The sequence below is a fragment of the Saccostrea cucullata genome, unplaced genomic scaffold, assembly GCF_032062105.1.
Source record: "Saccostrea cucullata isolate Sc308-1 unplaced genomic scaffold, CSIRO_AGI_Scuc_v1 ctg3225, whole genome shotgun sequence".
NCBI classification, from domain to species: Eukaryota; Metazoa; Mollusca; class Bivalvia; order Ostreida; family Ostreidae; genus Saccostrea; species Saccostrea cuccullata.
The window spans coordinates 155425-227513 of NW_026925560.1; the positions used below are offsets into that span (position 1 = coordinate 155425).

General features: G+C 35.2%; 2 protein-coding genes and 4 long non-coding RNA genes across 8 annotated transcripts; 3 read left to right on the forward strand and 3 right to left on the reverse strand.

Annotated features, from left to right (window-relative positions):
- Positions 1–12959: 12959 nt before the first annotated feature.
- Positions 12960–15053, reverse strand: LOC134269219 (uncharacterized). The gene is made up of 3 exons (XR_009992526.1): positions 14422–15053; positions 14221–14300; positions 12960–13418 (listed from the first exon to the last, which is right to left on the reverse strand). It is a non-coding gene; the product is annotated as an uncharacterized LOC134269219 (long non-coding RNA).
- A 761-nt stretch (positions 15054–15814) lies between these two features.
- On the forward strand, positions 15815–18070 carry LOC134269220 (uncharacterized). Its single transcript, XR_009992527.1, has 3 exons — positions 15815–16319; positions 16783–16849; positions 17457–18070. It is a non-coding gene; the product is annotated as an uncharacterized LOC134269220 (long non-coding RNA).
- A 9522-nt stretch (positions 18071–27592) lies between these two features.
- LOC134269223 (uncharacterized) lies at positions 27593–29520 on the forward strand. The gene has a single exon (XM_062751436.1). It carries the CDS (start codon positions 27593–27595, stop codon positions 29000–29002), a length of 1410 nt encoding a protein of 469 aa, XP_062607420.1. The 3' UTR covers positions 29003–29520.
- Positions 29521–34782: 5262 nt separating this feature from the next.
- Positions 34783–38748, forward strand: LOC134269221 (uncharacterized). The gene is made up of 5 exons (XR_009992528.1): positions 34783–35132; positions 35658–35738; positions 36268–36409; positions 37530–37636; positions 38673–38748. It is a non-coding gene; the product is annotated as an uncharacterized LOC134269221 (long non-coding RNA).
- A 14660-nt stretch (positions 38749–53408) lies between these two features.
- LOC134269214 (glutamic acid-rich protein-like) lies at positions 53409–56951 on the reverse strand. Its single transcript, XM_062751433.1, has one exon. It carries the CDS (start codon positions 56826–56828, stop codon positions 53409–53411), a length of 3420 nt encoding a protein of 1139 aa, XP_062607417.1. The 5' UTR covers positions 56829–56951.
- A 1227-nt stretch (positions 56952–58178) lies between these two features.
- LOC134269222 (uncharacterized) lies at positions 58179–60540 on the reverse strand. Of its 3 annotated transcripts, none has more exons than XR_009992531.1 (4): positions 60498–60540; positions 59784–59904; positions 58796–58866; positions 58179–58329 (listed from the first exon to the last, which is right to left on the reverse strand). It is a non-coding gene; the product is annotated as an uncharacterized LOC134269222 (long non-coding RNA). The 3 variants fall into 3 exon arrangements; XR_009992530.1 differs by lacking the exon at positions 60498–60540 and adding an exon at positions 60134–60216; XR_009992529.1 differs by lacking the exon at positions 60498–60540 and having other exon boundaries at positions 58180–58329; positions 59784–60067.
- Positions 60541–72089: the final 11549 nt, after the last annotated feature.

A 72089-nucleotide genomic window follows, 5' to 3' on the forward strand; every position in this document is an offset into this window, starting at 1 on the left:
TGTCAGCAAATACAATTTATCATTGAATGAAATGCTGATTGACGTTTTTCATACCAATTGTTAGTCCATTATTTATACACTGAATTGACGGATTTTTTCCCGTTATTTCCTGATTATGACAACGAGCACACGGCGGGTGGGACCGGTCGGCAGGGGATGCTCACTCCTCCATGGCACCTGATCCCACCTCTAATGTTTCGGAGGTCCGCGTTTGCTGTGCTCTTATTTTGTATATTGTTGAATGGACGTTGAGATTGAGTACTGCATTATTTCTATATCCTTCCTTCATCAAGCAATGCAAGATAGTTGCAATTTATGGCGCAATATATTTTGTGCAATTTTTTAAAGAAAATTTCTCCACTTATTAGCATTGGAGAATCAACTACCATTCACTTCCCATTTCTGGAACATTCTGTGGCTAATATACATACTATACTAGTATCTACCTCCCAACCATTTATTTTTGTCTCTACAAGCAATATGCTCGCTTGAAGTGAATTTTTAGCAGCATTACATATAATTTTTACCTAGCAAGTCTATCCTTTTCACTTGTAGGGACGACTATAAAGGATTGGAAGATAGATGAAATATACGGACCAGTTGAAAAATGTGCCTAGAATTAGGGATAAAAGTAGCTGATTGACCGAGGCTGAGAAGTGGAGGAAATCTCCCCCAGTGTGCCAAAATAGTGTGTCGTAAATTGCACCTTCTTGCATGCAGGATCTGTAGCGTTTTTTGTCAAAGGGAAATATATATGTAACCATAATGCTTCAGATCTGCAGCTACCATTTTTGCATATTACGTGAACACCAGTTTTTTCAATTAAATACATGTTGAAAAAAATATAAAAAACTAGTGCTAATTGTAACGGGCACCGTTACAGATGTTCCCCAAACGCTCCCCAACTCCCTTTTGGTGCCACATTCCCTGTAAGCTTCATTAAATAAGACAAATTCTGTGCATTTTTTACTTTAACAACGTTTTCTCAGAAGGATACCAATTATATTCAAATTTTAGCATTGCACCCAATCGCATGTGAATGCATGTGCGTTAAGATCATATCATCTTGTCTACACTATTTATCATATTTAAATATAGTATATATTAAAGCATTCAGTCCAAAAGTATTAAAATCAGGCATTCAAGTGTATTTTTAATTTCACTCATCCCAAATGCATGCACGTGCGTGCACGTGCATGACGACAATACCTTCTTGTAAGAGTCCCTTATATTTATCTATGTTCTTAATCACATCCTGTTTGGTTGAAAAACAAGGGAGTTATAGCCATTTCAAGTTTTGACCAATCAGATTGCAGCACACGTGTATGCGCGTGATTTCATAAATATTTTTCTGAATCATATCGTAAGATATCTTAATGTATGACTATGTTTTAAATTTCAAAGCATTTCATCAAAAAACAAATGAGATATAGCCATTTAAAGTTTCAGCCAATCAAATTGCAGCACACATGCATGCGCGTGATTTCATGAAATTTTTTTTATATCATATTGTAGGATATCCTAATGCATGACTACGTTTTAAATTTCAAAGCATTTTGTCAAAAAATAAAGGAGATATAGCCATTTAAATTTTCAGCCAATCAGATTGCAGCACACGTGCATGCGCGTGATTTCGTGAAATTTTTTATATATCATATTGTAGGATATCCTAATGCATGACTATGTTTAAAATTTGAAAGGGTTTCATCAAAAAACAAAAGAGATATTGAGATTTTAGTTTCAGCCAATCAGAGCAAAGCGCACGTGCACGCGCGTGAGTTCGGTCTAATTTGACAGTGTCATTATATTAACAATATTAATATATCCTCATGTAATGAGTTTCAAAGCATTTCATAAAAAAATGTAAAAGTTATGGCTATATTAAGTATAACAGTCATTTAACTCACTTCACGCGCCCGCACGTGCAGGCGTATGCGCGCAAAATGACCTTCGTTCAGCACATCTACACAACACACCTATTAACCCTAAAAAGGTTTTAACTTAGTTGGGTGAACAGTTTCTGAGAACACTTCCGGACAAAAAAAGTCCGGAGAAGAAATAAGAAGAAAAAAGAATAATAATAATAATAATAAGAAACAGAGTAAAAACAATATGTTCCCCAACTTCGTTTGGGGAACATAATTAACATGTTATAGTAGGAGATAGTACCATTACATTTAACTCTCATTTTCCTCATTGATTCAAACTAACCTACAAGTACAGTAATAAAGGAAAACATATATAAATGTTAATAAATTTATGATCATGAATATTTAACTTGCATCAAACAAGAACGCACAGTTACATGTAAGTTCATTATGTCAATATAATTGCACATTTTTACAAAACAGGAATAATTAAACTCTTGAATCTGTGCATTAACCAAATATTTTGAATTACAATATATACGTATATTACTCCGGGTTAGAATAGATCATCAGTACCCACTTGCTTGTCGTAAAAGGCGACTAAATGGGGCGGTCCTTCGGATGAGACCGTATAAATCGAAGCCCAGTGTCACAGCAGGTGTGGCACGATAAAGATCCCTCCCTGCTAATTGGCCCTGAGTGCCGAACATAAGCCAAAATTTGAAGCCCTTCACCGGCAATGGTGACGTCTCCATATCAGTGAGATATTCTTGAGCGGGACGTTAAACAGTATATAATCAATCAATCAATATACTTAAGGTGTTTACACATTCACAGTTTTATTGGTTCAAAGTACATAAACTGCATTAATTTTCAATTAAAATACCTTCAATATTCCAATTTGTGCAAAGGAAAGTAGAGGTCACCATATTATTTAAAATGCATTATATAAAGAGCAGTGTATTTTAACATAAAAAATCGTACTTTTTTTTGCAAACATTATTCTGAAAAATTATAAAAACTGGTTTCTAATGTTTGACTCTGATGCTGAACTTTCTTAAATACTTCCTACTTTATTAGCTCACCTGAGCTGAAAGCTCAAGTGAGCTTTTCTGATCACCCGTTGTCCGTCCCTCCGTAAACTTTTCACATTTTCAACTTATTCTCAAGAACCACTGGGCCAATTTTAACCAAACTTGGTACATAGCATCCTTGGGTGAAGGGAAATTTAAATTGTTAAAATTAAGGGCCAAGACCCCTTCCAAGGGGAGATAATCAAGAAAATACAAAAATAGGGTTGGGTCATTCAAAAATCTTCTTCTCAAGAACCACTAGGCCAGGAAAGCTGAAACTTACATGGAAGCATCCTTGGGTAGTGTAGATATTGAATTGTTAAAATCATGACCCCCGGGGGTAGGGCGGGGCCACTATAGGGAATCCAAGTTTTACATAGAATATATAGAACAAATCTTTAGAAATCTTCTTCTCAAGAACCACTGGGCCAAGGAAGCTGAAACTTCTGTGGAAGCATCTTTGGGTAGTGTAGATATTAAATTATTAAAATCATGACACCCGGGCGTAGGGCGGGGCCACAATAGGGAATCCAAGTTTTACATAGAAATATATAGAACAAATCTATAAAAATCTTCTCAAGAACCACTGAGCCAGGAAAGCTGAAACTTACATTGAAGCATCCTTGGGTAGTGTAGATATTAAATTGTTAAAATCATGACCCCCGGGGGTAGGGCGGGGCCACAATAGGGAATCCAAGTTTTACATAGAATATATAGAACAAATCTTTAAAAATCTTCTTCTCAAGAACCGCTGGGCAGGGAAAGCTGAAACTTATATGGAAGAATCTTTGGGTAGGGTAGATATTAAATTGTTTAAATCATGACCCCCCGGGGTAGGTCGGGGCCACTATAGGGAATCCAAGTTTTACATAGAAATATATATAGAGCAAATCTTTAAAAATTCTGCATCACCCAAGTTACTCAGGTGAGCGATGTGGCCCATGGGCCTCTTGTTAAAAGATACTTTTGAATTGTGAATATAAGGGAACAATTTCAAATTAAAAGTACAATGCCTAAATTAAGAGAGTTAATGTCTTTGTCAAAATTTTTAAAGATTGAATAATTGATTAGTGAAAAAACGATGTTCTCTTATAATATTTTTAAGTTAACAATGTTTATCAGTACACGTATTGTAGAGCATTCTTCCTAAAGATATTGTTTTATGAGGTATATGAAATAAATGATTCTTATTCAGAATGATATGATAATTTGAAAAGGGTTTTGAATTTACATTTGATCATTTTCAGAGCATTTTCTACTTTGTGCATAACTCAGAGTATTTCTCCATCATCGTAGATAGTTTCCAGTTTCCTCTAGACTGTTTCGGACCCTGGTGATGCATCACCAGAAGGACCCTCATTCACATTGGCCAGTGGATTTTCAAGGGGAATTAGAATGCTTCCAGCCATCCTTCTCAGTACTTGATGCAGGACGGATGTAAATACATGGATAATTAGTGTCAAACGACCTAACTGATCCATGTATTTTGATCCAAGAGGACTCCTAATGGATTTCATGTCTTCTTCACTATCCTCCTCATCGCTGCTGTCTACAACCATGGCCGGAGACTGTCCCAGCACGCCGAGTGTACTTTTTCCTCTATCTCATTTAAATGCTCCTGCGCATCAGGAGAAAATCTGTACACTCTAGGAGTATTTCCTTCATGTACACATAATATCTCCTGATACACAGGATTTAATGAGTGCAACAAATACTGAGATCTTAATTCCTCATGGGCTGCCTTATCTTCCTGATGCAATTGTTGCATATAATCATGAATAAAAATAAAGACACTCACTGTGAGGCTTATAACAAGGCAAATTCATTGTTAAGATTAATTTTCCTCTACGTCTCTTATCTTTTTTTGCTTGCCATAAATGAATTTTATTCGATAAAAGAATGCTGTTTATTTTCTCACCATTTTTGTTAACCATTTAGATACAAGTATCAAAAAGATATCTTCAGTATTAAACACAATTTATTAATTTCCGTACTCTAATAATAAATATTTTAAGCCGAATTAGAAACTGAAGAATGCAGTATCGCCAATACAAGTACCTGCTTAATTTATAAACTACAACTCAACCTCCAGAGTACATGTATGCTGGCCACATCCAAAAATCTTTGGAACAACCGGCTCACTGCTCACTTTCATTTCGGAGATGACCTCACCCATGCGATCTGGCTGAATGAATCCTCCAACACAAAGGCAAGGCTTTGATATTTCAACATCTGCCTTGCTGACATAAGCAACACTATGTCCCCTTCCTCCCCATAGGATGAGGAGTAGCTGTCGTTCACCTGTAATACAATAATGAAAACCATCTATATATTCAAAAACTTCTCAGTGTATAAATTAATAACGTATACTCAATAATTGTTGTTTTAAATATCCCTATAATGAGAAGTGGACTATACAAAGACAGGGTCAAGGGTTCTCGTGTTAGGGCGGGGCTTTATTGATTATAGTGAAAATACGTTAAGTGTCAGTGTATAGTTATGCTGAGTAATGGTTCCTTTTTTACAATTTTGAATGCCATGGTGTCTAGTTTAAAACATTACCAAACTCAATCATTGGAAAGTTGTTGCATGATGCTCAGGTGAAAATAAGTCCCATGAGCCTCTTGTTTGATTTGCCACACATCATGGGTTTTCCACAGCAATATATGGATACTACATGTACCATTATATTCATATGGGAGGTAGCAAGGGGCGTGTGTGTGTTATGATTTATGAGCTCATTGCTCACAGTACCTCAAATTTTTACCTTGTGTATTATAGCTGGATATTTTGTTTAAACAAATTGAAAATACATACATGAAATACATACTTTTCTGCAAACCGAAACCGAATGGAGAGCCTGCAATGTAGTGCTACACCTGCAGCTTCTTGAAATGTTTATACAGGAGGAAATTATCTCCGAGTCTGACCTCTTCATTCCATAAATTGAAGCTTATATCCATTATCTGAGAATTGTATTTGAAATACCTGATGATATATATAGTCTAAAAATACATTATTCCAGTGAAAACAAAGATAAAGAGGATGACTGTAAAGTTAGCATTAAAATGACATATTAAAGAAACATTTCTATTAAATCAAAGTTACACATTTATTGTGAATTAAGATATATTTTTAAATGTAATGAAAACAATCTATCAAGAATAAGATTATAAGATTAAGAAGAAGATTAGAATGAAGAAGTATGGGATATTACTTATTAAAAAAAATATTGAAAAACTATTTGATATACCATCACATTTTTTTTTCGAAAACAGAGGATATAAAAATTGTGTTTTATTCAAATTATTGTTATTCATAATGCATTTTCACTATATAATCAATAGAGCCCTACCCTAAGACAGACCCCTGACCCTGGGCCATAAAATTCACAATTTTAAAAGGGACACTTTCACTTATCATAAAGATGTATATAGTTATTTTAAATAACATCCAGAAGCAGAGAAACAGATTTTCAAATCACTATATAATTAATAGATCCCCACTCTAACAGCGGCATTGCGTCCTCTACCAAGATAGTGAAATTCATGGCCCCAGAGTCAGCGGTTAAGCTGGTTTGAAACAAAAGACTACGTATTAAGGTGTAATTCTTCATTTCTACACCGGTGTAACTGATGCTTTGATTAGTTCAGGCATTTACCTTCCTTTAATTTACGAGCCTGCTCTCTCTAGAATGTTGAAACTATTGTGATTTTTCCCTCTACGATTGCTTGCGAAAAAACTTCAGGGTCTATTCTGAAGCAGCATACCGAGAATTTATCGTTCTCGGATCCGGCTTCTCCAAAAGATGAGCCTTTATATTCTTAAAGTAAAGTTAAATATTGTTTAAAGATTTACACTACACATGTATGTAAAAAAAGTTAATGAGCAATGAACAAGACATTAATGTAATATCCTTAATCATCTTCTCCCATAAGCTTGTCTGAATCATAGTACTTGATCAAAAAGCTCTTTTAGAGAATTTGATCCCCCCCTTGTTTAAGGAAAAAGAAGAGTTTGTATGGATCTGGGATTGAATTTAAGGAAACACTTTAAGAAGGACAGTTGGGACCATAAGAAGTTATGGTATAAAGTTCAATATTGCAAAAGCTTCTTAATACAGTGTATATCACCTTAGAATAAAAAAATTAAGAAACACAGAACATATTTATTTCCTTCCTTGAACTTTGACCTAAATATAAAATTGGGATCTTCGATAGATCATAGGACTTTGTAATATGAATTGTCTTGCAAAAGCTAAAAACTTCTTTAACAGACATAATTTTTTAACTGGTGACCTTGAATTTTGACCTTTAATTTCTAACATAATAGGGAGATTCCTTTGTAGAAAACTAACTTTTAAAACAGGCAGATAAGCAGAACTAATATAATAACCGCAACCCCTTACCACTTAAGCAGGTAGTAAAAGCCAAAGTTCGTCAAAAATTGTAGTTTTTCAAGTTTTTGTACATTTTAATTTGTTCAAATCCTACTGCATTCTACCTGTATTTGGAGAGAGTGATTCCAAACTGTTTTTTTTCGGAGAGGGATGAAGCCATATATTATCAGTTGATGACACTATCAACTACCAACCATTCCTTAATCCCCCCCCCCAAGTTAAATAAAAAATCCCTTGTTCCCACAAGAGCCTTACCTCTTTCCATATGCGATACACCTGCAACGAGTAGTCCTAGCTGTCAACAATGCTATGCTGCACGTGGTTTGATTGCACGTGGTGATCTGCATCCACAGGATGTTTGATTCTGTCAAGCGTCCAAATAATTAGTCAGCCCGCGGGCTGACTAGTTATGGTACGAAGAACTTCCAATGCGCTGGAATTCTGGGAGTGGTTCTGCAGTAAATCAATCCTGCTAATTTTATTTCAGTAATATCAATATAGATTATAAACCAACAAATCCCTATTAAACACCAAAGTAATCTGTTAATTTAACTCAAAAAGGAATTTCCCGATGCTTATTTTTGTATAGAAGGTTTCAAACAGTTTACTGGTTCGCAGTAATTTAACTGGTTCGCACCTGATCATGGGCGTGCTTGATTGGTAGCTGGAATTTTCAGAATTGGCAGAATTACAATCAGGTTCGCCGGAATTCAATTCCGGCGCAGTTCTATCAATTCCATGTTTAGAGGTGGTGTGAAAGGAATTAAAGATGGTGGCTACTGTGTACAATTTGTCAAGAGTGCCTATTATAACATGTATGAAGTTTTTCCTTGTATTTGGACCCTAATACAGCCCTATAGACCTATTTGCAAATTAAAATTTAATATTGTTCTCATAATATTATTCAAATTATGTTAATTTTAAGTTCACCTAATAGCTGCACACAGCATGAAATTTTGTTCTTTACAGCATTCACTTGCACTTTCATCCTTCATTGCATCTTACAATAAATCATTTAATAAAATAGGAAGAAATTCTTTATTTGTCGAGCTGCAGCCATATTGTGAACTAATTCTGATTCCAGTTTTACTTGATTAGTAGAATTGTTGGAACTCTCGGAATTGAAATCTGACTTTACAATCAAGCACACCCCATGTGTTCTACGCAGCGAAGCATATATTTGATACTGTTTGATGAATTTAGTATTTGACGCGTAAATTGAAGCTCTTTTATAAAATATATTGAAAGTATTTTACATGTGTATTTAAATCTACAGCACAAACATTGCTTCATTACATATTTTTAGCTATTCAGTTTTTACTGCTTTTACTTTCGTTTTCACTACAAATAATTACGACCCCGATGCTAAATACCGGACAGACTTGTTAAGTCATACAACAGATACTTTGGAAAGAAAACACAACTGGCGAAGCTTGCTCGTTTGTTGCCCCCGTTTAAACTAGAGAATATCAATTTCAGTCTGTCTGTCAGTCCATCTATAGTTCTGTCTTTCTGTAACACTTTCTCTTCCCCGCAATATTGCGTGAAGTCTTTGAGCTTTTGCAGTGAAATTTTACACAACTGTTTATACTTATATGGCCATTAGAAGACCCTCTTGATTTTGAGGTCAAAGGTCAAGGTATTAAATTCAGAATTTCTGTCTGTTTAAACACTTGTTTTTGCGCGATATCTCTATAAGCACTTCAATTCTACTTTTTATGAAAAAAATTAAGCCAAAATTCAGGTAGTTACTAGTAAGTCAAATGACGATAGTTAATTAATTAAAAAAAAAGCTTCGGCTATACCTTCAAAGCTTACATTTTACCTGTTTGAATGAACAATGAATTTTTTTTAAATTCTAAATTGTACTAGAAAAAATACTAGGCATTTCAACAATCCTTTATTTGTATTCTCAAACGAAGGTTCAGTTTGGCTGTTTAAGTAACGCAGGGACTAAACACCAAGCCAAGAGTGATTAAACCGGCGGCATGATAAACTCTAACAAGGATGATAGTGAAGCTTACTGGGCTCCGTTTTGTTAGAATTTGGCATTTAATATCCATATATCCCCCTCCCCCTAAAATCTTATAGATCTGATACATGTAATGAGATTGTAGGATTATAAATTCTTTGAATTATGTTATGTGAATTGGAACTTAAATTAATGTGTATACATACTTTCCGTTCTTTTGATTTTGAGACAAAAAATGCAAGAATCTGCATGCACAAACGCTTCTGTTCCTATGCAGAAAAAATATTAAGACGATGTTTTGATTTTAGTGCCCAAGTCTGCTACTGATTAAAAATTTGTTGAAGGCATTTTTTTCAGTTATCTATGATTCTTTAAAACATTATCATAGAGAAGAAAAATCCACTGGCTGACTCTCTAAGCTTTTTTTTAAAAGCTAAACTTGTAATAATCTTTCCAGAAATTGTAAAAGTCAAGTTTATAATTGTACTGCGCATCAGAATCATACAAACGTTTGATTTTGTCAAGCGTCTAAATAATAATAATGTTGCATCTTTTTCCGGTCGCGATTATTATGCTTGTTGGAGTACCACAGATTATAATTATTGTATGATGGCTGTGATGAACAAGATTATTGAGCGGAAAAAAAAAATTCTGTTCAATTGTTTCAGTGGAAATATAAAAGTAAACAAATTTGAAGCGAAATAAAAAAAAATATTTTTACACACATATAAAGTGAAAAGATTAAAATTGCATGTTGAAAATAAAAATAATGTGTATACATGGAACAATAAGATTATCATTGTTATATAAAAATAATGTGTATGTATGGACAAACAAGATTATAATTATAAAGTAGGAATAATTATTATAATTTTGTGGTGACATAAAAATAATGTTTTTAAACATCGACTAACAAGATATTATAATCATGAGGCGAAAAATTATAATAATGTGTCCACATTGACTGGCAAGATTATTATTGTAATGTTGGGATCATTATAATTGTAGGACAACATAATTATAATGTGAAAAACATCGACTGACAAGATTTTAATCAATAGGCGAAAAATTATAATAATGTGTTTACATATTGACTGACAAGATTATTGTTGTAAAGTGAATCATTATAATTGTAGGACACAATAATAATAATGTGTACACATTTAACAGAGAAGATTATAATTGTTGCAGGAAAATAATAATAATGTTGTAAAAAGCAAGTTTGGGTGAGATAATTATTTTTGGCATAGATATATAGAAAAAAAATTAATCTTAAGTTCAAATTTTTAATATGCATACCATGTATTAAACTGCACCATCGGGATAGCTCTTGTTTTATTGGTGGCAACCTATACTTGAAAGTTGTGTTGCAGTGGAATAAACACGAATTTATTGTTATGGTGAGATTATTTTCAGAAATCTTGTTATTATGCATAGCTTATCTGCTTCAATTCTATTCTGTTCTGTATACATTGTTTGATCTTTTATACATAATGTTTGTCACCTTCTTCTGATCTGGGATGACATCAGTTTCCATGGACTCAAATATTCCTTTTACTAATTGAGCTGCTGGATTATTCCCACCTCGAACTTTTCTCTTCAACTGCTGAATATAATTTTCAAAGGGCCATGCAGCACAGTTCTCCAATGATCCAAATGCATCAGCTTCTGTTTGTAAATCCAAGAGACTGTGTACATTATACACACAAAACATTTCTCCATACAACCTGCGACAATTTCGTACAAAGTTACACAGTCGGCGATGCGCATAATCTGAGTAATTCGAAACAAGATCTTCATTTAAAAGAATTGTTATCGCTACGCAAAGACAAATAACCTTTCTGTACAAATTATGCGGTATCACGCCTTTTAAAGCAAATTGCCCTGTATATAGAAGGAACTGACGGAATTTTGTAGCTTTCCATCTATCAACTTCCTCAAGACTTCTTGTTTTTCTGGCAAATTCTCGGGATATATAATGTGCCAATGACAGAAGTTTAGTGCTAATCTGAGAAATTTTGCCACTAGACAATCGATTATTTGCTCTTGGACCCCGCATCCAAGTTAACAAAAGCTTTTTCATTACACCAAGACACACTTGATGCATGTAATCCACTGGAAAACCTTGTATCATATTTATTGGTAGGTCTAGAAATGGAGATCGGACATCTTGTTTATGATGCTCTTCTTGTGTTTGGTTAAAAAATGATGCATTTGTTCTTATTATCTATGACCAGGTAGGTCATACGTCCAATATACTGCCCATGCTGCTCACATTTGTCACATCCGAAATACCCAGAATATTGTTTGACACACTGTACAAATGCTTTTGCTGGTGCATCAGAAATTATACACATGATTTTAATTTTAAGATGTTCTTCATTGATGTATATTCCATTTGTTATTAAATTATTAAGGTCAATAATAGTTTCATTCAAGAACTCTAAGTTCGATGGTTTTGAAGTACCGGTACCAACAGTCAATGTTATAGGGAACGCTTTTGTCGGTTTTAAATTGCAAATGAGTCCTAATACAGGCCACACGGTTGTTTTGCTGCTTTTAAACAAAGGTAATCCATCAATATTTAGAGATAGGATTAATTCATCATTAAGCGCCTCAATGTCAGTTTGAGCATATTTCTTTAATGTATTAAAAATCATCAATTCAAGCCCAAAATGGAAATATTCCATGTCTGATATTTTTTGTAGGTCAACGTGCCTTGGTGTTCTCAGAAGTGTGCGCGAAGAAGCTGGAATGTTTGGAGTTACAGTTTTTCTTAATCTTTTAAGCTGATCATCTACGTATACTGTACTTGCGTTAACTCTGTTCAATTTAACCCATTCTCTAAGTGTATCTACCACTGCACTTTGACCATCACTGAAATCGGATTCCCTATCAGAAGATGAAATATATGCGGCGAAATTTAGATCTATTCTGTCATTGTTATCATCATCAGATGGTGCAATGTCACAAGCTGGCTGATAGTTTGGTGCAGGTGCATCATGCATGCCTTCAGATGAACTAGTATTTTGCATAACACTAGTATTTGAGCATCGGGGTAATGATCCGGAATCGGTTTCTAAATCCGACCGTTCCCCTTGATTTTGTATGCATAGTTTTCTACGCTTTTCAGATATCCATTTCTTGTTAAAATTCTTGTCGGTTAATTGTATTGGTCTGTCATCTTCACGTTGACTCTGCTCGTTACCAGTTATGTTGTTGTTGGTATCATGGATCAGTCCAAGATCATTTTTGATGAAGATAAGCTCGACAAAAATGTAAAGTTCTGTAAAATTTTATAAGAATCTACTCGTTCAGTTATTGACTTATTGCAATCTTGCCATAAAAAGAGAGTTCATAAAGGATCATTCTGTTGTTACGGACGGTGTTGCTACATATTGACGTTACGTAAAAAAGACGCATTATAACGTTGTTGTGACATTTTTATTTGACGTTATGTTTGAAGCACATGAATTATTACATGTAAAACTTAACAAAATAGAATAAAAGGCTACAATCAATGTTAGATAGTCTTTATGGGATTGCGAGTTCACAGGATCTCAAAATATCTTCGTGCATGTCTCGAGATAGCGATATTTTTCCGTACCTTGATTTCATTTAAAGACGGATGTAACGAACAGCTACACAGGGAAAAGTGGCTCGCATGATTTTCATGCGATTTGCTTTTCGCATGAAATTCATGCGAAAATCATATAAAAATCACGCGAAAAATCACACATGCGAAATTCATGCGAATGTCCTCATACGATATTTATGCGAAATTCATGCGATTTTCATGTGACTGAAATTTCGCATGATATTCATGCGAATTCCAAATTATCAGTTTTTCATGTAAAAATCGTGCGAAATTCGCATAAATATCATGTGATATTCATATACAAGAGAAAAAAGCAATTAACAAAGAAATTGAACATTTCAATGTTTTATTTAGGTTTTTCTGCCACATTGAGTGATAATAATTGCCAGTCTCTGATATCAAATTGCTTGAATGCTCCTAGGTAATCCATTGACTTTAATGATATCTGTGTTTACAGGCAGTTTTTCAGTACGTCTTTTTCAGTCTAATTGTGTCCTGACAAGCTTTCCTACAAAGAAATTTTGATTATTATAAAATACTACAACCCATACTAATATTCCAATTGTTTAGGTCAAAGGGACCAACTCCTAAATTAGGAAGACATACAATGAATATACAAATACAATGAATTCAATTATATCACTTGAAAAGTCAATGTTTTGGCAACCTGTACTACTGAGTATGTTAAATGGTACTCTATGTTTAGAGCGAAACAAAAGACCATGTGTTAAACACATTCATAACTGCATAATAGACTTCGACACAAACAGTGTCTTATTGACGTACTCTATATACCCTGATATCAGGCTGCTATTGAATAAAATGAGATAAAATGTTTCATTTTAATTGTGATATTCCTATTGGATACGGCAATAAACATGTCATTGATGAATTTTAAAAAAATTACTTACTAAAGTACAATACTGAAAAGATTGATTTTTTAAAATCTGAATAGAATAATTAGATAGTACCTCAATTGTTAATAAATCAAATACAATAGTTTAATTAGTTATATTTTTTGCATGGACCTCAAATGAATCCCCTAGAAGGTGGAACCTTTTGTTGGCCTATCATCCTATGTCTAAGTTATTTTGTAGGATACACTCTGTTTATGTGTTATTCTCTTTAAAGAAGGGGACATGCTATCGCCTACATCCACTTCTATGTAGGCGATAGCCTGTCCGCTTCTTTAAGGAGAATACATATGCGTCGGAACAAAACACACAGTCTGTGTATTTTGTTCTGACACATGACGTTGTAGAGACTGTAATGAAAAATAGTTAAAATAATAATAACTTTAAATTACTTACTCAAAATTTAGTAAAACTTCAAATAAATTTCACTCAGCATAAAAAGACCATTCGATTCACCTGGCTGCGTTACGTAGAACCTGAAATGAGAACGAAATCCGAATTTACTCTGAAATATTTCGTTGCAAGTTGAATTATCAATAAATATGTGCATTATAAACACAAAATATGACAAACAATTAACAAAACATACATATCTACCATTGTTTTAAAGAATTAGATCACAATCAGTCAAAAGGAAAGTCTGGAACAAACCATAGAAAGGAGCTCTCGCTGACTAGGTTTCTTTCCTTCTGTAACAGGAAGTGGAGCAAATGGAACCTGGCTATTCAGTTTCGTATTCATCAAAGAATCGGGAAATACCTTAATTTTATAATATTCGTCGTTCATATTTTAATCTTGAAAATGTATCTTTGCTTCAAAGACGAACGCTGATGACTAAGTGATATAAATTTACTTTATGGAACCAAAGCTAGTTTTTTTACGGAAGGCCGTACGTCACAAATTACGTCATCATGCGGATCAGAAACAGACTAGAAAGAGCAGAATGTTTTCTCTGTAAGTTTGTAAGATTTTCAACTACTTTTTATACTAGATATATGTAATAACTTTATTTGGGAATATTTGTTGACAGCTTAATAATACCAGATTCAAGTAGATCTAACATCTAACTGTTATGGTATGTGTTGAAGCTGAAAGAAGGGCCTGATACAGGTTCTCTGCTCTTCTTACAATATTATTGAAAGGACCTAGTGAACTAGGGTAGATCTAATGTTTTGGTTTGTTTTTAGATGCTGTTGTACCTGGATCTGGTATATAAAATTCAGCAAGCAAATAACACACGTAGTGGCGAATCCAAGATAGAGGGGGGTGTGTTGCATGTTGTGGGGTTGTTGATAGAATGTTTTATCGTTATGAAGATAAATGTCCTACTGAACCTGTCACTGAGGGCTTGTCCCGAGACAAAGTTAGATTATTCTATCTACTGGGGTTGCAACCCTCCCCTTGACTTAAATTTGCAAAAAAAGGAATAAGAAGAAAGTTCAAAAGTTTTATTTGTGTTTTTACCATAGAAAATGTTGAGTGAAAAGATAAAGTTGTAATGTATAAAGAAATAAGGTCAATACAAAATGCCCCCCTTTTTACAAAATAGCTAGGATTCTCAGTTTTTTCTTTTTTAAATTCCTTTCTGGTAATCCATACTGTTTACAAATACCTTTTTCCAGGTTTATGAACCTCTTACTTTAAAAACCATGCTCTACCCGGTGTAGTGTGGTATGAGTGTGTTCAGGTACGAGTTAACTTGACACCGGTTGGGATGCGCATGAGCGGAGAGAATGCGGGTGGTTTCGCTCCGATTCCGTGTTCGCGCCGAGTGGGTTCGCTCCGATTACTTGTTCGCGCCGGGTGGTTTCGCCCCACGTGGATTCGCGCCGCTGAACTACTGAAGATACCGCTTATCGGGTAGTCGTTTGATTATCGTATGATCATTAATGACGAGCAGATTAATTATAAATAATGATGAGAGACAAGTCGTGCGTTTTTCAAATGTATTTCCAAAAACTTTATATAAAACACGGTATACAGTGCTGCTATCCCACAAGTTGACATGGGATGGGATCGGATAGGATTCAGGATTGAGGATTCACGATAGAAACATATAGAAGTTAATCCAATCCTATCCTATCCTATCCTATCCTGTATCCTACAGCCAATCAGATTCGAGCAAAGGTTCATTCATATTTCAGAATAAATTACAAAAACGAAATACGATATAAAATGTTTACAAAAGAAATATTTATAAAATTTCAATAGAAAATAAAACATTTTTTTTCTCAAAACACAGATTTACATTATAAACTTCGAGTAACACGGCGTACGATCTAACCGTGAACGATCACCGGAAGATTTAGGAATGTAAACAACGAAGAGTCCAGACATCGAAAGACCGTATTTCTTCAGCTTGTTTGGATGATTTAACCGATTCTTACTTGTGTAAAAGTGTTCTAACATGTTTTCTGTTAAATATGCTCTGTTTGTTTGGATAATTCCACAGGAACAGTCAACAGCGGACTTGAATAGATGATGTGCGAGTTCATGTAAGTATACTACACACTGACACTGTGCATGTTTGCAATTTTATACTTATTTATCCCTCAAAGCAATGTTCTCGTGTCTTAAAATATAAACATTTTATTCTATTTAATATAAACAAAAATTAGGTGCGGAAAAAATGTAGTGTAGACAGAAGGGGGGGATAAAATATTTACAAATACCCCCGTTACTCTGTCATATGATTCAATTAGCTATCAATGAGCTCTAAGACTAAAACAATCATATGTATTATGTCTTAATCAGTTTATTAATCTTATTATTTCCTTAATTCTTTCATTTCAGTGTAACTTATAATAAATTAATGTATAATCATCATGACCATTTCTAATGCTACTGCTGAAATGTTTAATAAGCTCACTCAGCAGTGCACTTACATATTGTACATGTATGTATGATGTATTGTGAGTTATGAAACATAAGTTAATCTTTCAATATTCATCATTACAGTGATGGATTTGCCTGCACTCATGCGTCATCATGCGTCATCACAGTATAAAGGATTTTAATCTAAAAAGTATGTATGATTTTTTTTTTATCATGTATTTTTTTATGGTCATTCAACTACATGTATATAAACATCATTATCTGCTTTGAGGTGACATGTCTGCAGTTTCTCAGAACAAGTGATTTTCTTCTTTCAAAAATCTTGAGTGTTAAACTGAAAGAAATGTTGAATTTTTCTGGTCATCATGTTGCTGTTACATAATAGATATTTTCTTCTTCTTTTACATATTCAAATTTCAAGACCAAAAAAAAAAAAAGAAAACCAAGAAAAAACATTAAATAGATAAATACAAAGAGAAAATAGAGAAAAGTCACTAAAACAAATGTATTCATACTTGTTAGCAAGTTGACAAGATAAAATGAATTATAATGTACAAGTAAATTATCTTAAGTAAGATTTTTTCTTAATTTTATATGACTAAGGTTGCAGTATTAGATTTTATTTTTCATGATTTCTACATGCATTATTTTTTTTTTTAGAGAAAAAGGTGAAATTAAAGCCAATTGTTCATGAAATGTGAAAGATAATCACAATCAAAAACATTTTAAATGTGTATGAAATGTGTATGACAAAATTTAAAATCTACATGCCTATAATTATGTGATTTTTTTTTCAGGAAACCCTGCAGATTTGCAGCTGTGCAGAATGCAGTTCATGCCATATGCTGTTAGAGTAAATGATGAAAGATGTTCAAGCCAGTGTCAATGATTCCTAAGACTGAAATCATAGTACTTTTATTAAGGAGATCAGTGTATGTTTTCTGTGCATTGTTGACATTTGTGGAACTGTTCAGTTTATGACCATCTCTCTGACAAAAACTCTGACATTTGAATTTCAATTTGAGCGTCGAATAAGAAAGTCAAATTAAATGCATGTAAAACATTATACTACGGTAATAAAAACATTGATAAACTTAAATTTAAACAAAGTTCATGTACATGTATCTGTGATCTTTGAATTAAAATTCATAAATGCTGTACATGGACACTTTTAATGACTTTGTCTCATGGTAATGGAATATTCAATTGTTAAACATTGTTGACGAATCACCTTGAATAAAAATATTGTGTACTTGATAAAGTTTTTTTTTTCTCATTTAAACACTGATAATTTTAAGATCAAATGTCAAGGACAAATGAAAGGTTTACTCAAGAATGTGTTATACATACTGTGAATTCTTATGCATGTTTATAAGATCTAAGGAACATGTGTGGAGCATTTTAATATTTTTCAATCAGACACTGATTAAGATTCAAAATCCAATGCCAAGGTCAAATACAAACTTGCTTTACTCAAGAATGAGTTATAAATACTGTAAATTCTGAATTTCTCTTACATGTTTTATAAGATCTTAGGAACATGTGTGACCTCACTACAATATTTATTAATATTATACTTTCATGTAAATTACTTGAATCTGATTCGTCGAGAAACATTTGATAAAAAACACTACTACCCGCTGAATAATGAAGCCATGCCCTCCTGCGTAGCAACAGTCAACATTGCTTGACGACGGGTGGTATTACAAAAAATAGTGACTGCGCGGAATTTATGCATGGACGGTTCATTGTAATATGTATTTGTATAAAACATTCAGTATAATATAATAAATATTGCATGTAGTTGAGTGTAACATTAAAGATTTTCACCCCTCGAAAACCACTGTCAACCTCGGCTGCGCCTCGGTTGACAATGGTTTTCTTGGGGTGAAAATTTTCAATGTTACACTCAACTACATGCAATATTTATCATGTTTATATACTGTCAATCTGTCAACCAATATCAAATTTAGAAAATATATTCTATTAAACATAAATTATTAAATTTTCACACATAAAACAAAATAGGAAATTGAAATACATTTGTACGGCACTGAGCTGACCAATAACTGAGAAGAAACTGAAGTTAAATGAAAAAAAAAACATTTCGATCATCTTGAATTTTATTTAGCAACTATATATTTTGCATGTTTGAAAAATATCACACGACAGATGATGAACTGAAATTTAAAAAAGAATAAATTATCAGGCGCGTAGCCAGCATGGAAATAATGTGTACTCAGAAAACGATCAGGGGTCTGGGGGCCTGGATTTTACGAAATTTTTCAGTCATTTTCCCGCAAAAGAAATCACGCTACATCTCTTTTTTCGAGCAAATACTTAGCTAAGTTAATGCTTCCATGGGTACTTCAGAAAGAGAACGATAATTAAATCAAATTATTTTACGCATATATTGGTAAATATATTTTGGGGAAAAAATTTCCAAACGTGACAAGATAAACAGAGAAGTAATTTCAATACCGTTATCATTGGAGTTTAAATATTTCAAAATATAAACGGGGATTGGGGGTCTTTTGTTTACTTATATATTTTGATGGCTTAAACAAGGTGAGAATGCTTAAATAATAATTCTATAAAATGGTAACATCAGCAAAATAAGATTTTCAAACATGATCTTTATTATTATTTACTCTGTACTTTGTTCAGCGGATTTTAAATATTACCATTTTTTGTTTAACTACATTTATTTATTACCTCAACGGAAATTGAAAATCTTATATAGTAGTCCAACGGATTTACAGTTGAACATTTTGGTTCAATTATATTTTCTCTTCCTCAATAATACTGGAATAAGTTTTTGGAATTTGAATTTATAAAAGACGTTGAATTTGATTGCAAAGACATCCTGAATAAAATTTGAATCGAAACAATAAGACGCAAAATAATTTGAAACACGGATCATAGTGTCTTTTTTTCTCTCCGAATAAATCTTTTTCTTTCTTTCTTTTTCTTTTCTTCTTCTTTTATTTTCTTTCTTTTTTTTTTTTTTTTGGGGGGGGGAATAATGTGTACGCACTTGCGTATTTGCGTATAGGCAGCTACGCGCCTGATTATGAATTTAAATTAAAAAAATCATACATTTAATATTTGATATTATAAGACAATTTCACATTTAAAATGTTTAATATGTGAAAGTCAAAATATTCTAGATCCACATTTTGACTTTGTCTGTTTGGTTTATGGTCTAGTCAGATCTTCTTTTTGAGAATTGCATACAGAAAAACCTGTTATGCAGGCACAGTTAGACTATAGATACATGTACATGCATGTTATTTTCATGGTGCTCAGTTTAGAAAAAATAAAATTTTACATGAAACATATACTTAAACATTTTTACCGTATAGGCCTATGATTTTTAAAAATAATTAATTATAATGCGTCGGAAGCAAGTCGCGATTCCGGGTCTCCCGATCATTGTTAGTAGGAAAATTAAAACACAAAGTATATTTTTTTCTTTAATTCTTCTGGTAGCCCAATTTCTTTACATATGTTCGCAAAATCAGTACTTGTCCACGTGTAATTACGACCTGTTTGTTAACATTTATTTTTAACATGGGAATGATAATCGTAAATTTAATTTGTGCGGCGAGTCGGAAATTATGGAATGCCGATCTCGATTATTTTTTTTCCATCAAAATTTATAACATTTAAATGAATACCATAACTATGTCTGATTTTTTTCCTGGTAATTCCCCTTTTTCGTTTTGTCAAATTAATTCCTAAATATTAAAAAACTGAGAGTTGCAGGATAGGATAGGATAGGATTAGACTGAAATCATAGGATAGGATTGTGGATGCAGGATTCACGATAGGATAGGATAGAATTGTCAACTTATAGGATAGCAGCACTGTATACACAATACTATAAAGAAAAGTTTTAATGAGAAACAATGACAACCTTCATTGAAAAGATATTTGTGAAATAAATATTATATTTCACCAGAAATAAATGTTACTTTTCACCAGAAATGAATATTATATTTCAACAGAATTAAATATTATATTTCAACAGAAATAGATATTATATTTCAACAGAAATAAATAGTATATTTCAACAGAAATAATTATATTTCAACAGAAATAAAAATTATATTTTAACTTCCAATCCTAAATTATTCCAAATTAAACGATCAAATTTGATCAAATAGTCATTATTTGGTTAAAATAAAAATAGACTCAATAAAAGTGTTACTTTTTTATGTATATATATAAAAATAAAGGTGTTACTTGTACTAAAAAATGGGATAATTACTCAATACAACACGACATTAGAGCTTGGGGTTCATTAATAACAGGCTACTGGTTTATATAATTACAGGTAATCGGGGGAAGTCATTCTGTATACTACCCATACCTTACCTGTAGATACCTGTAGATTAAACGGGGCGAAACCACCCGGCGCGATACCACTCGGCGCGAACACGTAATCGGCGCGAAACCACCCTTCACCAGCGGAGAAGTTGTCGTCTGGTCTGAGTGAATGGTGGTGGTGTGCGTTTGCAGGAGAGATTGCACATTTGGTCAATAATATTGTAAGTCTTGTGATTATAAAACTGAATACAACTATAAACGATTATCAGCGTTGTCAGTTTTTACATACAACACTTCACTGGCGCTGCGAGCAATCGATTCTGCACGAAATTTTGTGTATTGAATTTCTTTGATATTTTTCTCGTGGCGGGAATCTGTCAAAGTCCCACACGTGTATATATATAGTAATTCTTGAAAATTTGCTGACAATTTGAATTAAGTTATGTGAAATTCTATTTATTCATTAAGTTATAATCATTACAATTACAAAGTCTAGCAGTATTATGTTTTTGTGTATTTTGTTGAAGAAAAAAAAAAAAGTTAAACACGTGGTGAGGCCAATCACCGGAAGATCAAGATGCACATGGTCGACCACATGGTATTGTAATACCGAATGAGTTTCTATTGCCAGTTAAAATATTGATTTAAATTAAATGAAAGATTGGTCATTGATAGGATAACTTGTATTGTATATTATTTTGAAATAAAGTAAACACACAAATTTGTTTGTACATATCCCCCCCCCACCAGTAACATGATGTCAAAACACAGGAGGAGTCCATTCAAAATTAACATAACACCTGTGCCTATGAAGATCTAAGAGCCCTACCAGGTGTGGGTCAGGTCATAGCTGACCGTATATGGGAACTGAGAAAGCAAGGCCAGATTGACTTGGAAACATTTGTGGGTATACCTAAACTAAGGGTCACACCAGAACTAGTTGAATGTGTAGATTTTCTACCACCATTGTGTATAGATCATAGCTACGCCAAGCCCACAAGTGATGGTATGGAGGATTATTTCACAAAGTTCCAGGATTATGAGGATCATGGTGAAGTAAATACAGAGTATAAGACGAGTGACTGCACAGCAAAGCTGTCTACTCACCCTCAACACACAGCGACCCCTCTGTCGGAACCCAGAAGAACTCCATCATCAGGTGAAAGTAACCGTGCAGTGCACGCATACAGAGATGAGTCAACACCTACTCAGAAGCGTTATGTATCTAACAATATGCGACCACATGGCAGTCACACTAATTACAGATCAGAAGAACAGGAAAATTCTTTGCATGACAATGAAGTACAACGTCCAATTCCAGACCATATCAGGTTCCAGACACCTATGGTACAACGACGCACATTGCCTTCACCTCAGTTATCGCCAACTTTCGTGCGACGTCGACCAAAAGTCTCCGAGAGCCAGGGGCGACACGAATCAAAACCTGTGTATCTGCCCAAAGCCTTGCGGTATGATGGGACCTCTAACTGGGAAGCTTTCTTTGTGAAATTCAGCAGATATGCAGATGTATCTCACTGGACAGCTACAGAGCGCAAAGATCAGTTATGTTGGTGTCTCGATGGAAAAGCCAGCGAGTTTTACACCAGTATTGTGAACAGAGACTATGGCATAGACTATTTTGAGTTAGTTCGCAAACTAGAAAAGCGTTTTAACTTTGTGGATCTACCAGAGACTCTTCAAGTCCAGTTTATGGGAGCCCATCAGAACACAGGAGAAAAACTTGAAGATTGGGCTGACAGATTACTTTCCCTAGCTATGAAAGCTTTTCGTGACCTGCCAGAAGAACACGTATACTCACAAGCTGTATGGAGATTCTGTCAGGGATGCTGTGATAAAGAGGCTGGTCAAAATGCTGCTATGTCAAAACCTAAATCTATTGAGGACGCCATAGACAAGATCAAGTGGTACCAGCATACTACCAAAGCCATTTATGGTAAACCCATCAGACGCCGAGAATTTTCTGAAGATTCCGAGCATGAGATTGATTCTGTGAGAACAATTAACGCAGCAGTGAAAAGCGATAAGAATTTTTCTTCATCAGCACATCAATCAGATCAGCTAAAGTCTATGGAGGAACAAATCAAGATTCTTGTGGACAACATGCAGATGCTTCAAACAAAATTAAGCAGCATGGAGAATAAACAGAAAAGAAAACCACAAAATACGGAGACCCGTACATGCTTCAATTGTGACAAACCAGGGCACCTAGCAAGAGATTGCAGAAAGCCTAAGAAGTTGAGAGCCCAGAATCAAAGCAGAAGTCAGAATACAAACGGAAGTTCACAGTCCGAGACGAGACCTTTAAACGAGAGTGGGCCGGGTCAACAGGCGTAAATCCGACCCGAAATACTACAGAGCGCCTCAAGAAAAATTGTGCTTCAGAAGAAACGAACCCTAAATCAATAAGACATACATCAAGGAAACGCAAGAAGCATAGAAGATCTAGACGGAAAACATCAAATAGAAATCAGACCTCCTATTCTGAAGATAAAAGCGCAGATGTAGATAAAACAATGACCATTCTACAGTTGGGATCAGCTTCTATGTTGAGATTAAATGTAAAAGTGAACTCTACAGACATTGTTGCAGTAATAGATACAGGAGCAAAAGTCACTATCATCTCAGATCGGGTGTATGAAAAGATGCAGATTAAACCACCTATTAAGAAACGCACTGTCATGCATGGTGCAGGGCGTGATATGAAAATGGATACATTCATCATTGGTCCAGTTGACATCAAGATAGGATCCAAAACATACCCATCTGAAATATACGTAGCACCTATGGATGATGACATGCTCCTAGGCTTAGATTTCATGCAGGAAAACAATGTTATACTCGATTGCAGTAAGAACCAGTTCTCCATTAACTCTGAAGTTTTGCAGATGTCATATGGAAGGAGTCGGGAAGCTCCAACTGTTGCCAAAGTAACAGTGCCTGGTAAAACTGTAATTCCACCTAATTCAGCCATACATGTAAATGGTAAACTATCTCGACACATTGAGGGAAGCTACATTATAGAGCCTGAGGAAGATATTCCAGTTATGATGCCACGATGTGTATACTCTAAACAGAACTCACCTAGGCTATGTTTAGTAAATGCCAGTGACCGATACTTTACCATTCGAAAGGCACAATAGTTGGAGAAGCGTTGTCAGCCGACCCAATGACTGTTGTATCAGCATCGAAACCCAAAAGTGAACAACCATTACTGGAAATTCCAGAGCATTTGAGTTCCCTTTTCCAGAAATCCGTTGCAAACCTAGACCAAAGTCAGAGCAAATTATTGATGAATCTACTCAAGGAATATAAAGATATTTTTGCTGAGAATGATTTTGATCTTGGCACCTTTACAGAGATAGAACATTCGATAAACACTGGCTCTGCATCACCGATTAAGCAGAGGATGAGACGTACTCCATTAGACTTTGTACAAGAGGAAGAAAATCATTTACGCACAATGCTGGACGTGGGTATAATTGAACCGTCAACCTCGGAGTGGGCGTCGCCGCCCGTACTTGTACGGAAAAGAGATGGCAAGGTCAGATGGTGCATAGATTATAGGAAACTTAACTCGGTGACAAAGAAAGATGTTTACCCTTTACCTCTAATTGAAGAGTGTATTGACACATTGTCCGGAAATGAGTGGTTTTCCAAACTTGATGCCAACTCAGCGTACTATCAGATAAAAGTCAAAGATTCGGACAAGGACAAAACAGCCTTCATAACAAAGTATGGGTTATTCCAGTTTACCCGGATGAGTTTTGGTCTTTGCAACGCTCCATCGACTTATGCTAGAGTCATGAACTTAGTCTTGCGCGGACTGACATGGAACATTGTGTTAGCCTTTCTGGACGACATCCTTGTGATGGGAAAATCATTTGAGGATCATCTGCGCAACCTGAAAATAGTCTTTGATAGATTTCGTCATAACGGTCTAAAGCTAAAAGCCAGGAAATGCCTTCTATTCCAGAAAGAAGTAGAATTCCTAGGCCGGAAAGTAAACAAAACAGGATTAGCTATAGGGGACGAGTACGTCGAAGCTGTGAAAGATTGGAAAACTCCAGCAACAACTAAAGAAATTGAGAAATTTCTGGGTTTTGCAAATTACCACAGAACATTCATCAAGGACTATGCCAAGATGGCAGCACCTCTTAATCGGCTTACAGGCAAGAAGCCGTATGTGTGGGGACCAGAGCAGCAAGACGCCTTTGACAGTTTGAAGTTGTCACTTATAACTACTCCAGTTCTAGCATTACCAAACTCTAAGGATTTATTCATCCTAGACACAGACGCGTCAGACTTTGCAATAGGTGCAGAACTCGTACAGGTGCAGGAGGGTAAAGAGCGTGTTATTGCGTATGGCAGTTTTAGTCTCACCCCAGAGCAACAGCGCTATTGTACAACAAGAAAGGAGTTACTAGCAATTGTCCGTTTCACCAAACAATTCAATCATTATCTGTTGGGCAGAGAATTTGTGGTTAGGACTGACCATAGCAGCCTTACCTGGCTCCTTAATTTTAAAAACCCACAAGGTCAGTTAGCCAGATGGCTTGAAGTCTTAAGCCAATACAATATGACTGTTATTCATAGACCTGGCAAGAAGCACGGGAATGCAGACCCGCTTTCCCGTATCCCTGACAACAAGCCATGCCCTGATATGAAGGTGGATATAGACCCAACCCAACTACCCTGTGGAGGATGCAAGTACTGTACAAGAGCACATAATAACTGGGGAAAATTCACTGAAGATGTGGATGATGTCGTTCCCCTGGGTAGGACAGTAGAAACAACAGAAGTACATGCTGCTTTATCCTGGTTATTTAACGAGAAGGGATACGATGACATGGAACTCGTTTGTCAAGAGTTAAGCTCAGACTTGCATCATACATCGTTGGAAATTTCCTTTACAGACCCAGATAAACCTACTCTCATTAGTATGGAGGAACAACAGTGTAACCAAGTCCGCACTGCTTCCCGTACTAGTGGGTTTGCAGGCATTGAATATTCACCCGAAGTCCTGAAAGAATTCCAGGAAAAAGATTCTGATCTTAGATTGATACTGCCTTATCTGGTGTCAAATGAAACCCCATCTGAAGATGAAATCTTTATAAGCAGCAAGGCAGCAAAGAAATACTGGGTTAATAAAGAGATGTTTTTCATTGATGGTGAGGGAATACTACGCAACAACCCAAAGAATGGTGGAGAACCAAGACTTGTGGTGCCGAAAACCTTGGTAGATGAAGTACTAGGACTATGTCATGACTTACCAGTTATGGGACATCAAGGTGTGTCAAGAACATATTTACGAGTAAAAGAGAAGTTCTATTGGTATAACATGAATCAGTCAACCAGAGATTTTGTAAGAACATGTGACATTTGCAGTAAACACAAAAAGGCCAACAGAAAAGCGAAGTGTCCCATGACAAAATACCAAGCTGGAGTACCAATGGAGAGAGTTCACCTTGATTTCTTGGGTCCTTTACCCGAATCTACCTCAGGCAATTCGAACATTTTAGTCATGGTGGACCAATTTACCAAATGGGTGGAATGTGTCCCATTACCATCGCAAACAGCTGAAGTCACAGCTAGAGCTGCTGTAAATGAATTTTTTGCTCGATTTGGTTTTCCCTTCAATATATTCACTGACCAAGGGAGAAACTTTGAGAGCAGACTCTTCAAGACCATTTGTGACATACTTCAGATTCATAAGAGTCGTACAACGCCGTATCGCCCTTCAGCAAATGGGCAGGTCGAGAGATTTAATAGGACACTTATGGATGCTGTACGCTGTTTTGTTGACAAGTCACAAAATAATTGGGATGAACATTTACCTCAGCTTGCTAGTGCTATTAGATCATCCGTTAACAGACACACTGGTTTCACACCAAACAAACTTATGTTAGGCCGTGAAGTAAGCGTACCCGCTGACCTAGTTTTTCGACCACCTGAAACCATTGAATCCATTAACCATGAGGATTATGTGTCAAGATTACAAGAGTCTATTAGAACAGCCCATGAAGTGGCCGGAGATGTATTGAAGACGCATCAAGTTCATATGAAGAGAGATTATGATGTCAAGATTCATACCAGAGAATATGCAGTTGGTGATCTCATCTATGTGTTGGATAGCGCCAAAACTAAAGGTCGTTCCAAGAAACTAGATCCACCATGGAAGGGACCTGGCATTGTTGTTCAAAAAATATCTTCATACCTCTACAAGGTTAAACTTCAGAATACAGTCTTCATTACCAACCATGACAGATTAAAAAGGTGTCGTGACAGAAAAATACCGGACTGGCTACGCCTATGCCAGCACCGTCTGCGAAATGGAGAAAATATTCTTCAGTTGCAATCAATTGACACTTTTTGTATATGTGACAAACCTGATGACGGACGTCTTATGATACAGTGTGACACATGTGATAATTGGTATCATGGAGCATGCGTCGCAATCACTCAAGAGGTAGCAGATACCTTGAAGACGTATATCTGTCCTAGGTGTCAAGTGTAAAAGCGTATTATATACTGTCACTAATTTATGTTGTTTTTTTTTGTTTCCTAATATAGAATAGGTATCATGGAGAGAGATCCAGAGATTGAGGATTATGTGACAGCAGACGAGGCCGACATTACAGACGACGAGTACCTAACAGACGATATGGGTCAAGCTCATGACACTGAATCAGATGAGGATTCATCTAGCCCAGACGAGGGGCTTCCACCATTTAAAAGGAGGAGACGTGAGTCAAGCATTGCGCCTGCTCAGGAACCTGTGGACGTCTCAGTGAGAAGTCATACTCAAGGAGATAAGAGATCTTCTTGTCCAGTGGAGGGGTGCCATGGACGCTCCAAACACTTGAAGCACCATGCTTGGGAACACCATATTCCCAGAGTTTTTTGGGACCGCCCTTGGAATGAGCTCAACGCCTCGCCTGATTATCACAGGCTGAGAGCCTCCTGTCTCCTTGCGCTTGCCCAGTGCATTATAGGTCCAGCAGCAACAGTCCAGGACTTAGTGGGCTACGTCAACGAGAATATACCATTGCCTAGAGAGTATCCGATCATGCCCAGGACACTTAATCAGATGGGTCAGTTGACCCGTACGATGAGGTGGCCTATGACGGACACTTTCCAGATGTTGCCAATAAACTCACCAGCAGTGTTGATACATTGGAGGATAATGATGGCCATAGTGTGCACGATGTCACCAGAAAAGAGATCCGAGTTCAAAACATGGGGAAAAGAGGACCTGGCCAACTTAGAAAACCAAGTAAAGTCAAGAAGGGTGATTCTGCAGAGAGAAGACCAGGAGTCCTTTGAGCAGAGTGATGGGGCAGAGGAAGAAGATGAGTGGACTGTTGTAGATGAGTGCTGGAGTGGTGAGGAAGAGGAGGAAAAGGAGTATGAAGTTCTTGTAATCCAAGAGGGGTATTCGGCGGAAGATGAGGAGCAGGACAAGGTCAGGACCAGGGGGACAGTAACAGTATTAAAAGGTCCCATGACCATAGTTGTGAACACTGGCCACCCAAAAGACAAGGAGGCCATCCTGGAGGGCCTGGAGAGGAATGGCGTATCGGTAGATGATGTCGAGTGCTGTATCTGCACCGGGTGCAATGTGGACTTCGTGGGAAACCTTAATCTCTTCCCGGATACAGTTTATATTGCATCCGTTGACATGTGCCTGGGTGACTTACACCACAGACGCCTCGCTTCTGGCCGACCATTTCCAATTGACAAGCGTGTAGAGGTCATCTCCACCCCAGGGTCATCATGTACAGACATATCTGTCTTGGTGAAGGACACATACCTTGGGATAGTAGCAGTTGTCGGCGACCTGTTTAGGTGCCGGGAGGACCTAGAAGATCAATCAATATGGAGAAGGGACAGTACTAATCCAGAGCGGCAGGAAGTCAGCAAGGCCAAGATTCTGGAAATTGCTGACTTAATTGTTCCCGGTAGAGGACCAATGTTTAAAGTCCCTGTATGACTCTTAATATAATTTAATTGTAATTTTTCTTACTTTGCAAGGTATGCAGGGTAATTAAGTACTTAATCTATGAACATTATGATAGATTTGTTTTTCTTTTCTATCACTTGTTTCATTTCATATATATGATTAGTGATTTGTACATGTTTTCATTCGTTACATGTATAGTTTAACATGCATCATACAGTTATATTTGTTTTGATATAGTGCATGAGTGAGTGATGTAGGGAGAGATTCGAAAGTGTTTTCTATTACCTGTTGTAATTTTTTTTTTCTCTCTCTCATTAGCCAAAAGGGTATTACATGTACTTAAAAAGTGTATAATGATGTATGTGACATATATTCATAACAATCATATTGGTGCCATGTTACATGTGATGTTGTCTGCCAAAATGCTTTATTTCTATGTCCATTACAAAGATAACAGTATTATTATTATTTGCATAATATTTTTTAATCTTGTTAAAGTATTCAGATTTAGTCACATTTAAGAATAAGTAACTTTAAAAATTTAATAACAAGACTTACATATGATGTTTTAAGGTACAGGAGTACCTCCCTCTTTTTCAAAAGGGAGGGGAGTGTAGTGTGGTATGAGTGTGTTCAGGTACGAGTTAACTTGACACCGGTTGGGATGCGCATGAGCGGAGAAGTTGTCGTCTGGTCTGAGTGAATGGTGGTGGTGTGCGTTTGCAGGAGAGATTGCACATTTGGTCAATAATATTGTAAGTCTTGTGATTATAAAACTGAATACAACTATAAACGATTACCAGCGTTGTCAGTTTTTACATACAACACTTCACCGGTATCCTACTGAGTTATTTAACTACATTATCCCATTAAAACATTATCTACATTAAATTTGAACAAGATTTAGGGCAAGCAGAATCTGGGCGAATGGAAAAATTGGGCGAACGGGAAATCAGGCAAACAATTTTTAGGACAAACGAATGTGGAACCTAAACACCCCCACCCCCCTTGAAAAATCTTTCAACCCCTCAACAAAAAATACCCCACTATCCTAATGTCAACAGGGACCTGTGTGAATTCCAAAATATTTGCAGATATATAAATTCAGAGGCTTATATTTACATCTAGAATGCAAGACTGAAATTCCTATATATAGTCACTTCCCAAAAATGAGTTGTACTGTACATACATGTATATTTACAAAATATTAATCAGTTTCAAAAATATTTATTAAATGATGTTTTCTGTACTTGCAGGTATTTGCAGGGCACTCGATCCATTATACCACACTGATAGCTTCTCCAAGATTATAAATATGATACATGTAAACAGGTAAAAAAAATTTAAGAGAGAAATGACCATAGCAGCCTTACCTGGCTCCTTAATTTTAAAAACCCACAAGGTCAGTTAGCCAGATGGCTTGAAGTCTTAAGCCAATACAATATGACTGTTATTCATAGACCTTGCAAGAAGCACGGGAATGCAGACCCGCTTTCCCGTATCCCTGACAACAAGCCATGCCCTGATATGAAGGTGGATATAGACCCAACCCAACTACCCTGTGGAGGATGCAAGTACTGTACAAGAGCACATAATAACTGGGGAAAATTCACTGAAGATGTGGATGATGTCGTTCCCCTGGGTAGGACAGTAGAAACAGCAGAAGTACATGCTGCTTTATCCTGGTTATTTAACGAGAAGGGATACGATGACATGGAACTCGTTTGTCAAGAGTTAAGCTCAGACTTGCATCATACATCGTTGGAAATTTCCTTTACAGACCCAGATAAACCTACTCTCATTAGTATGGAGGAACAACAGTGTAATCAAGTCCGCACTGCTTCCCGTAATAGTGGGTTTGCAGGCATTGAATATTCACCCGAAGTCCTGAAAGAATTCCAGGAAAAAGATTCTGATCTTAGATTGATACTGCCTTATCTGGTGTCAAATGAAACCCCATCTGAAGATGAAATCTTTATAAGCAGCAAGGCAGCAAAGAAATACTGGGTTAATAAAGAGATGTTTTTCATTGATGGTGAGGGAATACTACGCAACAACCCAAAGAATGGTGGAGAACCAAGACTTGTGGTGCCGAAAACCTTGGTAGATGAAGTACTAGGACTATGTCATGACTTACCAGTTATGGGACATCAAGGTGTGTCAAGAACATATTTACGAGTAAAAGAGAAGTTCTATTGGTATAACATGAATCAGTCAACCAGAGATTTTGTAAGAACATGTGACATTTGCAGTAAACACAAAAAGGCCAACAGAAAAGCAAAGTGTCCCATGACAAAATACCAAGCTGGAGTACCAATGGAGAGAGTTCACCTTGATTTCTTGGGTCCTTTACCCGAATCTACCTCAGGCAATTCGAACATTTTAGTCATGGTGGACCAATTTACCAAATGGGTGGAATGTGTCCCATTACCATCGCAAACAGCTGAAGTCACAGCTAGAGCTGCTGTAAATGAATGTTTTGCTCGATTTGGTTTTCCCTTCAATATATTCACTGACCAAGGGAGAAACTTTGAGAGCAGACTCTTCAAGACCATTTGTGACATACTTCAGATTCATAAGAGTCGTACAACGCCGTATCGCCCTTCAGCAAATGGGCAGGTCGAGAGATTTAATAGGACACTTATGGATGCTGTACGCTGTTTTGTTGACAAGTCACAAAATAATTGGGATGAACATTTACCTCAGCTTGCTAGTGCTATTAGATCATCCGTTAACAGACACACTGGTTTCACACCAAACAAACTTATGTTAGGCCGTGAAGTAAGCGTACCCGCTGACCTAGTTTTTCGACCACCTGAAACCATTGAATCCATTAACCATGAGGATTATGTGTCAAGATTACAAGAGTCTATTAGAACAGCCCATGAAGTGGCCAGAGATGTATTGAAGACGCATCAAGTTCATATGAAGAGAGATTATGATGTCAAGATTCATACCAGAGAATATGCAGTTGGTGATCTCATCTATGTGTTGGATAGCGCCAAAACTAAAGGTCGTTCCAAGAAACTAGATCCATCATGGAAGGGACCTGGCATTGTTGTTCAAAAAATATCTTCATACCTCTACAAGGTTAAACTTCAGAATACAGTCTTCATTACCAACCATGACAGATTAAAAAGGTGTCGTGACAGAAAAATACCGGACTGGCTACGCCTATGCCAGCACCGTCTGCGAAATGGAGAAAATATTCTTCAGTTGCAATCAATTGACACTTTTTGTATATGTGACAAACCTGATGACGGACGTCTTATGATACAGTGTGACACATGTGATAATTGGTATCATGGAGCATGCGTCGCAATCACTCAAGAGGTAGCAGATACCTTGAAGACGTATATCTGTCCTAGGTGTCAAGTGTAAAAGCGTATTATATACTGTCACTAATTTATGTTGTTTTTTTTTGTTTCCTAATATAAAATAGGTATCATGGAGAGAGATCCAGAGATTGAGGATTATGTGACAGCAGACGAGGCCGACATTACAGACGACGAGTACCTAACAGACGATATGGGTCAAGCTCATGACACTGAATCAGATGAGGATTCATCTAGCCCAGACGAGGGGCTTCCACCATTTAAAAGGAGGAGACGTGAGTCAAGCATTGCGCCTGCTCAGGAACCTGTGGACGTCTCAGTGAGAAGTCATACTCAAGGAGATAAGAGATCTTCTTGTCCAGTGGAGGGGTGCCATGGACGCTCCAAACACTTGAAGCACCATGCTTGGGAACACCATATTCCCAGAGTTTTTTGGGACCGCCCTTGGAATGAGCTCAACGCCTCGCCTGATTATCACAGGCTGAGAGCCTCCTGTCTCCTTGCGCTTGCCCAGTGCATTATAGGTCCAGCAGCAACAGTCCAGGACTTAGTGGGCTACGTCAACGAGAATATACCATTGCCTAGAGAGTATCCGATCATGCCCAGGACACTTAATCAGATGGGTCAGTTGACCCGTACGATGAGGTGGCCTATGACGGACACTTTCCAGATGTTGCCAATAAACTCACCAGCAGTGTTGATACATTGGAGGATAATGATGGCCATAGTGTGCACGATGTCACCAGAAAAGAGATCCGAGTTCAAAACATGGGGAAAAGAGGACCTGGCCAACTTAGAAAACCAAGTAAAGTCAAGAAGGGTGATTCTGCAGAGAGAAGACCAGGAGTCCTTTGAGCAGAGTGATGGGGCAGAGGAAGAAGATGAGTGGACTGTTGTAGATGAGTGCTGGAGTGGTGAGGAAGAGGAGGAAAAGGAGTATGAAGTTCTTGTAATCCAAGAGGGGTATTCGGCGGAAGATGAGGAGCAGGACAAGGTCAGAACCAGGGGGACAGTAACAGTATTAAAAGGTCCCATGACCATAGTTGTGAACACTGGCCACCCAAAAGACAAGGAGGCCATCCTGGAGGGCCTGGAGAGGAATGGCGTATCGGTAGATGATGTCGAGTGCTGTATCTGCACCGGGTGCAATGTGGACTTCGTGGGAAACCTTAATCTCTTCCCGGATACAGTTTATATTGCATCCGTTGACATGTGCCTGGGTGACTTACACCACAGACGCCTCGCTTCTGGCCGACCATTTCCAATTGACAAGCGTGTAGAGGTCATCTCCACCCCAGGGTCATCATGTACAGAACATATCTGTCTTGGTGAAGGACACATACCTTGGGATAGTAGCAGTTGTCGGCGACCTGTTTAGGTGCCGGGAGGACCTAGAAGATCAATCAATATGGAGAAGGGACAGTACTAATCCAGAGCGGCAGGAAGTCAGCAGGGCCAAGATTCTGGAAATTGCTGACTTAATTGTTCCCGGTAGAGGACCAATGTTTAAAGTCCCTGTATGACTCTTAATATAATTTAATTGTATTTTTTCTTACTTTGCAAGGTATGCAGGGTAATTAAGTACTTAATCTATGAACATTATGATAGATTTGTTTTTCTTTTCTATCACTTGTTTCATTTCATATATATGATTAGTGATTTGTACATGTTTTCATTCGTTACATGTATAGTTTAACATGCATCATACAGTTATATTTGTTTTGATATAGTGCATGAGTGAGTGATGTAGGGAGAGATTCGAAAGTGTTTTCTATTACCTGTTGTAATTTTTTTTTTCTCTCTCTCATTAGCCAAAAGGGTATTACATGTACTTAAAAAGTGTATAATGATGTATGTGACATATATTCATAACAATCATATTGGTGCCATGTTACATGTGATGTTGTCTGCCAAAATGCTTTATTTCTATGTCCATTACAAAGATAACAGTATTATTATTATTTGCATAATATTTTTTAATCTTGTTAAAGTATTCAGATTTAGTCACATTTAAGAATAAGTAACTTTAAAAATTTAATAACAAGACTTACATATGATGTATTAAGGTACAGGAGTACCTCCCTCTTTTTCAAAAGGGAGGGGAGTGTAGTGTGGTATGAGTGTGTTCAGGTACGAGTTAACTTGACACCGGTTGGGATGCGCATGAGCGGAGAAGTTGTCGTCTGGTCTGAGTGAATGGTGGTGGTGTGCGTTTGCAGGAGAGATTGCACATTTGGTCAATAATATTGTAAGTCTTGTGATTATAAAACTGAATACAACTATAAACGATTACCAGCGTTGTCAGTTTTTACATACAACACTTCACCGGTATCCTACTGAGTTATTTAACTACATTATCCCATTAAAACATTATCTACATTAAATTTGAACAAGATTTAGGGCAAGCAGAATCTGGGCGAATGGAAAAATTGGGCGAACGGGAAATCAGGCAAACAATTTTTAGGACAAACGAATGTGGAACCTAAACACCCCCACCCCCCTTGAAAAATCTTTCAACCCCTCAACAAAAAATACCCCACTATCCTAATGTCAACAGGGACCTGTGTGAATTCCAAAATATTTGCAGATATATAAATTCAGAGGCTTATATTTACATCTAGAATGCAAGACTGAAATTCCTATATATAGTCACTTCCCAAAAATGAGTTGTACTGTACATACATGTATATTTACAAAATATTAATCAGTTTCAAAAATATTTATTAAATGATGTTTTCTGTACTTGCAGGTATTTGCAGGGCACTCGATCCATTATACCACACTGATAGCTTCTCCAAGATTATAAATATGATACATGTAAACAGGTAAAAAAAATTTAAGAGAGAAATTTAAAATTTGTTGCAGAGCCTGAGGTGCTGTAAACCAACTTTTATTTGCGGCAACTTTATTTCACGATATACCAGGGATAAACTAGTTCGCAACCTCTAACTTTCGCAATCAAGCCTTTATGCATCTGTTTTTCGTAGACAAATATACTTTTAGGACAGGTTCGTGGGGAGAAATATTCACGATGACAAGGCTCTCGCGAAGTTCGGGAAAGTTTCTCACACAGTAATAAAAGTTGGTTAATAGTATTCATTGTTTTATAAAAAGGATATTGTTATTACATGTATAACAATTTTGTTATTATACATGTATAACAATTTTGTTACTATACATGTAGCAAAACCTTAACCATTCAGCTTATTTTTGCTTTATCGTGCATTTCTTTAATGTAAATATATTCTTTGTTTATTTGTAAAATACATGTTTTAAATAAAGTGACAAAGGGATAATGAACTCATTGTTATTAAACCTACATTATCTGACATTTTTGAGTTTCTCTGTAGGCACAGGTACTTGTCATCACAAGGATCAGAATTCAAGTGCCAGAATAGTCCTAACTCCTAAATCATCCTGATTTGTCAAAAGTACATGCAAGTATTTTATTATTTTTTTTGGACACTTTTTTAGCTCACCTGAGCCAAAGGTTCAATAACAGAAAAGCTATGTTAAGTCATATTGACATTTTCACAAGCATCATCATGTATTGAAGATGTAAATTTGTTCAAATCATGAGTACCCTTTGCGGTTAGGAGGGAAATGATGGGGAGTCAAGTTCCCTCGCCACCCCACCACCACACCCTTTCAGTAAACTTTCAATTCTGATCTGATTCATACATTTTCCTAGCCCATGTGCTCAGGTTAGCGATGTGGCCCCTGCACCTTTTGTTTTTAAATTTTGACAATTTTGATTACGCTGAAAATATTTCATTTAATTTTTCTCACCTAAGCCAGAAGCTTCAGTTAATTAGCCCTTTTTGCAGTCAAAATTTGTCTGTCATAATTTTTTTTCTTTCTCGTTGTTGATTGAAACTATTTTACTTAAAAAGAACAACTGTAAAAATGCCAGCTTATAAAAAGCTAGTTTTGTGAGATTCTCAATATGATACATTTCAGCTACTGACACAAGAGAAGAATGTGGAGCAAGTGCCAATAAAGGTTTGACTGATGGGGTATACCTGACTTCTGGGCATTCTGGTTATCACCATCCGATTCAGACATGCCAGAGAAGATCAACTTCAAGGTGACCCTTGCATTGGTAAGGATTGAAATCTTTGAGGATACTTGAGGCATACATGTGTCAATTTATTGTTATTTGTTTTTACACCTATTGCTTCTTTATCCATCAGTTGTTGTGTGTCATCAATTGTCCAATAACGACTAAACCATTATCAACCAAATTTTGCATGGTAAAATTTTGCATTTCCAAAATTGTACACTATGTTGCCCCTGGGTAATAGATAGGTTCTGATGTTATGGTACATATATCAAAAATGCAGTAATTCTTTGACAGTCATCTTTTCTGATCCTAGGTACTCAGCAAATAAACTTAATGCATACATATATTATAGTTTCCTATGTTTAGTTGTTTACACCTTTATATATGCCTATATGACAGCTTAAAGCAAGTACTGAAGTTTCTGCAATGCAAGGCAAACTCAAAGGTCAAGGTGAAAAGGTCAAAATTGTTAGCATCTGAAGGATTTAGGTTTAGTCATATAGAATAAACCTGTGAAATGTGAGACATTTAGTATTAACTGTTAAAAAGTTATGGCCTAGATTTCTGATTATAGTTTTTAAAAGTGGGTAAAACTCTTAGGTCAAGACCAAATGGTAAAAAAAAACTCTTTGAAGGGTCTTGTCACAATGATTACAAAATAATGTGAGGTATCAGATTGAAAGCACAAGATTTTCAAAATTATATCCTAGTTCAAAGTTCAGGGATTTTTTTGTTGTTGTTGTTGTAAAAGTGGATCAAACCCTAATATCAAGGTCAAGAGGTCAAATTTTATAGTACCCCAAAAAAGTTCTTGTCACAAGAAATACACCTGGTGAATATGAAGCCATAGCTCCACCCACTCATAAGTAATGGATAAGGTTAAAAGTTTTGCAGACAAATACTGGTAGACAAAAAGATGGGCATACAGTGCAAAAACAAAATAAACCTAAGAATCTTTGATAATGGAAGCAAAATTAATGCATAATTATTTTTTCATGACCGTTTAAATAATTACACAGATTCAAACTTATTAATATTACTTTAAAAAGTTGATTTTGTTATTTGATTTCATAATAAGAAAAATAAAATGAGAAATAAATTAAATTCATGACCAGTCTTAATAATATTTTTATATTTATTTCTGTTCTTTGCTTTTCAGTGAGCTTTTGCTGATGGACACAAATTTTTCAGAAAAAATCCAGTTACCACATTAATCACAGCCTGATAGATTGCTGGTGTGACTTCAGAAGAAACATAGATGCAATGGTAGGTAAATTTTGCCTTCTAAATTCCCTTGCAACACATACAAATTGCATCATCAGATCTAGGTCAATGAAAAAGAGACAATATTATCTCAAGGTTTGTTTGAAATCTGACACAAGGATATACTGTTTAAAGTTTAAAGTCATTTGCAGGAAAATGTTTTCATTTTTAGCTCAAATGAGCCAAAGGCTCAGCGAGCTTTTCTGATCACATTTTGTCTGGCGTCCGTCTGTCTGTAAACTTTTCACATTTTCCTCTTCTTCTCAAGACTTGCCACAAAGCATCCTTAGGTGAAGGGGATTCAAGTTTTTTCAAATCATGACCCCCGGGGGTAGGGCGGGGCCACAATGGCTGACCAAAGTTTTATATAGAAATATATAGGAAAATTCTTAAAAAATCTTCTTAAGAACAGCAAACCAATAATTGGTTATATTTATATGGAAGCATCCCCAGGTAGTGTAGATTCAAGTTTGTTCAAATCATGACCCCCGGGGGTAGGATAGGGCCACAATGGCCGACCAGAGTTTTATATAGAAATATATTGGAAAATTCTTTAAAAATCTTCTTAAGAACAGCAAAGCCATAATTGGTCATATTTATGTGGAACCATCCCCAGGTAGTGTAGATTCAAGTTTGTTCAAATCATGATCCCCTGGGGTAGGGCAGGGGCCAAACTTTTGGATTTAAACTTTTCAATAGTATTGTAATCCAATTTCTCCTTTTTCCTAGCCACAATGCTCGGGTGAGTAATGTGGTCCATGGGCCTCTTGTTTTTTCAATAATTTTATACTTAAGAAACATTGATGTATGATTTTTAATTAATTATAATTTATGATGTATGATTTTGAATTTTTTAAAGATCATTTACAGTTAAGGCAATATGAGTTCAACCTTATACTGGGATGATATTTGTTCATATTTTATGTTATCTTGATAAATATGCTATGGAAATATTGACTTTGGAAATGCTGTTGTAAAATTCATGACTGTATTTCATTTACCGGTACCAAGTAGTCATTACAATTATTTTCTCTTGCAGATGAAACATTATCTCCAGACATATGGGTGGCCCTTGAGCAGAGAATTGTCAAAAATTGAACCATTCAATAAAGAAGATTAAGAAACAGAATGTGTCCAGTTGTTTGTTCATCAAAAGAATAAAGTGAATAATCATAGTGGTGCTTCCTCAAAATCTGCATGTGTTCAAATTAAGCAGTTTCAAATTATGATTAAGATAAATTTCATTAAGTCATTTGCTGGATCAGATTTTGAGATTGTGCTTATTGCATCTTTTTGAATATCAGTAACAGTGAAACCTTAATGATTATTTGTACAAATTCATATACAGATCTAAGTATTAGAATTTCCTAATACTTTTCTTCAAATGGATTAAAAGAATTGAAAGTCCTATAAACTGTGTACATCACATGGATTTGATATGAATATCACATAAAATTCACATGAATTTCATATGAAAATCTGTAAAGAAAGTAGCAAAAATATTCATATGAATTTCGTGCGAATTTTTTTTCGCATGATATTCATGCGAATTTCATGTAAAAATCACATGATATTTTTATGCGAATATCATGCGACTTGTTTTTCGTCTCCTTTTCATGCGAAGAATTCACATGATATTCGTGCGAATTTCATATGAAATTCATGCGAGCCACTTTTGCCTGTGTATAGATGGAATAAGCACATTTCTTTTTTGATAAGTTTTTAATTAAGATAATCTCCCTGTATTTCTTCAAGATAAAGTCCTTCAATAACTTGTAGATCAGCATCATAGTGTAGTGGAACGGAGAGTTGTCTTTCCTGTGTTTACTGATAATGTTAGGAGTTATCGCTCTTTAGTGTAACTCTCATGTGTTCTTGTATTCTTTACCTGCGTTGACCCGGAGCGGTCCCGCCGCATTTATGTTTTTTGCAGTATACCTCTGCTACTTTGTTCCATCTATGTCCTCGCAAAATGTAAGTTATTTATACATCATGTTTTCATAAGTGTATGTTGCAATAGCATTTTCAGCACGCATGGTTATTTATCTTGTAAAATAGTTTGCCATGCTACATTATAAAGACCGCCATTTTTTCTCGTGTTTACAGTGAGTTAATCTTATTTCTTTACCTTGTTTACATTTTTGTTTAATGGACGTTGAGATTGAATACTGTTCGTTATTTCCATATCCTTATTCTTTAATAACTGATTTATTTAGGCTTACTATTTTTCTCATGGTGCACACTATATTTATATTTAATTACGTGGTTATTTCCCTGGCTAGGCACCATGTCATAAATTACATGTACACTTTTTCATTGTCTCAGTATTGTTGTATTAAAGTTAGGTTACTATGTGAATTATTTTGATATGAATTTGTATATTGTTTTGTGTCTTGATTGTCATATGTACTTATGTTTTTGTTATGTTTTTTCAGCTCTTTACCACATTCACACATATGCAACTGATTAAAGAATTCTGAACATCAGATTGGACTTGGTTATACTTACTGTTTTCCAAACAGTACACATAGGTGTTTCCCCAGTGATCTTTAGCTTCTCTTCAAGTGTTCTTTCCCCCTGTAATCACTGCACTAAGTAATAATCTTCTTCATCATCTGTATAAACAGCTATGATTACATCTTTTTGTATAACATCTGCCTGATTTCTGCTACTAGCATCTAAATTTGAATCATCATAATTCGGTCCTGATATTTCGTGCTTCATCATGTAGTCTTCCAATGGTCCAGCAAAACTGTTACACAAATAATAATTTTATTGATGCATTGATTGCAGGTGTAATGTGAGAGGTTCTTTGTCTGTATATTGCAGGGTTCTACAAATGTCCCTTGATGAAAACACCGAACTGATGGTAAAAGTTTGAACATCCTCCCACGATTTCATTTAAATATTTGAATATTAACCGCTTGCAGCCTGCAGAACTGTCTATTGGAACATAAATGGGAAATACAAAAGTCATAGAGTTGTTCTGCATTTTTCGCAGGAAACAGCCATGTCTGCTTGTTTATTTTATCAGCCCTCCTGCTGCATCCTGAACCCTTTTCGCATGCGATGTCTTGAAAAAGTTCCTGATATAATTTTGTATCCAAAATCTTGTTTTAGGAAACTCAAATCTCCAAAGCAGTATCGAGATTTGTACTGTGATGCGCAACCATCAGTAAATTCATCCATCATTTCCGTTTGGTAATTTATGGATTTTAATTAATTACAAATCTGTTTCTGTACTTCATGTGTAAAGTTATTGTCATGTCTGGTATCTGAAAGGTTAATGGAGACAAGTTTTTCCAACAATCAATTTGAATCCCCATGGATAATAAATTGCGCTGCGTAATTAGCAGACCTATTTTTGTAATCATATGACGCAGAATTTTTGCAAAATCGTATCCGTGAAATCGACAGGTTTACATTTCTGTAGCCAAGGATCTGTTTCCTGTAATTTTGTTTTCAATGAATTTTCTCATGGATTCTTGACTGTAGTTTTGGATTATCTTTTTCATTGTCATGTTGCATTTATATCAATTTTAAAGATGTGCTTCTGTTGATTGCCAAGATTCCGTAAAGGAATAAGCAGATACAGTTGAAATATGTAAAATCCCCAAGGATAATGCAGAATTTAAATTTGAAAAAGAAAAATTAAGAGATGACATCAGTTACAGAATTGTTGACATAATCTACTAGCTTCAGTCCAAACACAAAAAAGGTACTGAACGTTTCTTCTGCCCATACTTCTGATAGCAATCAATACTGTTACGGTAAACTTGATGTTGAAGGAAAATGGTATACTGTAACTAGATATAATTGAGATGGTGACCAGCTCAAAGGGCCCCACTTTCTAGCTGCAGATCTGTAGCTATCCGGAAAAATATATATTGAAAACCGGGCGCATTTTTTTGTGCGCAATAAATATACAGTTTTTTAAATGGGTGGCACTGTAGTTATCCGGTCTATCAAAATATATTTTTCCGGATAGCTACAGATCTGCAGATCTGGCGACCGTTTCACTAACAAATCGTAAACGTAAGATAACGTTTACGTCTGCTAAAGGTGCACGTAAACGAGCGTTTCACAAAACATATCGTAAACGTAGAACTTACGACTGGCGAGTTACGACCAACTTATTGGAACTCTTCTAACAAAGGAGGTGTATTTGCATTTATTTGAGAGCGGGAGAAGCGGAGAGAAAAAGAGAGAAAGATCATTATGTATATACGACATAAAAATTTTAATATGTTTCATTATTTGTTTTAGTCGTCAAAAGAAAAGAAAGAAAGAAAGAAAAAAAAAAGCAAGAAAAAAGAGAAAAAAGGCAATAATTTATTATGTATGGAAAATACATGTAGATCACTAAAGAATATTATTGCAATATCTATTCTATATGCATACATTTTGCAAGTGACTAAAGTTCTTTTCTATAAATTATAACTTAGATCAAATTTTACGTATCAAATATCTTTATTCATTCTTGCATCTGTGTATCTTGATTATAAAGCATAGTCCACAATGGTGTAAATGTTTAATTTTACTTAAATCTAAATTTGTTTCCCAAAAAAAAAAAAAAAAAAAAAAAAAAAAAAAAAAAAAACGAAACATATATAAAAGTTGTTTTCGTTTCATGTCTTTGTTAGAAATTACAGATAATTGATACATGTGATACAATTCGGCATGTTTATTATTTCAAATACTGCCAAAACTAACACGCATGCATATTTTAAAAAAATATTTTTAAAATATTAATAAGTAAGCAAAGTTGTTAGCAAACTATCCATCGAAATATCTCGCTCTAATCTTAGACATCGGGAAAGTAATTCAGAAAAAAAAAATACTTTCATAAATTGCAAATAAATTTTATCAATAAAAATTATTCAATCTAAATTAATTCAAATTGTCTTAAACAAACGCTGATCCAACGACCGGCAAAGCTCTCCTTTTATAGTTTGTATATAAGAACTATGGCTGTAGTAATGGTTTCATAAAAAGGTATCAAGTTACCCTAATTTCACCCGAGAGGCAAATTGAAATTGATTATTGAACAAATTTTAATTTTAACACCCCCTCCCCGAAAAAGGAGGGGCACATTTACATGTAACTCCCAAGAGTAATTAATCTGAAAATCAAAGGAAAATTATAAACTGTCCAAATCCTAGAATTTGCCGGTGCCCGAACTTACAGCAACAAAAAGTGGGAACGGGGAGGGGGGGGGGGGATATCTTAAGAAAGATCTACTACATGTACATGTATATGGCAAAATATATGCCCAAAGAGGGCACACCTTCCGTGTTCTACGGGCCACTGTTTATATTTATATACAGGTATGTTAGTTTTCATAAGTTAGAAAGGTTTATTTGATTTTATTTTGACTGACCAAATACCCTCCACGTAACTTAATTTTCATTTTACAGAAACTTGGTTAATTTCACAAATTCACGTATATATGTGCATGTTCCCGTGATGCTTAATTTATTTAGAAAAGAAACAGTGAGAAATAGAGTATTTTTAGTTTAAATTTATTTCTGTGTCATTATTCATTTCTGTAAAGGGGGAGAATGTGCAGATTTTCTAAGCGATCGTATACATGTACATAATGCATTCGGCTTTCGATCTAATTTTAAACTGTTTTTTTACTGTTTGATTTTTATGAGAGCAGAATATATTGAGCATTAAAATACAATTCATTTGAAAATTCAAACTATTTCTTATATAAGTTGTGAATCTAATTTTTTGTAAATTGTAACATTATCTTCTTTTTTTTTTTACTTTGACAGTGTCATTTTAAGATCGGACTCGGTCTACGCAAAATACTATTGTTGTTAATAAGAAGCAGACAGAAATGTAAGAAAGTGACAAATAACTTAGTTTCTTGCTTATATTTTCGTTTTTTCATGAAATGACTCGCACGTAAGTATTTTAAGAGTGCCCCTGACCACTCGTAGAGTTACGATCACGTTTAATCGTAACTCCCAAGTCGTAACTCTTAGTGAAACGCACTTACGTGCAACGTTCAAGTTTCCGTCTACCTTTACGAGCTACGACCTGTTAGTGAAACGGTCGCCAGCAGCTACCCGCTTTCAAGAATGAATATGAAGATGTAATGTAGTTTAAAAGGGTTTATTTTGAAGAGGAACATCTGTGTACTACAGTAAAAGTAATTTAGCACGACTTCATGGATTTGCGAATTTACACATATATATCGAAGTTATCTTGTATCCCCAGTTATATAGATTTGCTTGATTTAGGTGGGAAAATTTTGCACCAAACAAAAATTAATTTTATACAGAGAGGCTAATTTTTACCATGACTTAGAAACTTTGAACAAGGTGGAGTCAGCATTAAAAGAATGGAAAAGGTGGAGTCAGCATTAAAAGAAAAACTTAAAATCCTTTAATTCTGAATAACTACCACCACCCCAATCCCCATATACCAATACTTAAACTTATATGTATAGAGCATCCGGGTCCTCCGATGTTCAAGATTTTGAGCTGAAATGTGCATTAAAGGGAAGAATTCCCGGGAAAACCATATAAAAAAATTAAAGCACTCAGAAGAAATAAGGAAATAAGAAAGAAGGCTAAAAAGCCAGGCGAAAGTCTGCAAGATGTAGGTAAAATAATATTCATACTTTTTTCTTCTCTTTGTGAAGTTTATTTTCCCTTTTTTATTTATTGATATTGATAGGAATTTGAAATTACACTATAAAGACATCCTTATATACAATTATATATTTTTTCTTTATCAGACACTTGAAGGGCCTCCAAATTGATGGAATAAAAGAGATGGAATTAAAGTATTTGAATGAAAATTGATTGGAGTATATTGATAAATTCAATTTTGATAGACATGCAATATGAATCGGTTTAAATGATACTTAATTCAATGCTAATTAAAATAAGAAAATTAAGCAGTTTCATTTTTTCAGAAATTAACAGGGCAAATTAAGGCCAGAAGTGAGCCTTGTTCTTTCACTCAGATGACTAATTTTGAATGTGATTTATATGTATTGTGACACTTATAAGGGAACTTTTATATTTCCCGCTATTATCCTGGATTGTGTTAACCGTTTTACTATTATATCTATGCATGAGCGTTAGGAAATACAAATGTATCATTTCATATATCACAATCATATATCCTAAAAATGCTAATATTAATATCATATTAACCATTAAACTCTATATGTTATAGTAGTACCTGCATCGCTATTCGAGGGTTATTAGAAAAGTTCGCGAATATTGATTTACGGAAAATCTACAATGATATACTGAAAATCTATTGTGCATTGGGTGAAGAATGTTCAATGACCTATGTTATGTCTAATTAAATTCCCATCTTTTATATATTAGTATCTGTATGTAAAAAATCTAGTCCATTTGCGAAAAAGTAGCATTCTTCATGAGGTATGTTTTATCAAGATAATATAGCTGTATAATTTTTAAGGATCAGCAGAAAGCACAAAATCTTATTTGTCAGAAAAAAGGTTAAGTTTTATCTGAAGAGCTAACCGATTTCATAGAAATGACACGCTGACAATAAAACTTTTCCTTAAACTTTTCTAACAACACTCGTACATAGTGAATGTATGTATGCATTTGGTAAACATATGATAAAGCATGAACGTCTTTTATTGTCTAAGTATGTAACCTCGACGTTCTCAAAACTTTCAAATTTTGCTTTTTTATGCTCAATATCATTTCCATATTTAATATGTTTAAGGAATTTTTATTAACTCTTAAGTTACAACAGACATGACCGAGATGGACTCTCCTATTTTTGTGAGTCTCCTATTTTTGTAAGTGAACATGCTGAATAAGGACATGGAAATAACGAACAGTATTCAATCTCAACGTCCATTAAACAAATATACAAAATAAGAGCAGAGCAAACACTCACCTCCGAAACATCAGAGGTGGGATCAGGTGCCATGGAGGAGTGAGCATCCCCTGCTGACCGGTCACATCCGCCGTGCGCTCGTTGTCATAATCAGTAAAATTACGGGGAAAAAAATCCGTAGTCGATTCAGTGTATAAATAATGGACTAACAATTGGTATGAAAAACAGTCAGCATTTCATTCAATGATAAATTGTATTTGCTGACAAGGTCATTGTATCGACCATAGAATTTACGAAATGATCGAAAAGAAAGATTGGAGGTAAAAAAAGATGTAAATTCCAAAGAGGAAGAACAAAAGATGAATTTTTTGGCCCAACGGGCTAAAAAAACAAAAACAAATGAACTTTAAAACAGTTAAGGAAGAACATTCATCATCTGCAAAAGTTAACGTTTGAGTCGGTAGAGGCACTCTGCATAATTAAGGAAATTTTCCTCTAGCAACCAAAGTGTCGTCAAAAAGTGTAGTGACCCCTGATGTGTGATTTCATTCATGAGGGCGAACAATTAACACTTAAAAACAGGAAAGTTTTAAAAGTATGGTAAAGGGAAATTAAAGACTCAACTGATGTTATACATTGTATATCATAATCAGATAATATAAGTTGTCCTTGCATGTATTATTATATATATCTACCTGAACTGTGAAGCTTAGCTTATTTTACAGGTCTGGACGATTTCTAAATAAGGAAGTCAAGAACGATAACCGTGAATTGCTATTAATACACAGAATAAACAAGGCGCTAATCCTTCTGACCAATCAGATAACAGCATTTAGACAAACCCATGAGAGAATAAATAAAACACGTGGTTTTTAAGTTTTTTGCTTAAAAGATTTTTTTAGAACAAAATTTTTGTAAACTTTATGCGCATTTGGGAATAATATAATATTTATGACAATTCTACCGTGAACAAACACGACTTGAAAGCTTGGAATACGTTTTAAGTGGGATAAAAAAAATCTGTCTATAGGAGTTAGCAATCCCAAAAGTTTACTTACGTTAAAAAATTGATATAAATACGGTAAATTTTCAGTTTTTAGAGCCTGGCATAAAAATCTTATCGAAAAGATAACAGTCTTTATTATTTTTGAGTGTTTATTACAGAATACTAGTAGTCCATGCAGTTTCTGATATGCGAGGTAAGATATTGGGATAAAACGCATTCATGTATAATTACAGGATTCTCTTTTCTCCACGTTAAACGCCTTTCCTTTATGCCCATTTAAAGTCTGCATAGCTAAGTATTCGGCGCTCATGAAACCCGTGATAATGCAAAACTATATGTGTATTCTCCATACGATAAACACTTGTGTGAGTTGATCTATACACATGGAATTTAAGCATTATCGATGAAAATCGGACGGCTTAGCAAAATTATATTTACCATCATATAATATATTCTGGTAAATGTTATAATTGAACTTGATAAAAAATTGCTGGTGCGATCTATACCTCTGTAAACGATTACATTCTATCGTGCATTATATTTTTTTCTTTACCGAGATAAAAATGTCAGGGTTGTTCACGGTAAAAATGTGGGGAATACCTTACTCTTCAAAAAATTTCATCTTACTTCTAGAGATTTTTTGTTAAAAAAATCTTTTTGAGGAGAAAAACAAAAGCACGTGTTATCTTTTTGTTCTTTTAAAATATGTTTTGGGGTGTGTAAAAATGCTGTTGTCTGATTGGACAGAAAAATAATTGCGTGTACTTGATGTACATTTATAGCAACTTTCGGTTATCGTTCTTGACTTCCATATTTAGAAATCGTCCAGACCTGTTTTATGACACTTGTTTTCAGCTTTCTTCATCAGGGAATTCCGTCCTTCGCGTGTGCGACGGATTTTGCTTTTGGAACATGGACTGGCCTATGAACTGCGATTCAAAATAATTTTAATGTAATACACAATGTCTGTGAACTATATTTATTTCATTAATGGATGTCTTTATATATATTTATAATGTAAAATTATATCTCACTATTAGGAAGTACTGAATACTAGTAATAATTTTTTTGTTTTCAATGTATTTTATGATCATTCATTGTATTGATTTGAAGATTTTAATAAGTGAACATTTATGATTCAACTGTTATCTCTGTTACCTATTTAATCATTTTTAAAGCATCTTTGTGTCTTAGATCAGAGTGCGACAAAGAGTGATATTATCATCAGTGATTTTTGTCTCCCACATTTTTTGAATAGAGTAATTTACAGTATTTTCGTTTCTTAAATTTTATTGGTAAACAAAATATTTAAACTTCCAACCGTTTTGTTGAAACTGGCGCACGTTATAGGGTATATTAATTTATGGAAATTTACATATTACACTACATGTATTTGAATGGTCCAAATCGCTCCGTGCAAACATGATATGGGGCGAACCCATCCGAACCAAACCTACCTCTAAAATTTGTAGTTAAAATGATTTTGTATATTTTGTAAATTTATCATTACAGAAAATAAACAACATCGCCATAGAGAACTATATTCCATTTACTGGAAGAACACCATGACTCTGGATACAGCATTTGAAAAGATTGTCATCAGACTGGGGGTACAGTCTCTAAATTATCCGATCGACGGAAAGTAGCTCAGAATCGGGATGCTTAAAAGCATGGAATGGCAGAGATACTACACCAAATTTAGGTTTTTTACAAGAAAAACAAACTTTTTGAGAGATAAATATTAACTGTTAATTTAAATTAAATATTTTACATACTTAATGTACATCCCATGGTTATTAAATGAGCACTGTATTCATGTAATACAAAATACAATCACGTTCATTTTGATTTTTAATTCGATTTCCGTGTTGTTCTTTTTCATTCCATGCCAATTGTACTTCGGTTGCTTCTTTTCCTATCTTAGAAGTTAAATACCTAGATACCACTGAATCTCGAGAAGATTGGTTAAAACTAGAAGTACTGTGAGCAATGAGCTCACTAAATAATACCCCCCGCCTCCCACTTGAATATAATGGCAGTATCCATGTTTTGCTCTGGAAAATCCAAAATATATGTCAGATCTAAAAGTAAAGCAAGAGGTGCACAATGGCAATATGTAATAAAGGTTCTGTGAAAAGTTTCATTAATTTCCTTCAATGGTATGAGAGGAGTTGCGGATAAGAGATGGGTAACCCAAAGCGTAACAGACGGACGGAAATACCAATTACTATATACAGCTGTACCCTCCCACTTTTCAAGCGGGGGTATAATGAAATGTATACAGTTTTAACAAAGTGAAGTCACATGAAAATGCATTAAAAATATTGATTTATGTCTTTAATGAAATTGTTCATTTTAATTACAATCAATCAACATATATAATCTTTCCTATCATAAGAGAAATACTAATAATCTGGATTTATGTCTTTAATTAAATTGCCCATTTTAAAAATTACAATCAATCAACATATATAACCTTTGCCATCGAAAGAGAAAGGAAAGGTTATGTGCAAGTGAATGAAACTTGTCTGTATATTATATATTTTGTACATAATGGGTTGATCTAATAGAAGTCATCATATATCACTAGGAATTTATTTGAATCTAAGAATCTGATGTTACACACTTAAGGAGGCTTGGGGGTCAACAAATTAACCATAAGATATAACTCCAATTTCAAGATATATCTTAAGCTGTCAACTATCATTTGGAAAATAAAAAATTTTTTAGTTTTTAAAATTTGATCATTTTTATAAGTTATGCAAACTTGGTACAAATCATCCTTGGGTAATAGGGAGTTTTAATTTTTACAAGGGTAGATAATCAAGAGATGACAAAAATAAGGTTGGGTCATTCAAAAATCTTATCAAATACCAATGGGCCCAAAAAGCTGAAAGTTATTTTGGAGCATTCTGAGGTAGTGTAGATTCTCAATTGTCAAAATCATGACCCCAAGGGGTAGGGTGGGGCCACATCAAGGATTCAAAGTTTTGCATTGAAATAAACATGTATTGGCAAAAATCTTTATAAATCTTCTTCTCAAGAACAAGAATCAATAGGTCAGAAAAGCTGATACTAAATTACACGGGAGCATCCCGGGGTAGTACAGATTCTGAATTGTTAAAACCATGACCTCTTGGGTGGGTGGGGTGGGGACTGGTAGGGCATGGCCACAATAAGTATTATATACAGAGAAATCTGGTAAAGATTAGCATCACCAAAGTTTCAAAGGTGAGCAAGGTGTATTTTCTACTTTTATGTAAAATTTGCTGAAAATTGCCAAGATGACACTTATGATACTTATTTGCAATAGATGAATTGAAAGTTCTAAAACAAGACTCCTTCAAGAGTCATAAGCACAGAAACTATTTTAAAAATTCTTCACATCCTATCAAAATTTGAATGTGTAATTTTACAATCATCTAATAAGCCATATTTCAAACCTACCTTAATATTCCTTTAAAAGAAATAAATACATATAACTCTTTAAGTAGTGTTGTAAATGTCTTAATGATATATAAATCTATTAATGATGATCAATGAGAGTCCATTTTTATTGAGGAAATATTATCTGGACAAAGGAATGCTGAGAAAAATAAGTTGGCTGCACTGTCTTGTATACATCTGTAGAAAAGGCAAAATTGCAGTACATATGGTCTAAAAGGGATCCAGAGATATGTGTTGGACTGTCAATGATTTGTTGGAAGCCATAGGATGCAAAGAATGTTTCCAGTAGTTTCTGCGACAGTGACGCTTGCAGGAGATTTACATTGAAATCTCCAGAAATAAGAGTTGGTATGTTTAGATGAGGAATGTTCTTCATAACATTGTCCATATGGGTTAGGTAAATGTCTAATGATTGATTTGGAGGTCTGTATGTGACAACGAAACAGAATCTCAAAGATGAATTCCTGTTAAATAATACAAGAGCAATGCACTCAACAGGTATATGATAGACCTGGCAAATAAATTCTACACAATAATGATCACTAACATACATAGCTACACCTCCATGAGCAGAATGCTGTGTTCTAGATGTTGGAGGAGTTGTATTTTCCAAGGTGTGGTGTCTGTCTTTGCGGAACATATGGTGATTTTTCCAACCATAATCACTGTCGCTGTCAGACGGCATTAAGAATGTCTCTGTAACTCCTAAAATATGAGCAGATCTGGCAGATGGATGGTTGATAACATCGACGAAATGTCTGTGCAATGATTGTGCATTGACTGCTGATATGCTGATCATCGAGTTGGAATCTGGTAGATATGATAGGGTATCAGGAGGAAAGAACTTCATGGAGTTTATGAGCCTTTCCATTTCAGCAATGGTCTTGGCACTGGTTTTGATTTTTTGGCTGTCAAAATTCACAAGATACAGGCCATTCAATGATTTAACTCTACTTAAAGCAACATAGAGCTGTCCTGGCTGGAACTGGCCATTGCAGTGTATAACAATGCTGTTCAATGTCTCACCTTGCACCTTATGAATAGTGGTTGCCCAAGCAAGCGTGAGAGGAAACTGGAACCGGACTGCATGCACAGTTGAGTGTTTGCCTAACTGCACTTGAACCTGTTGTCGAACAATAGGTACAACTGTTGACTGATGCTGAAGAAGGCGTCCGTATAAAGTCCTGGTCTGATGTCCAATATTTGGGTTGTCAAATTCAATAAGAATAAAATTTGGTGTGTAGTTGTCATCTGCAGTAGTTGGCGGTGTTGGTATGAATCCTTTCACTGTACCTTTAGCTCCATTTACCAAACCATCAGCTGTACTAACATTGTATGTCAGCATAATTCTAGCTCCTACAGCTAAATGAAGAGTTGAGCGTAAGCCTCCTGTTTCTGTTGCCTTATCTGAGAGATTTACAGCAATGGCACCTGTTGTAACATCCTTCTTTGAGTCTTGTGCTCTCACAACAAATTTTGAGGTTGAAAGTGATTCCAGTTTCTTGTTGTTGTAATTGTCTACTGCTTTGTTTGTGGTGTAAACATGGAGGATGTCTTCAGGAGGGTCATTTGTTTCCCTTGTACACAGTGTCGATACATCATCATTTGTGTGCTGTCCACTTCTTACACGGTTCAACAATCTGGCAAAAGATAAGTCATCTCTCTGTCTCATGATCTGTTGAAGTTCTACAACTTTAAAATGATTTTTCCATAGAGATCCATATAATCTTGCAAACTCGTCAGAAGGTTGATCAAAAAGAGCTCTCTGTGCAGGTGGAGGTAGTTGAAATAAATCTCCAAAGGTGAAGATGCTGAGTCCACCAAATATTTCAGAACTCCCTGTGATTTCTTGAAGACGGCGGTGTAGGAACAGAAGCATGTCAGCGCTTACCATTGATATTTCATCTATAATAATGACCTTCAGTGAACTAAGTTTGCATCTGAGTGTGTTCAATTTTTCTTGTGAGAGAGGCTTATATGTTGAAAACCCCTTCATTACAGGCAACAGAAAAGCAGAGTGTAAGGTCATGCCAAACACATTAAAAGCTGCTGTGCCCGTAGGAGCTGCTGTAAGGACTGTTATTTCATCTGAAGTTTCCGTGACAGGTCGGAGTAGACGGAAAGCTGATTCTTGAATGGTTTTAATGAGATGAGACTTGCCAGTTCCTGCTCCGCCGCTGACAAATATGTGAAAAGCATCAGGTTTTGGAGGCATCTTTTTACTTTGACATAACCTGGTACACCATGTGACAAAGAAATTGTGAACCAGAGTTTGCTCCTCATTCAGCGAGTGGATATGCTCTCTCCACTGGTGGTCTGTCAATCTGGACGCTAGTACTTCATAAATGACTTGGGGTGATTCAAGTGATGGGTCTCCAACAGGAACTCTGTTTCTTCCTGGATCCATAAAATCAGCATTTTCATCATCCAAAGAACCTTCTCTAGCAGCATCAAGGTTTGCTTGCACTGTTTCTGGTGCCAGATGTCCCCAAGCATCAGGATCAGGAGGACCATTTTCTTCGATGTCATCCAGTGCTTCTTCTATTAACTGTGCATGTTTTTCAAATCTCAGCATCATAGCGTTGATTTGTTCAGTGTACTTTGTCAATTTTTTCTGGAAAAAATCTCCTTCAAATTCACAAGGTCCAATGTCTTTTTCCTCGTTTCTCCATGGGACATATAGCAACAATAATGCATAGGAATATTTCTCAGGATTCTTTTTCTGTGAGACCTTGTGCGTTCGTATGATTGCTGTCTTTTTTCTCCTCACCATTTTTTTCCCATCTGTTAATGTGATGTAGTGTGGGGATTCCAGGTCATCCGCTAGACCAATCACCTCTGGATTTGTGTCCTCAGAATCAAAATTAGAGTAGGATGTTGTGTATGTTACAGCAAATTCTGCTAAGCATATGTCTGACAGATAAAGTGGTCGCATAGAGTATTTGTCAAGAAGACCAGCTTGATAGATATCTTCATCATCATCTTCCATTTGTTCTATGACAGCTCTGGGTTTCAATAATTTCACTCGCTCTGTAGGTGGATTAGTTGAAACAAATATTCTTTGCCTGTCAAAATAGCACAATGGAAGTGACAACACTCGAAAAGTTGCCTCCTGAGCACTAACTTCTCTATGGGTCAGGAACTTGCTTGCTACAGTTCTTAGCTGTCGTGTAATATCCATGTTAGAACACTCCTTACTTATAGACTTCAGGAGATCTCCTAATGTTCTCTCTGCTTTGCTTATATATGAAGCAATATACATGATGCATGCATACGGGTTGCAGACAAGTTGAATGTCCATATTGGCCTTCCATAGTTTTAAGAAGTGTAGGGTTGTAGTTGTTTACATACTTCTGGCTTGGTTGTCGTTTCATAATAATAGCATCTGTTTTTCTGCTCCGAGAGAGTGCAGAATAGTAAATTTTTTCTGGAAGCCCGATTTCTTTCAGTAGATGCTCTGTGGTCATATCTTCTCCCAGCTCATCCAGTTTGGCATATACGAGATAGTATTTCTTTCACTTGAGCATCTGTCATGTTGGCTGGTTCACTGGATGGCTCTTGTTGATTTTCATCTGTCTTTTTAACTGTTTTAATTATAATGGTTCTATCTGTTGGTGGTTTGGGAAATGAAAATCTACAGTTTTTGCCTGGTTTCCTGCATGAAGGAGAATGTACATGACTCTGAACTTTTTTCACCAATTCACAAAGCTCTTCATCATCTGTTGGTATATCACAGCTGACATACTGATCGTGGAAATTTCTGATTTCTTCATCAGTGGAATTCTCAAAGTCCGGTGTTCCTTCCACCCAGAATGCCATATGTGCATGGGGAGATCCCCTCTGTTGAAACTCAATTCTGTACATGTACATGGTGACTTTCCCAACAGGCTGCTGTGGACTGAGAAGGACATTTTTGATGAACTGCTTTAGTCTATAATCAAAATGTCTTGCAATAGTAACTGGATTTTGTCTGATCCATCTGCATCTCTCATCCCATGTCATGTCTTTCACATCCTGGTCTGTGAAATTGTGTCCATATTGTCTTCCTATTATCTGTATCCCTTCTGGCCATTGCAGATCTGCTGCTGAGAGTGTAATAAACCATGTGAATGATCCCAGCTGCTTAACACAGGCAAGTAGTTCTAACAACATCTTGTCAAAGTATGCTGGAGAACCTCTGACTTGAGTAAGGAATTTGTAGCCATGATCTTTCAAAATCAATGCTGATAGGTGTGATGGATCCTTTGCAAGTCCAGCATTCAATTTTGAAGATGAAGCCTTCCTCAAGGCTACAGATATGGAACCATTGATGTGTTGAAGATCTCTAATGTGTTGTGTGTAAAAAATATAATCCGAGTTGCGAGCAAATCTGCCATCTCTATGTAAAAGTCTGGCATTAATGTATCTACTGAGTGATAATTTAATTTTACGTTTTGTATCAAATCCAAATTTTCCATCTGGAAACAGTTTAGGGAAGGCAAGAACTTCATTGTTGTCATCAGTCAGAAGTGACACAGGAGTTTTTCCTTCACCAGGTGCAATTGATATAATTTCATTTCCTTTGTACTCTTGCTGAATACATGTATCATAAGCAATGCCTCTTGTTTGAGATATTTCTTCAGCATTCAACAAATCATCATCCTCTCCTGACCATTCATCACTGTCATTTCCTAATGTATTGTGTTCATAAGCTCCATCACTACCATGAGTATTGTCTTCCTCATTATGTGGTTCTGTTCTCTGATCATGATTCCCATTGTCATCATACACTGATTCATTCTTTTTAGTATGTGGCTCTGTCAGTCTTTCCCACAATGATGGATTATCTCCAGCAGCCAAATCTTGCCAATTTTCTAAGACAGGAACATCTTTGTAAAATTCATTGTTTTCCTTCAAAAACAGTAATGATGATATTACTCTGTCTGGAGATATATGCTGAAACTCAACATGACCTCTGTATTCAAGCTTTCTTTTCAGTTTAACTGGAATGAGTCCAGAGTTGGTGGGAAGTCTGGGTAACAAAGTACATGTCTGTGAACTATCCACAGGAACATTGACCACAGTACCGTGTATAGCTTTTTGTCTTCCACGGGGTAGGGCAAGTATCTTCATGAATATGAGTCTTTGGGAAACTAGTCTGGCCTCAAAATCAGTTAATGATATCAAAGGTTCCTTGAGTTCAGTGAGGTGAAGTTCATTTATTGTTGCTTGTGCAGGTATTTTCTTCTTGTGTAGTGAAAGAATACATGTTTTACATATGTAACTAATCTCTTTCTGATCAAAACACCAGTCTGGCAGTGCCTCATTCAAAACATCTGGATCAACTGTTTTGAAAGTATTCTTGGTAATCTTATTTACAGTCTGTTCATAGAGAAGCCGATTACAACATATGCATACAAACGAGGGTCCAGATTTGATTTTGTGAAGGAATGTCTGATACGGATTTTGAAGGTTTAGTATTTTATTTTCTGATTTTCTCTGCTGATCCCTTCTTCTGATTTCATTTTTTTTCTCATTAGGTAAGTGTTCTCTTTTGTACTGTTTTCTCTTTCTTTCAGATGCCTTCATGGTCTTCTTGATTTCTTCAGGTAACTGCTCTCTTTTGTCCTGTTTTCTCTTTCTTTCTGATGCTTTTATGGTCTGCTTGGTTCCTTCAGGTAACTGCTCTCTTATGTCTTTCTTTTTGTTTCTATTTGATATTCTGACAGAGTCTTTCAAATCAGAAGGCATATTTTGACGATAATTGGACAGCCGTTTTCGCTCTTTTGCTTTTATAATGTTCTTTTCTTTATCAGGTAAATTTCTTCTTTTGTCTTGTTTTCTTTTTCTATCAGATGTCTGGATGATTTCTATGGTTTCTTCAGGTAACTGCTCTCTTTTGTCTTTTTTTCTCTTTCGATCTGATGCCTTTATGTTCTCCTTGATTTCTATAGGTAACTTCTCTCTTTTGTCTTTTTTTCTCTTTTGATCTGATGCCTTTATGTTCTCCTTGATTTCTATAGGTAACTGCTCTCTTTTGTTTTTTTTTCTCTTTCGATCTGATGCCTTTATGTTCTCCTTGATTTCTGTAGGTAACTGCTCTCTTTTATCTTTCTTTCTCTTTTGATCTGATGCCTTTATGTTTTCCTTGATTTCTTTAGGTAAATGCTCTCTTTTGTCTTTTTTCTTCTTTTGATCTGATGCCTTTATGTTCTCCTTGATTTCTTCAGGTAACTGCTCTCTTTTGTCCCGTTTTCTTTTTCGATCTGATGCCTTTATGTTCTCCTTGATTTCTGTAGGTAACTGCTCTCTTTTGTCTCTTTTTCTCTTTTGATCTGATGCCTTTACGTTCTCCTTGATTTCCTCAGGTAACTGCTCTCTTTTGTCCCGTTTTCTTTTTCGATCTGATGCCTTGATGTTTTCCTTGATTTCTTCAGGTAAGTGTTCTCTTTTGTCCTGTTTTCTTTTTCGATCCGATGCCTTGATGTTTTCCTTGATTTCTTCAGGTAAGTGTTCTCTTTTGTCTTGTTTGCTTTTTTTATCCAAGTCTTTTCTTTCTCTTTTCTGTTCATCTAACATTCCTTGTCTATACTTAGCCATTCTGTTCCTTGTTGATTCTTTTTTCCTCTTTGCTTTCCACTCATCTTTTGATGGCTGATCTGTTTCTGACTGCTGTGATGTCAAATGGAAATCTTTTTCATTTGCGGGGTCATGAAAACTATCATTAGAATTCTTTTCTTCATTTTGATCAGTTTGCTTTTTACCATCTTGCATCATGGTAGGATCATACTTTTCTTCAGTGTCTACTTTTAGCTTTGTATCATACCCCATTTCTGTATCTTCATTAGCTCTTTGAGTGGCATACAATCTCATTTGCTGTAACCTGGACCGATAGCTCTTTCTTTTACCTTGTTTTGGCATATTTATTGACTCTATAAAAAGGAGGGGAAAATTACTAAAATTTCAAAATATGACAAGCCCAAGGAGTTGAATGGCAATGATCAAGGATGAACAGTATGGAAAGTTCAGTACTCAGTAGCAAATCATAGAGTACATCTATTTCATTGCTCAGCACTTGCCATTACTAACTACAGTCACAATTGTCACTTGCTGGTCAAGCAGAAAACCCATCACATTCCCTCTAAGACTTGGACTCCTTAAATAACATTTATGCGTAATGATCTATTATCTATATCTATAAGTATCTAATATATATTATATACTGGTCTATCTTACCAATAAACATGATAAATGCTATGAAGGTAGATAAATGCTATGAAGGTAGTTTTAGCATTTTACATTAAAACTCCTTGTATATTTTTTTTTTAATTGACCTACACAGGAAAAATGTCCACATGTGTTGAACATATGTTAAACATGTGTTTAACATATATTTTTTACACATGTAAAACACATAAAAGGAGCACACATGTATAGGGTGTTTATTTTTACACATGTTAAACATATGTTTCACATGTGTTTAACATGTGTAAAAATAAACACATTGTATATTTATACATATGAAACATGTGTTAAACATGTGTTTTATATATGTTATACTTTATATGTGAATTATACGTGTATATTATTACTTTGTATTATTATCATTTTTATACTTTTTTCATGTCTGTCCACATGTGAATCATATGAAAAGGGCAGCATATGTAAATCATATGAAATAGTTACATGTGTTCTCTTTCAATATTTATCACAAGGAAAAACACATTCTTGTACACATTTAAAAATCAGATATTTCTGCTTTAGATGAAAATCCATCATATTCCAATGATCTATCTTCATGGGTTAAATATTTGAAAATTAATATCTTAAAATGCTTACACAACTTTTTTGATAAATTATTTTCATCAAGAGAAATAACTTATTTTTCAGTGTACTTTCTAAACAGGAAAGTATACAAACAAGTCAGTAGCATTTAAAATACATATATTTTACATATTCTAAGTTGAGTACAATTATAAGATTTCCACAAAATGATTAAATAGTTAAACATGCATACATGTACAAATGAATAACATAATTAGTCCATGTACTTTTTTATAATTTATATGATTTGACATGAAAGTGTCCAAAGCAAAATTGAAATATCACATATAACATTTGTCATGTAGTCTCTATTGTAAATTTATGAAAAATCAAGTTATTTGATATTACAGCATACAAATAAGAATGGAAATAAAATCTCTACAGGTCAAATGCAGACAAGATTTTGTACATCCTCCCAATTTTTATTTCTTATATTTTCTTGTTCTTTTTCCTTTTGTATCTTTCAGTTTTATTCAGTTGTCCTCCCTCTGATCTTCCATGAGCTTGACCATTTTGAACTCTCTTTGAACTGTACCCAAAATGCAAATCCACCATTTCTCCCTTTCCTGAACAATTTCTTTGTGGCACAGAATGGTCTCTACAAAAATTTCAAAAGTAAAAATAAAACAATTCTTAAATAACAAAATCAATTCTACAAGTAATATTAAAGTTCAGCAAACAAATTAATGTATGCCCAATTCACCAACAGAGATATGATAAGAGATAAAACTAATGTTATATATGCTATACTAGGTGTTTAGTGGAATCTTATGATGTAATTTGCAAGACAATTACACTGTTGGAAGATATATTTCATAATAAAGTCATAAAAATCATTTTTTTTTTTTTTTTTATTTTGACAATTAAATTTGGAATGTTCAAACAGTATTACTAATTCATATTGCCAAAAATTAAGAAGAACATATATATTTTATTTTTGGACAAAAAATATCTACAGACAAGTAGACAGGCAAAAAAAACAGACATTGTACGTGATTCCAGGATAATATCCCAAACTTTGTTGGGAAGGATATAACAAAGTTTATTTAACAGTGTGTAGTTACCTTAATTAAGCTTTTAAGCAAGTCTTGGATCTTGGGATTTATTCTTATGAGACGCTGACTGTATATTGAACCTGTAAAACAAATATTCACGCAGTAGATATCTTCTAAGCATAACTAAAACTTAATTAATTAAACTACAAAACTACGACTACAAAAAAGAGAGAGTACATGTTTGTAGGTTCTTAATAGTCTTTTTTTTACATTTTACAAGAAACTATGTTCTCTAGTGTTGGAAAAAAATAATAAATGTCAGGTAATGAATACCGGTACATAATAGATGTAAATATCCAATGGATTAGCTAGCTGATGTACTTTCAACAATCAACACATATACACAATTACACATGCTCTTGTACCTTGAAAGTTGGATGTCACTGTTATTATTAATTTTTAACTGAAATTCAAAAATTCAATACCCCCCCTCCCCCCTGAAGTCATTTACAGTACATGTACCAGTTTCATAGCTTTTAAAGCCAGCAAATTCTATTCATACTTTCCATATTTTAAAAGTGCACTGGATTAAAACTGTTTTATAATAAAGAATAAAATCATTGTAGTATTGAGTTGGACTTATTAATTTATAAAGTCGTGCAAACAATATAACATAGGCGTCGGAACCGGGGGGGGCTAGGGTTGGCTTAGCTCCCCCCCCCCCTACTTTTTTTTCCAAATATATACTTAGTATAGACAAACATATCTTAAAGTTTAGCCCCCCCCCCCCACTTTCCACAGAAATGTCTTAGTATAGGTTAAAATTGGTAAAAGTGTTGGTGTTTAGAAGAAAATTTTTGGTACTGGTGTTTGGGATATTTTTGTTACACTTAGCCCCCCCCCCCCCACTTTCAATTTGCTTCCGACGCCAATGTATAATGTAGAATTATAAAGGAACAAAAAGAAATTACAATGTATCAAGAAATATTTTGTCATGTGATGAAGGAGTCATTACAGATGTTTACTTTGATTTTTTATTGCAAGTATTTATTTTTACCTTTAATATTGCGATGATGCAATCATCTGTCAAATCAGCTTTAGGATCAATCGCCAGTCTTATCAGCTTTGGGCTTTTTAGACGCAGTAATGTGACACTGAACTCAAGTTACTGCATGCATCTATAGGCCATAAAAACAAACACTTGTTATTAAGTTGATGAAAGAATCGACTTGACAGCCATCTCAACATACATAAACACCAACTGACAGTCACAATGGTTTCAAGGTTTCTACTTTCACTTTCATATCAGTACGTAACAAAAGGAAAACCAATAATGCCTTTAAAAAATAGCCTATAACATGTAATGTTAACGTTCATTCAGAAACAAATTTATCCAAAATGACTTACATGTATATAAATTATACAAAATAGTAATGCCTTTAGCCTAACATGTAACCGCTTACATTCACGGGCACTGGAAGTTAATATAAATATATAATATGTGTATGTATAAAAAAAAGAAGGGTCTTTTTTATACATACACATAATATATATTTACATTAACTTCCAGTTGCTTTCATTCAGTCAGAAACATTTTTCACCAAAATTACTTGCAGATCACTATCGTTAGGTTTACGAAATGCATGACAATTCACAATGATAAGAGTATTATATGTATATAGAAAGTTCATACGCACCTGTAACTATAATGAAATGATATTTAAACAATATGAATTAAAAGTCTTTTAAAAATTGTTTGGAGATCACTTACCTTTCCAATACACCCAGCACGTCTGCTGCAGCAGTGACGTCAAAAATGACGTACATTTTCATTCGATAAAAGACAAAATCCGGAGACAAATACGGAATTATTTTAATTTTACTCAAGAAGTAAGCCAAGCCCAAAAGATTTAAAATGAAAAGAAAATGAATTCATTCTTTTCAATTTTGTCTGATAAATGCATTATTACAGAAAAAAAAATTGTGAAAGTTTTTTCTTAGAAGGGAAAGGGGGGAGGGGGGGATGAACAAAGTAAAACTTTACATGAGTGAAATTTTACTAACATTTACAAATTCTTTTGAATTAATGTACATACACATATGAGATAAAACTTAACATGTGTATAACATATGTATATGAATACACATATATTTTATATAAATTAAACATGCATATTTCATCTGTATTTTCGCACACATATATTACATATATATAATACGTGTTATACATGTGTGATGAAAAACATGTGTTTAACATATATATTATCTCACAGGTGTATAACATGTGTATATTATATATGTTTTACATATAAATGAAACACATATTTTACATGTGTTTATTTACACACATGTATTGCATGTATAAAACATGTGTTGAACACGTGTGAAACCAAACATATGTTTCACACATGTGGACATTTTTCCTGTGTATAAATTGCATTAAAATGTGATTAATCAAAACAAATGAATAGCAAAGGGGAATACTGTAAACCAACTTTTATTCGCGGCAATATACTAAGGGTAAACTCATTTGCGACGATTAATTTTCGCGATCAAGTCTTTTTTTTCATAGATTTCAATAGTTACAGAGAGCTCAAGGACAGGTTCACGGTGAATATTCATGATGACGAGGCAGTCGCAAACCTTGCAAAAATTTCTTGCACGCTAAATCAAGTTGATTTACAGTAACTTCTCTCTAAACAGTATAAACTTTCCTACAGTGTCAAAAGAGAACTTCCCAGCAATAGAATACTTGATCTGATGGTGTAAAATTTCCAATCTGATTAAAATCAGATCTTTTGATCCGCTCACATAGATCGCTACACAAGGATCTGAAGAAACCCCATCAGGGTCATCTCCTGGTGACCTTTGAATTATCCAATCAAATACTTACTTTTGAGAATTGGAAAGTATCTCGGAATTCAGTTACAGAGGGGAAAGGCATGATGATACACGAATTGAAAAATCGTGACCTAGTTCCTGAAGCCCGTCCATGGAAGGTACAGTCTTTTCTGTACAGTAATATCAGAAGTACCTGCTTTTGTCTTGTTTTTTAGCCCTTTGTTTTGTACGATACGCTAAGATCTTCTCCTCAGCTACTTTCACTTCTATATTTGTTTTCTCGAATGTGGCTTAAGTACGATCTCTCTGATTGGTCAAAATTTACATGAATATTTTTATTTGAAAGGTCACCATGAGATGACCCTGAATTTTCTTCAGATCCTTGTGTAGCGATCTATATGAGCAGATCAAAGGATCTGATTTTAATCAGCGTAGCGATCTATATGAGCGGATCATAGGATCTGATTTTAATCAGATTGTAAAATTTCAAAAATCTGGTAAAAAATATATATTTTAGTTAGAATAACAAATGATCAACATGTACTTATAAAATATAAAAGGCCAGGAAGGCCAATAATAGCTCAGATTTACCACCTGCTTACTATTGCAATTTTCAAGAAGTATTTGCAAACTGAAGACAGCATAGTTTGATGACATTAGTATGAATATAGTTAAATTTTTATATAAGTAGGTTGAACTGTAAGGTCAACATTGAAGGGTAATTTTTTTTTTGTATTTCAAGGAAGGTCTTGTTACAAGAATTACATGTGTAAAGTATGAAAACCCTAGAACTTACCTTTGAAAAATTATGGCCAATTTAAAGTTTTTTCAAAATGAGCAGTTGATTAAAAAAAAAAATTATAATTAATGCAGCTCTTGATACTGTAGATTACTATATTTTTGCGACACCTTATTTTCGTGAGATAGTCATTGATTCTTGATAAGCAAGAAAAAATGTTCACGAATTATGGTTATTGCTCAATACATTCTTAAGAAATACCTTTATACGAGAGAACTTCATTTTCGCGAGCACAATGTCTCACGTGATTACGCAAAATTAAAGTTCTACCGAATAAAAAGTGCTATACAGTACATTACCTGGGCGAAGAGGAATTTGGGATTTGCAAAGAAACACGCACGCTAACTCTCGATTCCCGCCTACATTTTGGAACCATTGAATTCAATATGAATAGCAATTTGGCCATAAAATCTTTGTTTAATACAAAGAACAGTTTAATGATAATTGATAAATCGTCTTAATACCAGCGCTAAACAGTAAATTATCCATAATTCCAGCTCTTGAAAGAAGGGGGTAGATGATATTTTCCATTGAAATCGGGGTTTCAAGCATCACCGTATTTTGAAATAGTCTTGGATATGATTAAATGTTCCTTATTTCTTTTCTTATGTTTTAGGCAAATAAATAAAACATAAATATTTCAATAAAATATAATGTTTCAGTTGTATATCGCTTTGAAATTGGTGGAAAATAAGCATTTTTATCGTTTTTTGTCAATAAACATATGTTCCCCCCGTGTCACACAAAAAGCCTTGGTATGAATTTGTGAAATAACATTCCATATTACCTGTAAAAAGAAATTTTTGTGACACGGGGGGGAAAGATGTTTTAAAAATATTTTCCGTTTTCCATTGATTTCTATAGTGAAAAACACAAGTTTTACCAAAATGTTAGAGTTATCTCTCTTAGTTTTCCCAAATAAGTAATGTTCTATGAAAATCCACATAATTATCTATAAAAAATATTAAAAATTCATCGAATATGTTAACTTTTGAAAATTGACTTGGAGGTAGGCGGGAGAACAATACTATCGTTCGCAGTTCTTTATCCAAATAATTTTTATTTCAACAAGAAAAAGTTCAAATCAATCAAAAGTTATGGGCAAGTATGGAGGTTTATTTGCAAAATATCTGATTAAAACCCAAACCCCATATTGGCTTTATGTACAGCAAATAAAAAGTTTTACTTGTTTTCTATAATGTATTCTTGGACATGGGATAGCCAGTACACATTATGCGTCATATTATGACATCAGCGACCTGTACTACTAAGTTTGTCAGGAACATCAACACACAGAAAAACAGTATTCACCCTTTTAAATGTGGGCAAGTGCAGTACAATCACTAGATTTAGCTACGTAGGTAGAATTACCTATGTAGCTTTATTTACCTACCTCAGGTAGCTTTATTTAGCTATTTCAATGTAACAATACAAATCTTTTCTTTTGATTACGAAAGAGACAAACAAATCGCAATTAAATGACTATTGATATTTATAGTAGGGAGGCTTAATGAAAAAATCTAAAGTAGAGATAGTTTATGCATTGCTGCACTTGGACAATTTATAGAAAACATGTAATTCCATTGGTTTGTTAATTGTCCTCTCTCATGTGTGCGCCGTGCGGTAAGACATGACTGAGCATGATTACTTCACATTGTTCTTATTACCGACCTTTTATCATGTTAACCGGAACTGGACTTCTTTGTCATTTCATTCAAGGAGTAACTGTTCTAACTGTCAAAAAATGCTTTTTTATAAATTGATATGGTAGCTAAATAAAGCTACTTTAGGTAGGTAAATAAATCTGGTTCCATGTTCGTTCGCCCTAAAAATTGTTCGCCCGATATCCCGTTCGCCCGATTTTTTGTTTGCCCAGAGTCCGTTCGCCCGATTTCTCGTTCGCACAGGATCCGTTCGCCCAAATTTTATATAGAATATAATAAAATGAATTTCTTTTTACATTTTTTGGTACATTCGAAATAATACTGACTGATTGTGCATATGTCACAAAGGGAAATTTTTCAAAGGTAATACCTTCAGGATCCGCTGCTCAGTTTTATAAGGGATCTATTAACGTCTCAGCCCCTTAATTGTTGTCAAAACATAGCCCAATTCGTAAAAACAACACGGGGTGTATTCCCCCAATTAACATTGATATTAATCATCTAATTAACTATAGTGCAAACACTAAATCATTAATAAATGCATTAGAATCAAATCAAAAATTAATTAAGACTAAATAAACATTGTTCCTGGTTTGAAAAAAAAATAACCCAATTAGCCCCTTCACGGTAACTGCGGTACTACTCTTTTGCAGGGCAAAATAATAACGTTTGGCGAATTTTTTGTTGATAGATAATTAAATGATGTATATAAGACAATTACTTTTACGTCATATTTCGCCAAATTTTATCATTTTGCCCTGCAAAAGAGTTGTACCGCAGTTATCGTGAAAGGGTCTATTAAAGGAAATAGAAATATATGTTAATCTTTATTTCAAATAAGTTAATAAATATAAGTAATAATATTATATATAAGTATTGGGCAAAACTTTTATAGGGCGAACAAGATTTTGGGCGAAGAAATTTTTGGGCGAACGGACCCTGCGCGAACGGACTCCCGCGAACAGGTAGATTGGGCGAACGAACCTGTTACCAATAAAGCTACCTCAGATAGGTAAATAAAGCGATGTACTATAATGTAGGTAAATCAAGCTACGTAGCTAAATCTAGTGATTGTACCAGACCTGGTGGGGACTGATAAATGCTGGTGTTGAAAGCTGCCTTCACTATCAAATAAAATTAGTAAACAGAAAAACAATCTTCACCGTGTAAAATGTGGGGACTGATTATGCTTGTGTAGAAAACTGTTGTCACACTGTGTGATCACCGACGAACACTAGTATTGACCCTTTGAAAGTTGCCGTCACTATCAAATAAAATTATTAAACATAAAAACAATCTTCACCGTCTTAAATGTGGGTAAACGTTGGTGTAGAAAACTTGGGACTGATGGGCTAAATACTGCAGTGTGATCACCTTCGATATCGTGGAATCCATTTTGAAGAGTGCTGGTAAAACGGGACCAAATGGGAGGGCAAACCCAGGCCGGGGTAAATAAAAACTGGGGCAGAAGAACCCAAATCAACCCTGAAGAAACATAATCTAATAATTTCAGATAAATTGGTGGCGTTTTAGCGAAGATATTTGAAAAATCTCAAACTGCTCCGGCTTTTAATTTGCCCTGGCCTGTGTTTGCTCTCCCATTTTACCAACACCATCTTGAAATTGTAAACAAGGAACCAAAACGGACGATTCGAATAATTCTGGACTGATTGAAGTGGCAATGTCTTTTTTTTTTTGCTATGGTAAACCCAAAACCTGTGTCTGATAAAAAAGTGAAATAGGAGGTGCACAATGGTACTATATAACAAACATTCTGTGAAAGTTTCATGAAATTTCACTCAATGATATAAGAGGAGTTGCGGATAAGAGATAGGTACTCAAAAGCGTAACAGACGGACGGACGGACGGACAGACAGACGGACGGACGGAAATACCGATTACTATATACCCTCCCACTTTTCAAGCGGGGGGTATAACAAAAGGCATAAAGGCCTTGAATCGCTTTTCTGATAAATTATACAATATATGCTAAGACCCAATATGCATCAACTGACAAAGTTTGATGATTCTTAGTCAGTTAGGGCTTAAGATATTTAAATGTAACTATTAAATACTATACGTAGGTCATGGTGACCTACATTTTGACTGAAAATTTCTAAGGACACAAGATGCATTAATTGACAAAGATTGATGATTCTAAGCCAATAAGTATTGATATATTCAAAAGTGGGTCACACTGACCTACTTATTGGTCAACATTCTCTGAACATATGTGAAAAGGTTACCCATGTCTTAATTTATGCTAGATTAGGAGCCATATATACACCGCACGCTTAAGAGTTACATTGTTTAATTATCATTTTAAAATTTAAGGTTCAAAAAGCAACCCAGAGTATCTAGAACTTAAAAAACATGGCGTACGATGCAAAAATCAAGATCAACCCAAGGCGGATCTCTTTGCAAGCATGCCCACTGGTGAAGATTTGTTGATCTGTGACTGAGCAATAAAGTTCTTACCTCGCAAGTTAGGAAGTACCGATGTATCTGGTTTGGGAAAAGAGGAATTCCATGTCATATTTGTATGGCTTTCTGTAGCAAAGATGAATTCTTTTCGCTTCCTTTTATATGTGTACAAACCAGTAGAGCTACGGTCTTGGCCTCGATTTCTGGTTTTATTTACATTGAATTTAATTTTTGTTTTGATTTTGAAATTCAGATAAGACAGAAGAAATGTACATTTCTTTCTTTATGACAATACATTAACAAAAGTTCTCAATGTTTGGATTTTCCTATGATATTAACAAATTTTAGATTAGTTTATGATGTTATTGTATTTAAATTCAATTTGCTTTTTTGGAGAGCTATTGTAAGATGATTATATTTTTCATTAAAAGCAAAACACACTGCATCAGCTCAGACAGTGAGGATGATTTTCAAGACGCAACGAGGTTTTCCCTACTGCCTGTAAGTAGGATAAATGTTTAATAAGACCAACACAGAACATCAGAACTTGTTAAGACAACCTCTAGCAGTAAAACTAGGAAGCATGTCCTTGGCAGGACCGTCGTAATTTAGCCATCCTTTACCACCAATAAAGAACTAAGAAAAGCCGTGGGAAGACGGAAGGGTTCCTTACAATAGGAATGTATTGACTCTGTAAGATCCCTAACATCTATTCCAGAATGAGATCAACTTCCTTGGGGCTCAGAGAAGCTTATTCTATGCAGTGAGGGCTCAGTCAGGAGAGTATTGATTCTATATTGTTTAACGTCCCTCTCGAGAATTTTTCACTCATATGGAGACGTCACCGTGTGCCGGTGAAGGGCTTCAAATTTTGACCTTTACTCGGCACTCAGGGCCATTGAGCAGTGAGGGATCTTTATCGTGCCAACGCCTGCCGCTGACACGGGGCCTCGGTTTTTAAGGTCTCATCCGAAGGACCCGCAACTTTCACTTCAAAGTGCCGAGCGCATGGCGAAGGAACAGTTGCTACCAATTTTAACGTCTAGGTCAGTCGCGGCCGAGATGCGAACTCACGACCTCCCGCTCACGGAGCGAGCGCTCTACCGACTGAGCTACCGTGAACGGTCAGTCAGGAGAGTAAGTGAAAAGTGGAAATTACATACTTTTCACTTTGAATGTTGTAAGAAATTCCTTTTCACTGAGAATGAGTATTCAGTATTCAGGTTCAAGACAATCTTAAATTGTTGTGTTGAAGAAACACTTTTAGTTTTAAAATTATATTCTTAATACTTATTACTTTTCATAGCATTTCTGACAATTGTAAACATCACTTCATATTGCCTGAAAGAATTAAATAAATACAATTTTAAGAAATAAACTTTATAGATAACTGATTTTAGTTATTTTATTAAGTTGTTTTTGAAAAAATGTAGATTTTATCTGGTGCTGATTTGGTAGTTTGTGTATGAAAGTAAAACTTACTTCAAAAGGACAGACTGAAGTATTTATACAATCCTATATTTTATCAATAAGGAATGAAGTTGACGTTTGTAGACTTCTACATTTAGAGGAGAAAGATATATTTTCTGTTTCCACACAAAGGGTGGCTAGAAAACCTACAATATTAATAAAGAGACTAAACAGCAGAAGTGAGACAGTTGATAAGGTCACTTGATGCAAGACTTGGTTTGAGATTGAAATTTAAACATAACTGCAAAATAATTAAAATCATCCTGTTACACTTTTATATCTGTGTATGCAAGTTGTTTCTTTTTTTGAATAGATTTTCCATGATGATGCTGACAGAAACCTTATTAACTGTGGCGTGGAAGAACCTAGAGATACCATCATTATCATGCAGGAAGGACAAACCATGCAAGAAGAACTATAATAAATAACAACTGAGATGACATCAAGTTTGGCCACCATGAGTGTTACACAGTCAACAACAACTATAGAAAAAAATTGATACATATTTGCCAAAAAACAGCACTAATGTGCAAGGGTCCTGCAGCAATATCTGAAACCCTTTAAATATTCTGCTTCTTGTTATACCTTGTTTCTGTAAAACAAAGTCATGTATGCCCTTGCGCCAAAGCGATTTTTGTTGATGTTTCTTATAACCTTATGTAGTACAGGTCAATAAAGAGGTCATATTACGTTATAATGTGTACTTGGTATCGCATATCATGGATGCTTAGAATGTATTAGGAAACAGGTCTTTGCATTTTCTTTGCGGTATGTATAGCAATTACGGGTTTTATCTAGATATTTTGCATAGAAACACCCACTCACTTGCGGAGTGCGCTTTTGCAAACGCTCATAAGATGCTAAATACACAAAACAAAACAATCTAGTGATATATATCTTCTGCATTCAGTGGATTGAAAAGTGGCACACAGACAAGTTTTCACTGCATCAAAGTTTTTTAGACATTTTAGTCCCTGTTGTTGAAAATAAAGGTCTGTTCGCTCTCATTGAATTCAATGGGTAATAATTGGTAGACATTTTTCTAAAAAATAAAAATATAAGCCACTGTTCAGCATCTGCAGCTACGTTTCCGAGTTGTTCTCTTTAGAGAGGATGTTAACAACACGCACAAGCAAGAACAAGAGGCCCATGGCCGGCCATGGGCCTTATAGGTCACCTGAGCATTATGCAACAACTTTACAGCGATTTAATTTGATTAATGTTTTAAGCAAGATGCTATGGCATTCACAATTTTGAAAGAGGCACCATTTGATCATCATAACAATACACTTAGCAGTTGCTTAGTTTGTTTACTTAATACCCATAGGCAGGGTAGGGGAACAAAAATTGCATTTCAAGTAATTAGTTATATTCAGCAATAAACAGTAATGCCCCTATCACACATGAACCCCTGACCCTTAGGCCTAGATCCACACATTGCACAATTTTTGATAAGACACCCTTGCTCTTCAAAAATATTCGATTAATACCAAGGAGCAGATCTCGAACAATTCATCCAGTTTCAGTATATAAGTACATCCCCCCCCCTATGGTACCCCTGACCCTGGGGCCTTGAAATTCACAATTCTGGAAGATTAGAGTCCTTGCTCATCATAACTACAGTAGTTTATCTGCTGAATACCCAAGAGCAGAGAAGAAAATTTTCAGAGATTAAGGGTGGGGCTAGAATCCCTGGCCCTAGGGCTATAAAATCAAAACTTTGGTAGAGGTTTTATTGCTCATCATAACTATGCACTTAGTTTAATTCCTAGGAGCAGAAAAGAATTTTTTTCAAAAAATTCATGTTTTTCCATCATATAATCAATAGAGCCCCACCGAAACACTAGAACCCCTGACCCTGGGGCCATTAATTTCACATTTTTGGTAGAAGCACTCTTGCTCACCATATCTATGCACTTAGTTAGTTTATTTAACACTCGAGAGCAGAGAAGAAGATTTTCAAAGAAATAATGCATTTTCACTATAAAATCTATAGAGCACCGCCCTAACACTAGAACCCCTGACCCTAGGGCCATAAAATTCACAATTTTGGTAGAGGCAATCTTGCTTATCATAACTATGCACTTAGTTAGTTTATTTAATACCCAGGTGCAGAGAACAAGATTTTAAAAGAAATAATGCATTTTCACTATATACTTATTTAGCCCCACCCTAGCACTAGAACCCCTGACCCCGGGGTCATAAATTTCACAATTTTGGTAGAGGCACTCTTGCTCATCATAACTATGCACTTAGTTAGTTTATTTAACACTCAGGAGCAGAGAAGAAGATTTTCAAAGAAATCATGAATTTTCAGTATATAATCTATAGAGCCCCGCCCTAACACTAGAACCCCTGACCCTAGGGCCATAAAATTCACAATTTTGGTAGAGGCACTCTTGCTCATCATAACTATGCACTTAGTTAGTTTATTTAATACCCAGGAGCAGAGAAGATTTTCAAAGAAATAATGCATTTTCACTATATACTTATTTAGCCCCACCCTAGCACTAGAACCCCTGACCCCGGGGTCATAAATTTCACAATTTTGGTAGAGGACTCAATGCTGATTACAATCATGCAAACAGTTTGACTGCTTGATGTCCAGGAGTAAAGAAGAAGATTTTTAAAGAATGCATTAATTTTAGTGGTTTTTGCCCCACCCCCCAGGGGGGCAGGGACCATGAAATTCACAATGTTTGTTCCCCTTCACCCATAGATGCTTTGTGCCACATTTGGTTGAAATTGGTTCAGTGGTTGCAGAGAAGAAGCTGAAAATATTTAAATGTTAACGGACGACGCACGACGAAAACAGATAGCAATAGGTCACCTGAGTTTACTCAGGTAATCTAAAAATGGAAGTAGCAGCCTCTATGGGAAATGTTTGTTTGGACTGACAAACTTGAAAGAGTAAATTTAATACGAATTCTGCTATTTTCCAATATGGCAGCTCATCAACGAAACTTCTGGGTGTTCTGTTTATTTGCAAATTTAATTTAATAAATGTCGTAAATGTCAACGTTGTTATTTCTAAAATCAAACTAAGCAAGAATGATTCCAGACCTGACGGTCTTTGCTGTTATAACGCTACAGATCTGCAGCAACTTTGTAAAGTGTAAATGACATTTGCATAGAATCTCACTTTAAATTATGTCTTTCGTAAATTTTTACAGGCATCTGACATCATTGAGTCATCAAACTCGAAACGGCGGGATCTGCTCACTCGAGGGGACCAGCAGCGTCACATGCAAACTGTGTGGGGGGGGGGGGGGGGAGTGTGGACCTAACCCTCCCACCCACACACTTTGTAATCACAGCGAATTGTGTCGAGGTGTCAGCATGGAAAGGCTCTATCTCCCTCAATTCATCAGTTCTGACCACTCTGAATGTATGTATATTGTTAAAATTAATTTTCATTCATAACAGTCAGTAGTTATATTAAATGGTAAAATGTGTAATTCAATCCTTTGTACAACTTTGGGAGTGTAACAACAAGTATTTTTTTTTATTTCTCAAATTTGTATAGACTTAAGTAATTTAAACCACTCATCTGGAGTGGAGCATTCATTACACCACTTCTTGTTTATTGTGATATAATGACTGAAACATTTAAATAATCATAAACAATATCATTTATCTCTATTCTAATACATTTTAGGAGTGACGAAGAGATCCAGTTTAAAGGGAAGTTGGAGGCACTGGAACCTCATGAGTAAGTTTCTTTTTTCTTCCAATTTAAACGGAAATTTAGTTGCAAGATCTCTTTTTCTACTGATTAACATTATTTTTACACCAATTTGCTTTTGGTGCAATTTTAAAGAATAGACCTAGTAAAGTAAATGCATAAAGCAAGATGATTTACGAGTCCTCAGAGTTCAATAACCCCATTTGACAATACCAATAAAACCATTTAAATCATCTAACCCATTTATATAATTATCTTCATATTTTCATATCAATTTTTAGCCGGGCTTATTGCTCAAAGAGCAATAGCCGGCTTATGGGATCCTGTTCAACTTCCTGTTCAAGGCAGGATGTTGACCCAATAGTCGCCAAATTAAACTGACGTTCTGAAATATAGTGTATCTACTTGTAATCGCTGTTGAAACAATTTATACTCATAATCTGATTAATTAAATGTGAATATAAACTGTACTGTAATTAT

Excerpts from the sequence above, each read along its gene's own strand:
- LOC134269214 (XM_062751433.1), bottom strand. The coding sequence starts at position 56,828 with ATGCCAAAACAAGGTAAAAGAAAGAGCTATCGGTCCAGGTTACAGCAA.
- LOC134269223 (XM_062751436.1), top strand. The coding sequence starts at position 27,593 with ATGGAGAGAGATCCAGAGATTGAGGATTATGTGACAGCAGACGAGGCC.